The sequence below is a fragment of the Salvelinus namaycush genome, chromosome 14, assembly GCF_016432855.1.
Source record: "Salvelinus namaycush isolate Seneca chromosome 14, SaNama_1.0, whole genome shotgun sequence".
In the NCBI taxonomy this organism is placed as follows: Eukaryota; Metazoa; Chordata; class Actinopteri; order Salmoniformes; family Salmonidae; genus Salvelinus; species Salvelinus namaycush.
This window is the reverse complement of record NC_052320.1, coordinates 28681553-28741803: the sequence shown is the minus strand read 5'-3', so window position 1 is coordinate 28741803 and position 60251 is coordinate 28681553. Positions and strand designations below refer to the sequence as shown.

The 60251-nt window shown below is 42.2% G+C and overlaps 1 protein-coding gene across 1 annotated transcript; it reads right to left on the bottom strand.

Annotated features, from left to right (window-relative positions):
- Positions 1–924: 924 nt before the first annotated feature.
- LOC120058931 (tyrosine-protein kinase HCK-like) lies at positions 925–22003 on the bottom strand. Its single transcript, XM_039007678.1, has 13 exons — positions 21777–22003; positions 13345–13478; positions 10843–10882; positions 10392–10488; positions 9967–10062; positions 9773–9876; positions 9531–9680; positions 8238–8390; positions 7905–8087; positions 7713–7789; positions 2570–2723; positions 2114–2245; positions 925–1991 (listed from the first exon to the last, which is right to left on the bottom strand). The coding sequence occupies exons 2-13, from the start codon at positions 13465–13467 to the stop codon at positions 1789–1791; spliced, it is 1512 nt and encodes a 503-aa protein (XP_038863606.1). The 5' UTR covers positions 13468–13478; positions 21777–22003; the 3' UTR covers positions 925–1788.
- Between the last annotated feature and the right edge of the window lie 38248 nt (positions 22004–60251).

Below are 60251 nucleotides of genomic sequence, written 5' to 3'. Positions count from 1 at the left end.
CCCTGTGCTGCTATAACAGCCTCCACTCTTCTGGGAAGGCTTTCCACTAGATGTTAGAACATAGCTGAGGGGACTTGCTTCCATTCAGCCACAAGAGCATTAGTGAGGTTGGGCACTGATTCATCCCAAAGGTGTTCGATGGGGTTGAGGTCAGGGCTCTGTGCAGGCCAGTCAAGTTCTTCCACACCGATCTCAACACACCGTTTCTGTATGGACCTCGCTTTGTGCACGGGGGGTATTGTCATGCTGAAACAGGAAAGGGCCTTCCCCAAACTGTTGCCACAAAGTTGGAAGCACAGAATCATCCAGAATGTTATTCTATGCTGTAGCATTATGATTTCCCTTCACTGGAACTAAGGGGCCTAGCCCAAACCATGAAAAATAGCCCCAGACCATTATACCTCCTCCACCAAACGTTACAGTTGGCACTATGCTCAGCCATGGAAACCCATTTCATGAAGCTCCCGACGAACAGTTACTGTGCTGACATTGCTTCCAGAGGCAGTTTGGAACTCGGTAGTGAGTATTTGGTATTTTATTAAGATCCTTATTAGCTGTTGTGAAAGCTGCAGCTACTCTTTCTGGGGTCCACACAGAACATGAAACATGACGTAATACAGAAGATTAATAGACAAAAACAGCTCAATTACAGAACTACATTTTGCAATAGAGAACAGAAGATTTTTTACAGGCTACGTGCTTCAGCACTCACCGGTCCTGTTCTGTGAGCTTGTGTGGCCTACCACTTTGAGGCTGAGCCGTTGTTGCTCCTAGACGTTTCCACTTCACAATAACAGCACTTACAGTTGACTGGGGCAGATCTAGCAGGGCAGAAATTTGACCAACTGACTATGACGGTGCCAAGTTGAAATTCACTGAGCACTTCAGTAAGGCCATTTGGGGAGGCAGGGTAGCCTAGTGGTTAGAGCATTGGACTAGTAACCGAAAGGTTGCAAGTTCAAATCCCCGAGCTGACAAGATACGAATCTGTCGTTCTGCCCCTGAACAGGCCACTGTTCCTATGCCATCATTGAAATTAAGAATTTGTTCTTAACTGACTTGCCTAGTTAAATAAAGGTAAAATGTTTACTGCCAATGTCTGTCTATGGAGATTGCATGAATGTGTGCTCGATTTATACACCTGTAAGCAACGGGTGTGGCTGAAATAGCCAAATCCACTAATTTGAAGGGTTGTCCACATTTGTGTATGAAGAATAGACAGGTACTCTTGGCTAGAATAAATTAATCAAATAGACAAAATGTGTTTTGTAAATTAAAATATTATACTCCAGTGCTTGTTCAGTGAATTATAGTGATTCAATGGTATATGCCAGAATAAAAATAACATTTTCCAATATACTGTATGCCCTGGGCATATACATAGGAAATGTACAAATCTTTTTGTATTTCTCATTTTGTGCATTTTCTGTGCGTGTATGAAAAGCAAATTCAAATACATAGTTAGAGCACAGTTAATTCATACAACAAACAAACAGGACTGGCAGAGCTAACTACAAAGGGGAAGGGAAGGTAAAGTCACCTAACAAGATATGCAAAATAAATATAAATTAAAATGTTGACAACGCCTTAGACTCAGCCATTTCATGAATCACTGTAATACATTTGTTAGGTCATACCTTATTAAGTTACAGTAAATGCCATATTTCATAAGGAACCATCTGAAACATGTTCAGATCCCCTTTTTTCTCTGTAGGTTTGTCTGTACACATGTACATTTGTATAAGAGTATGAGAGAGTAGGTTATGTATCTGCCTGAATCATTCTGGCTCATGGCTGTTGCTGGTACTGGCTCTCTGTTGCGGTGTAGAAATCCTCCAGGACACTCTGCAGATACTCAAAGGTGGGCCGGTCCTCGGGCTTGTTCTTCCAGCACTCCAACATGATGTCATAGAGCTCCTGCGGACAGCTGTCGGTGCGCTGCATGCGGTAGCCGGTCTCCAGAGAGCGAATCACTTCTGGGTTTGTCATACCTAGATGATAGAGCCAGCACAGAAACAAATCATTACAGGGGGAAAAGGATTAATTGAATTCATCATTCAATGAATATACAGTACAAGTACAGTAGAGTACATGTTATCATTCAGGTCCTGACCTGGATATGGTGTGCGTCCATAGCTGATGATCTCGGTCAGTAGGATGCCAAAGGACCAGACGTCTGATTTGATGGTGAAGGAGCCAAAGTTGATTGCCTCTGGGGCCGTCCATTTGATGGGGAACTTTGCTCCTTTTAGGGAACAAGAGTAGGCTTTCTTACTCTACCTTCTGCTGCACCCTGCTGTCACTGATACATAACACAGCTTGTCTTTTTCTATTCAAACCCTGTTATTTATTCAGTCCCACAGAACTCACTCTGACACAATGATATATATCTCTCTTCATTGTTCCCTGACTTCCCTCTCTCAAATTCGAATTCCAAACCACACCCACATCTAAATGCTCCCTTTCTCTACTACGACTGTCCTAATATTTGCTAAATCAGCTGTTATGTTACAGTTATTAATTAACCATTATATGGCACAGACATGTTCCCCAAGGGGATAATGCTTACCTTCCCTGGCTGTGTACTCATTGTCCTCGATGATTCGGGCGAGGCCAAAGTCAGCAATCTTGCACACCAGAGCCTTCGAGACCAGGATGTTGGCGGCTCGCAGGTCTCGGTGAATATAGTTCCTCTGCTCGATATAGGCCATTCCTTCTGCAATCTACGGACAAAGACATGGTTAGATGTCGGAAGACAATAGAAAAGGGGGCACTCCAAACATATTTCTGTGTTTGTTCACTTGGCAAAGGATCATAATGAAAGTATTCAGACCCCTTCCCCTTTTCCACATTTTGTTACGTTACAGGCTTATTCTAAAATTTATGAAATAAAAAATGTTCCTCATCAATCTACACACAATACCACATAATGCTAAAGCGAGAAAACTTTTTTTTCTAAATTTCGGCAATTTTTTAAACAAATAAAAAACAGAAATACCTTATTTACATAAGTATTCAGACCCTTTGCTATGAGTCTCAAAACTGAGCTCAGGTGCATCCTGTTTCCATTGGTCATCCATGAGATGTTTCTACAACTTGGAGTCCACCTGTGGTAAATTCAATTGATTGGACATGATTTGGAAAGGCACACACCTGTCTATATAAGGTCCCACAGTTGACAGTGCATGTCAAATCAAGTCTGAGCAAAAACTAAGCCATGAGGTCGAAGAAATTGTCCATAGAGCTCCCAGACAGAATTGTGTCGAGGCACAGATCTGGATAAGGGTACCCAAACATTTCTGCAGGATCGTCATTCTTAAATGGAAGAAGTTTGGAACCACCAAGACTCTTCCTAGAGTTGGCCGCCCGGCCAAACTGAGCAATCGGGGGAGAAGAGCCTTGGTCAGGGAGGTGACCAAGAAGCCAATGGTCACTCTGACAGAGCAGTTCCTCTGTGGAGATGGGAGAACTTTACAGAAGGACAACCATGTCTGCAGCACTCCACCAATTAGGCTTTTATGGTAGAGTGGCCAAACGGAAGACACTCCTCAGTAAAATGCACATGACAGCCTGATTGGAGTTTGCCAAAAGGCATCTAAAGGACTCTCAGACCTTGAGAAACAAGCTTCTCTGGTCTGATGAAATCAAGATTGAACTCTTTGGCCTGAATGCCAAGCGTCACGTCTGGAGGAAACCTGGCACCATCCCTACGGTGATGCATGGTGGTGGCAGCATCATGCTGTGGGGATGTTTTCAGCGGCAGGGACTGGGAGACTAGTCAGGATCGAGGGAAAGATGAATGGAGCAAAGTACAGAGATATCCTTGATGAAAACCTGCTCCGGTGCGCTCAGGACCTCAGACTGGAGCGAAGGTTCACCTTCCCACAGGACAACGGCCCTAAGCAGACAGCCAAGACAATGCAGGAGTGGATTCGGGACAAGTCTCTGAATGTCCTTGAGTGGCCCAGCCAGAGCCCGGACTTGAACCCGATCAAACATCTCTGGAGAGACCTGAAAATAGCTGTGCAGCAACGCTCCCCATCCAACCTGACAGTGCTTGATAGGATCTGCAAGGAGAATGGGAGAAACTCCCCAAATACAGGTGTGCCAAGCTTGTAGCGTCATACCAAAGAAGACTCGATGTTGTAATCACTGCCAAAGGTGCTTCAACAAAGTACTGACTAAAGGGTCTGCATACTTATGTAAATGTATATTTTTTATAATTATTATTTTTGATTAAAAAAAAAGAAAGTTAAAACTGTTTTTGCTTTGTCATTATGGGTTATTGTGTGTAGATTGATGAAGGAAAATGTTTTTTTTAATCCATTTTAGAATAAGGCTGTAACGTAACAACATGTGGAAAAAGTCGAGGGGTCTGAATACTTTCCGAATGCACCGTATCTGCTGTTTTCACAAATTTTTTGATCTTTTGCCTACCCCTTAGGATCACCTATAGGATGATAAAATAAGCAGTCATAAAAACAATGATATCAATAAAGATAATTGACTTTCAAATAGCAACTTATGTTATTTACAAGCACTGATTACTCCAATACCTACTCAACTGGGACAATATTTCCTTCCCAACATACTGGAACCATCTGGGATCCCTTTAAAATTACAACTACCAGCAGGCTTTATTTTTCACCACTCACACACACGCACGTACAGTGGGGCAAAAAAGTATTTAGTCAGCCACCAATTGTGCAAGTTCTCCCACTTAAAAAGATGAGAGAGGCTTGTAATTTTCATCATAGGTACACATTGTAGGATTTTTAATGAATTTATTTGCAAATTATGGTGGAAAATAAGTATTTGGTCAATAACAAAAGTTTATCTCAATACTTTGTTATATACCCTTTGTTGGCAATGACAGAGGACAAACGTTTTCTGTAAGTTTTCACAAGGTTTTCACACACTGTTGCTGGTATTTTGGCCCATTCCTCCATCTAGAGCAATGATGTTTTGGGGCTGTTGATGGGCAACACGGACTTTCAACTCCCTCCAAAGATTTTCTATGGGGTTGAGATCTGGAGACTGGCTAGGCCACTCCTTCGTTGCCCGGGCGGTGTGTTTGGGATCATTGTCATGCTGAAAGACCCAGCCACGTTTCATCTTCAATGCCCTTGCTGATGGTAGGCTTTGTTACTTTGGTCCCAGCTCTCTGCAGGTCATTCACTAGGTCCCCCCGTGTGGTTCTGGGATTTTTGCTCACCGTTCTTGTGATCATTTTGACCCCACGGGGTGAGATCTTGCGTGGAGCCCCAGATCGAGGGAGATTATCAGTGGTCTTGTATGTCTTCCATTTCCTAATAATTGCTCCCACAGTTGATTTCTTCAAACCAAGCTGCTTACCTATTGCAGATTCAGTCTTCCCAGCCTGGTGCAGGTCTACAATTTTGTTTCTGGTGTCCTTTGACAGCTCTTTGGTCTTGGCCATAGTGGAGTTTGGAGTGTGACTGTTTGAGGTTGTGGACAGGTGTCTTTTATACTGATAACAAGTTCAAACAGGTGCCATTAATACAGGTAACGAGTGGAGGACAGAGGAGCCTCTTAAAGAAGAAGTTACAGGTCTGTGAGAGCCAGAAATCTTGCTTGTTTGTAGGTGACCAAATACTTATTTTCCACCATAATTTGCAAATAAATTCATAAAAAATCCTACAATGTGATTTTCTGGATTTCTTTTTCTCATTTTGTCTGTCATAGTTGAAGTGTACCTATGATGAAAATTACAGGCCTCTCTCATCTTTTTAAGTGGGAGAGCTTGCACAATTGGTGGCTGACTAAATACTTTTTTGCCCCACTGTATATAGACACACATTTGACTGACATATGCTGTTATAGAACTTGATTAACCTAATCTGTGTACCAATCTCAGTTTAATAATATAACAAACATAACCAAATCTGTCATGGTAGATTTAAATCTGAACGGACTGATCCAACAATGTCTTCCTGTTCCCCTTCTCTTTCAGTCATTCTCTCTTTCTCTCTCTCCATTCCATTTTGATATCTTCCTAATTTTTCAAACCTCTCACCTACAATCTACATACAACAGATGGCATAAACATACCTAATCACAGATAAGCATACGTTTATACGTTTGACTTTTCTCTAAGGTCCTCTTTTTATTTGATTAAAAAAATAATACTTATGCCCCCTATATTGCCTCTGTAAATCTGCAGCAACAGTTGTAAAAATGCAAATACTGTATGATCAGGTTCAAACTGATTTTGAGCTGTGTCCATCTATTCCTTGTAATACAATGTGTCAATAATCATAGTAAAACATATTCTTAAAATATTCAAAACAAACAATTGTTCAACAGCAAACATTGGCATAAAGAATTAGATTTACAAACATGTGCTGCCACACACCTTCTTCTGCCAAGCTAAAGACAGATTTGAATATTGAAAGGCTACCCACAATAGCAGAAACATCAGCCACAGAACAAAAGCAGGATCGTCACGAGACCACAAATGAGTGGCTTGATGATGTAGGTAAATGGACATAATGAGACCAAAGCATTCTCCCTTTGTTTTGTTATGGCATTAGTCCCACTGTTTTTGTGTCTCATTTTCCCTTCTGCAAAAGAACCGCTGTAGAAGACTTGAAGAATATAAAACCATACAATTCAACAAAACCCGAACTGACAGTTTACAGGTTTTTTTTCAATCGATTTGGTGCATTTTTCAGATGTAAGTGGTGTATTTTCAAAACTCTTAAGTGCAAAACTCTAAACTGATAACACTTATAATGCTGTCTTATGTTCAGAACCTTTGATTGTGCATCCATTTGTGTTGAACACATTTTTGTTTTACGTGAAATACCATGATAACATTTTGTTTAGTCACCAATACACTCACCATTTAGCCATTTTAACTAACATTTCATCCAATAGCAAAAAATGCAAGACACATTTTTCAAACGGTTGTTTTTGAAGTGTTGAATAGAAGGAATAGTGGATGGTAAATATACTTTCCCATACAGTATTCAGCTAGTACTTTAACTATTTGTTTTTTCAACCATATTGTTGTATCTAATGGTAGGATGTGAGAAATATGTCAATCTTACAGTTTCATTATCCTTATACAGTACATAAGTAGAACAAATGAGCAGAAATAGGGGAATTCTGGGGGTATTGTAAAGCAGTAGGCTACCGTAAAAACGTATTTGTGTAGCACGGTGTGTGTAGGCCATTTCTACCCCATGCAGCATTGTTGTTCAAGATCACCTTTTCTATGTGACTTGGCAACTGATACAGTATAACCTTTCTCTCTCAGCTTGACAAAATTCATCAACTTTCACTATATCAATGAAATTCAGATAACGAGTAGAATATATTGTTATAGTTTTTATCAATCACTATGGCGCTTTTTACAGATGTGGTATATTTTCTAAACTCTTAAGTACACTGATAAGCCCCCTGTATTATGTTCAAAACCTTGATTATGCATTCTTTGGGGTTTCACACATTTTTCCCCCCTGAGTCATTCATTCATATAGTTAATTGAATATTGCATTTTGAAAAGCAGATACTTACAGTAGATTGAATATCTATCCAAATTGAAAGAGTGATTTAGTGCAGTGACCAAGTGACTTTGTGAATTTGTTTTTTGTGTTTAGAGTTGTGAAAATGTACCACATACTTGTGAAAATTGCACCAGTGATTGAAAAAAAAACTACCTGTGAGATACGGTAGCTGAATCTCACCTGTGCACAGAAGTCAATGAGTTTGGGGAGCTGCACACGGTTGCCCTCATCAGTCTTCAAGAAGTCCAGCAAACTGCCTAAACACGCACACACATACACACAAACAGAATTCAATGACAGAAATAGACTGACAGGAAATGTACTGTACGGTAATGTAAATGTGTACAAAATGTCAAACTGTAGTGTACATACCCTTTTCCATGAACTCTGTGATGATGTAGATGGGTTCCTCTTTAGTTACCACGGCGTTCAGACGGACCAGCTTGTCGTGCTGCAGGGCCTTCATCAGGTTGGCCTCGTCCAGGAAGGCCTCCACCGACATGGTGCCAGGCTTCATGGTCTTCACTGCCACCTTGGTGTGCTTGTTGTATGTAGCTACAGCACAAGACACAAAGACAAACCACATTAGCCATGCTCAGTTCACAGCTCGCAAAAAGCAAGATGTTTTCAGAATACATATAAACTTATTCTGATCTCCCAGTATTGGTCCAAGTATAACCTTCTCAGAATGTTTGAGTAACTCACCCATCCAGACCTCTCCGAACTGGCCAGCCCCGAGCTTCCTATCAAGTTTGAGGGACTCCCGAGGGATCTCCCAGGCATCCTTCTCCCAGGGCTTCTGGGGCTTGGGACTGAGGCAGGGGCTGGTCAAGGCCTGGCACAGACCATCTCCCTGCTCTATTGGAAGCAAACACATCCAATGAGAGTAAGACATCCACACACAAAGCTCTGAATCATACAGGACATTAACTGAATATATTTTTAACTGTACATAACACACATTAATAAACACATAGAAAGTAAACACTGCTGGAGGCCATATAGACTGTGTGCCCATATTCAGAACAGGCAGCCAGCAGAGGGGGCTGTTTACCTCTAACTGTCACCATCCCCTTTAGTAACAGTGACTGCTAGGTTGTATCCATAGAGATAGATAGAGAACTCTAGTTGGATATAACCCACTTTTGCATGGACATTGCCATAGAGTACCACAGTATGAGTCATAATACCCATAAAACCTGGCGGTCAAAAAAGGAAATGGTTCAAATCGTTTTTCTACCATAAATTTTTCCCATTGTGGATTTTAGAAACACTTAAAATAAGGGCTGTGTTTCGTGTAGGCTTACCCTGGCGTGTAGTTTTGATAACCGTCTAAATCTTCCTAGGTCAAGGTGATTTTTACCAATATATTCGCCTGTATTTACCCCCCCCCAAATGAAATGCTGATTAGCTGCTAATGTGGCTATCATAAAGGACTACAAATGCCATGATAATCTGGACGAGACTGCCGAATCGAGGCAAAGGTAAGAATCTCTGGATTAACTATCTAATGTTAGCTAAATTTAGAAATGAATAAATTGTCAAAATGTATTTAAATTGACAATTCTGTGAACTGTCTTGTGCAAGTTTTTTACACAATACATTTAATCAAAGGTGGCAACTAGAGATGACGTTTAGGAGCTTGCAGGGATTTGTAGTCTTACATGACGCTAATTAGCAATTTTGAATCTGAGAGAAAATAGAGCCGAATACATTGATAAAAGTCACATTGTCTGAGAGAGATTTACATGGTTATCAAAACGTCACGCCAGGGTAAGCCTACACAAACAGCCCTTATTTTTAAGTGTTTGTAAAATTCCCGTTGGGAAACATTTATGGTGGAAAAAGGATTGGAACCATTTCCCTGTTTGACCTCAAGGTTTTATGGGTATTATGAGCCTTATGACACCTCCACTGTTGGGCTCGATAGAGGGCTATCTATCTCTATGGGTGTATCCCTGTGTATTATGGTGGTCTGGCCATGCTGTTGGCACTCACTTTTATAGTGGCTGACCAGTTCCTGCAGAGTGGTGAAGGTGATGCGTGGAGAGATGTAGAAGCCACCGTTATCCAGTGTACGAATCTTGTAATGCTTGACTGTGTCTCCTGATTGGGAATCACTGTCCCTTACGGATAAGGAGTAGCTGCCTGTAGTAGGAAGGAGAGATGGCGTTAGCTTGCTAAATATGTACAAGTTTGTTTGTATGTGTGTATGTATAAGAGCTTTTTAACTTGCTCACCCTTGGTTGTCTCACTGTCACGGATCATGAACGATCCCGTTTTGTTTGCTGATGCTAGCAGCTGCCTCTCTGCATCTTTCCTGCTCACTCCTTTATAGAACCACCTGGATGATGGTACATTTATATCACACACTGATTCATTTGAGCAGCTCTACTCATAAACTATTCACACAGTGCACTGATAAAAAACTTACTCTTCCGTTTCAAGTCTGTCTATGGCTACATAGTTATTGGGGATGTAGCCTTCCTTGCCTGTGCTAATTAACTGTGCTCTCCACCATTCTCCAGATCTAGAGAGAGAGAGAGAGAGAGAGAGAGAGAGAGAGAGAGAGAGAGAGAGAGAGAGAGAGAGAGAGAGAGAGAGAGAGAGAGAGAGAGAGAGAGAGAGAGAGAGAGAGAGAGAGAGAGAGAGAGAGAGAGAGAGAGAGAGAGAGAGAGAGAGAGAGAGAGAGAGAGAGAGAGAGAGAGAGAGAGAGAGAGAGAGAGAGAGAGAGAGAGAGAGAGAGAGAGAGAGAGAGAGAGAGAGAGAGGTGGATATAGGTGGATATAGGTAAGCTATACACTGCTTTGTATGGGTAATGATGCATCTTGTTTGTATGTAAATGTCAGATACACTCACTCCTGTAATATTTTAAGCTTGTCTCCCTTCTTGAAGTCCAGGTCTCCATCATTTACAGCCTCATAATCATACAGTGCAATGGCAATGCTCTCAGTACCTGAGGGGGCAGAGAACATAAGTGAGTGTGTGTGTGTGTGTGTGTGTGTGTGTGTGTGTGTGTGTGTGTGTGTGTGTGTGTGTGTGTGTGTGTGTGTGTGTGTGTGTGTGTACAGGTGTGCGTGTGTGTGTGTGTGCATGCACAAATATGACAAAGAAAGACTTGTGGGTGACATCGTGTGCAACTTTACATTCTTAATACAACAACAGTGCCTTGCCTGGGTCACTTCATGTCTGACTTTTAGACACACCGTATGTAGTGTGCTGCTCAAAACAGAGTGTGATACAGTAATAGTTCCTACATCAGACTCAAGTAAGCAATGTGAGTACTGTAACTTTTCTGTGTTATACTCACCATTGGAGGGGACTGGAGGGGCAACGGAGATGGTTCTGTTCTGTAGACAATAGACAATATGTAGACAATATGAGATTAGAGTTTTGAGGAGAACCATGAGAAATGTAGTATGGAACATAGTATATTATTGTTATAGTATAGTATAGTTGGGAGAAAGTGACAGACAGAGAAGGGGATGTGTGGTCAATGACAGACTAAGCAAGAGTGCGATAGACTGACAGAAAATAGGAATGTAAGTAAAACAGAAATAGAGGAGAGACTTTTCAATTCAATCACTAAATGTCTGTTCCATGATCACAAACAAATGTCTGTGCTTGTTTGTTGTGCTACTTCCTCTTCCTCATTCTAAATAACAGCCCTGAGTCACATCCCTGCTACTTCCTCTTCCTCATTCTAAATAATAGCCCTGAGTCACATCCCTGCTACTTCCTCTTCCTCATTCTAAATAACAGCCCTGAGTCACATCCCTGCTACTTCCTCTTCCTCATTCTAAATAACAGCCCTGAGTCACATCCCTGCTACTTCCTCTTCCTCATTCTAAATAACAGCCCTGAGTCACATCCCTGCTACTTCCTCTTCCTCATTCTAAATAACAGCCCTGAGTCACATCCCTGCTACTTCCTCTTCCTCATTCTAAATAACAGCCCTGAGTCACATCCCTGCTACTTCCTCTTCCTCATTCTAAATAACAGCCCTGAGTCACATCCCTGCTACTTCCTCTCCCTCATTCTAAATAACAGCCCTGAGTCACATCCCTGCTACTTCCTCTTCCTCATTCTAAATAACAGCCCGGAGTCACATCCCTGCTACTTCCTCTTCCTCATTCTAAATAACAGCCCTGAGTCACATCCCTGCTACTTCCTCTTCCTCATTCTAAATAACAGCCCTGAGTCACATCCCTGCTACTTCCTCTTCCTCATTCTAAATAACAGCCCTGAGTCACATCCCTGCTACTGTAGCACATAACGTTTTGAGAACAAGATGTTTCTTAGAGCTTAGCGAGAGCCTGGTTGTCCTATGGTTATTTTGCATACAACCTTCCCACAAATGTCTGGGATTGGTGCAGGATAGTTGCTTGGCTTTGGAACATTTTCACCACATTTAAGGAAATTGACAGAAAAACGCTATTTTCTTGGTATTTCATTACTTTAACAGAACATTTCCTAAATGTTCAAACATGGTTACATTTCATTTCAATTTTGGTAATATTCTAGGAACATTATCTAATCGGTTTGACATTGGGAATGTTCTCAAATAGTTCAGAGAATGTTACAAAAAATACTATTCTTCTGTGGAAATTTCAGTACTTCAGCATAACGGTTCTATTTAAAGTCATGTTATCAAATTGTTCTGAGAACGTTAAGAAAACTTTCCATAAAAAACATAAGAAATATACATTCCATTCTCAGCATCAACAAAACTCTCTGTATCCTCTATTTTGTTAAGTGTGTTCAGGTATGTTGGCCGCGCCCACTAATTGGCCAAACCTGATCTTATTGAGTGCTTTTTCCTTTGAAACAGGGTCTGTTTGAATCGACTAAAATGAACAGCTTTGTATGCTTAAAAAAACATGGCATGCTAGCTAAACGCTGGTGGATTAATCCCATGGATAGAGAACAGAAGATTATAGGTTTGAATCTCACTGATGCCATGTCACAATAAAAATAAATGTGTTTGCATGATTAATGCCCAAGTCATTTCCATGCGTCTTATCTGCGCTTGGAGTTCAAAAAAGTTTACCCCAAATAAGCTACCAGAGTTATTAAAATAAGTTTTAAGGAAGTCATTCAAAAACCTCCAAATAACCCACACTTTTCATTCTCAGAGCGTTAATAAAGCCTCCCAGGAAGACTTTCAAGGAACCAGACTAAAACGTTCTCAGAACCCCCATGCGATCTAAATATAAACGTTCCCGGAACAGGCAAAATGTTTACTTCTGTTCTCAGAACATTTAAAAAACGTTTAGTTTTCTTGGTATTTCATTACTTTAACAGAACATTTCCTAAAAGTTTAAACATGGTTACATTTGGCTTTTATGGCTTGGGTTTTTATTTTTTTATTTAAAAAAACAACAACCTTTATTTAACTAAGCAAGTCAGTTAAGAACAAATTCTTATTTACAATGACGGCCTACCAAAAGACAAAAGGCCTCCCGCGGGGACGGGGGCTGGAATTAAAAATAAATAAAATATATACATAGGACAAAACACACATCACAACAGGAGAGACAACAAAAACATATGTTCCCACAACTTCCAAGGAACCAGATGTGATATCTGGGTTTACAATTAACACACAGGAAGTAATGACCAGCCCAGACACCAAAGGAAACCGACATACAGATCAGTATCTTGTACTTGGCAACAGAGGAGAGTCGAGCAGTAATGCAAATAAAAACAACTGGCTAGAAAAGCACTTATTTCTTTAACGCACCTCACAAATTAACTTTCTCTTCCTGTCCTCCAACATAATAATACCCCCCCTCCCCAGGTGTTCACTCACAGCCTTGGTCCATGTGGTGGGGTCTTTGACGTAGTGGGCTGTCTGAGTCTGGTTCGGAGAGTCATCATTGACCACACCTTTGCTGCTGGGATCCTGCTGCTCATTGGACCCCACACAGCCCATAGTGGAAGAACCTAAAAATGTGTTATTTCAAAAAATATCAGTCAGAATACAATGTCTGTTCACTACATTTGGACTGGCAACGCAAGGTGGAGAGAGTGTAAAAATGGCGCCATAGCAGTGCTAAGTCAATGTATTATGAAGAGTTTACTACAAGATACTGTATGGATATACTTGCCTTATGCTCTGAGGGTGACCGTTTACTGTAATATTTCCCATACAAGCCTACAGTGCTGTTACACAGCTGTTTAAAAGCTACAAAATGCTCAAAGTCATAATCACCAGAGTGACACCCAACTAGCAACACGCAGCCCTGCCCTTGGGACAGCAGGTTAAAACATTTGCTAATGGTGATTGGTGGCATGAAGAGCTCTTTCTTTTCAACTTAAACCATAACATAGTAGGGCTATGTTCAGAGTCATAAGGTCTGTGTAAAATATTTACAAGAGGGAAATTAGACAGGGGTAATTCTTATGATTGAATAGAGCCTATGTCTGTATGAGAGAGATAGGACCTGTCATTTTATTGTTCATCTGTGTTGAAATTAACAGATGAGCTGCAGTATTGAAATGAAAGGGAAAGGAAAGGGAAAGGGGCATACCTAGGCAGTTGTACAACTGAATGCCTATAACTGAAACGTGTCAGCGTGAAAGAGCGAGAAAGAGAGATGAAGGGAAGAAGTGGTGTTTATCAGTCTGAGTAATACCCTTACTCCAACGTAACAGAATAAAATGTGTAAATATTCACTTCCCTTTCCATTTAAACTGTATTCCTCTTGTCACAGCAGGGTCAGTTTCTTTTTAACAGTTAAAGTTTAACTTGCAGCAAAACCATTTAAGGCAAAATGGTTATTGTGATTGAACCTTTTCCAATCTATCATATTATGCTTCTCCATGCCAGTAAGCCAGGCTACAGGTATAGGACCCCCCCCCCCCCCCTCTCCGGTTCTCAGGAGAAGATGCTTCTTCCAAACCATCAAGTGTTGTATCATGAAAAATTGTCTCTGGTGGTTGGCCAAACCTTTCTCATCCATTTACAAACCTCCTCAGCCTCTTATCAACCACTCACATCGTCCATTTATCTCATCAAACCATGACACACATGGCATGTACTTCCTGTACAGAGGAAGTTAATTGGAGGTGATGATCAGACCATAGGCGCAGAGAACTACCCTGCTCTTAAGAAAGTGCCCCCTCATCCTTATCGTCTCCATCCATCTTTCTATCCACGTCACTTGATCCAATCAGCCCCTAATAACACCCCAACCATCCTCCTCCATCTGTCTCTGGACTCTGGCAATGTCTGTCTGTCTCTAACCCATCATATTACCCACAGATGCAAATCTAGTTAGCTGTGAGAGCCTTGCGCCATGTGTGCCTCTGGCACTAACCGCTATCATTGCATCTGCTGCAGGGCAGGCGGCGGGCGGCTGGGACTGGGAGTGTACACCATGTGAAAAACATCACTGCTAAACCTCCTCTGCTAGTACTCTCACAAACTGCCATGCCATGGAACCAGGAACCATACACACACATAACATATTAAACTTATGGAAGCAAGTTTCGGGTGTGATGTGACCACTTACTGTTATTTTTAGATTTTTTACAAAATCCACAATTACTACTTTCCAATCAGGGGTTAGAACCTAAATTATTTTCTGAACAGAATCCATATTTATTTTGTTCCGTTGCAGGGTTCTGAACCATTAAAAGAAAAAAGCTTACAGTTCATATAGTTCCTTTTCCTTATTTTTTTAAAGCCTGTGAAATCGACAGTTTTGACAAAATAGCTCATTAATTTACTCTACCAATTAGCACGGATAGAGAAGCTTGTTATGGAATGAGAAATAATTGTTTAGTTTCAAGTTATGTATGTACAGGATACAGATGTACACCGTCCAAATAAATTCTCACTTGCAGGTTCCTTCTTGATTATGCAACAACAATAAGAAATAATAAAATATTAGAATACGAACCTAAAGTAAATGGTTCAATAGAATAGAATAAACATTGTAGCATAAGTATAATACGGGAAGGCACAATTTATTGTACAATATTTACACGTGTTTTGGGGAAGAGGGATTGGGGGTCAAGTGTTTAAGCTGTGCAGTATTTAGCAATAATAAATAAGAATCTAGTGGCAGCAGTTGGGATGTGTGTGTGTGTGTGTGTGTGTGTGTGTGTGTGTGTGTGTGTGTGTGTGTGTGTGTGTGTGTGTGTGTGTGTGTGTGTGTGTGTGTGTGTGTGTGTGTGTGTGTGTGTGTGTGTGTGTGTGTGTGTAGCATGAATGTATATGTGTGTGTGTGTGTGCGTGAGTGAGTGTATGTGTGCTAAGGTGCAGAGAGTCAGTGCAGGTGGTAAGTCCATGTTTTTGGTCAGAGTGCTATTGCAGACTCAAGATACTACTGAAATTTCACCATTGGGGAGAGAGTGAGAGAGAGGGGTGGACATGGAAGGGGCTTGGCTTGAACCGGTTCAAACCCCTGGTTTCCATCAAAATATAGATTACAAGCCATGAAGAGGCATTGCATCTACAGTGCATTCGAAAAGTATTCAGACCCATTGACTTTTTCCACATTTTGTTACGTTACAGCCTTATTCTAAAATGTATTAAATAGTTTTCCCCCCCTCATCATTCTACACACACTACCCAATAATGACAAAGCAAAAACAGGTTTTTAGAAATGTTAGCAACTGTATTAAAAATTTAAAACTGAAATATCACATTTACATACTGTAAGTATTCAGACCCTTTACTCAGTACTTTGTTGACGCACCTTTGGCAGCGATAACAGCCTCAAGTCTTCTTGGGTATGACGCTACAAGCTTGGCACACCTGTATTTTGGGAGTTTCTCCTATTCTTCTCTGCAGATCCTCTCAAGCTCTGTCAGGTTGGATGGCGAGCATTGCTGCACAGCTATTTTCAGGTCTCTCCAGAGATGTTTGTTTGGGTTCAAGTCCGGGCTCTGGCTGGGCCACTCAAGGACATTCAGAGACTTTTTCCGAAGCCACTCATGCGTTGTCTTGGCTGTGTGCTTAGGGTCGTTGTCCTGTGGGAAGGTGAACCTTCGCCCAAGTCTGAGAACCTGAGTGCTCTGGAGCAGATTTTCATCAAGGATCTCTCTGTACTTTGCCCCATTCATCTTTGTCTCGATTCTGACTAGTCTCCCAGTCCCTGCTGCTGAAAAACATCCTCACAGCATGATGCTGCCACCACCATGCATCACCGTAGGGATGGTGCCAGGTTTCCTCCAGACGTGACACTTGTCATTCAGGCCAAAGAGTTATATCTTGGTTTCATCAGACCAGAAAATCTTGTTTCTCATTGTCTGAGAGTCCTTTAGGTGCCTTTTGGCAAACTCCAAACAGGCTGTCATGTGCCTTTTATTGAGGAGTGGCTTCTGTCTGGCCACTCTACCATAAAGGCCTGACTGGTGGAGTGCTGCAAATATGGTTGTCCTTCTGAAAGGTTCTCCAATCTCCACAGAGGAACTCTAGAGATCGGTCAGAGTGATCATCAGGTTCTTGGTCACCTCCCTGACCAAGGCCCTTCTCCCCCAATTGCTCAGTTTGGCCAGGAGGTCAGCTCTATTAAGAGTCTTGGTGGTTTCAAACTTCTTCCAGAATGATGGAGGCCACTCTGTTTTTGGGGACCTTCAATGCTATAGACTGGCTATTCCCAAACTGGCTATTGCCAAACTGGCTATTCCTAAACATTGCGTGTGATTCACATTTTCAAACAGTCCATTTAGATTTTCCAATGGGGCTTTGCAGCCAAAGAGCTACTGCCTCCTTACCTGGGAAAGCACCGAACAACAGACAGAGACGTTGGGGAGCTACTGCCTCCTTACCTGGGAAAGCACCGAACAACAGACAGAGACGTTGGGGAGCTACTGCCTCCTTACCTGGGAAAGCACCGAACAACAGACAGAGACGTTGGGGAGCTACTGCCTCCTTACCTGGGAAAGCACCGAACAACAGACAGAGACGTTGGGGAGCTACTGCCTCTTACCCGGGAAAGCACCGAACAACAGACAGGGACGTTGGGGAGCTACTGCCTCTTACCTGGGAAAGCACCGAACAACAGACAGGGATGTTGGGGAGCTACTGCCTCCTTACCTGGGAAAGCACCGAACAACAGACAGGGACGTTGGGGAGCTACTGCCTCTTACCTGGGAAAGCACCGAACAACAGACAGGGATGTTGGGGAGCTACTGCCTCCTTACCTGGGACAGCACCGAACAACAGACAGGGACGTTGGGGAGCTACTGCCTCCTTACCTGGGAAAGCACCGAACAACAGACAGGGACGTTGGGGAGCTACTGCCTCTTACCTGGAAAAGCACCGAACAACAGACAGGGATGTTGGGGAGCTACTGCCTCCTTACCTGGGAAAGCACCGAACAACAGACAGGGACGTTGGGGAGCTACTGCCTCCTTACCTGGGAAAGCACCGAACAACAGACAGAGACGTTGGGGAGCTACTGCCTCTTACCTGGGAAAGCACCGAACAACAGACAGAGACGTTGGGGAGCTACTGCCTCTTACCTGGGAAAGCACCGAACAACAGACAGAGACGTTGGGGAGCTACTGCCTCTTACCCGGGAAAGCACCGAACAACAGACAGAGACGTTGGGGAGCTACTGCCTCTTACCCGGGAAAGCACCGAACAACAGACAGGGACGTTGGACCGAACAACAGACAGGAACGTTGGGGAGCTACTGCCCTCTTACCTGGGAAAGCACCGAACAACAGACAGGAACGTTGGACCATCGAAGAGGGGCAAATATGATGAGCTACATTGATTTGGGGTTAACTTATATTGGGAGTAGTGCCTTTCCTCAGCCACAGTGTGTTATATGTGCAAAAGTACTATCTCACAACTCGATGAAACCTTCACTCTTGCGCAGACATTTAGAAACGAAACATGCCGATTTGAAAAATAAGCCACAGGAGTTTTTTGAGCGAGAATTAAGACGACTTTCGAGTAGTAAGACATGTATCAAACCAATAGGTTCCTTTAAAATAAGAAGGGTCTAGAAGCGTCTTGTATGGTGAGCTACCGAGTGGCTAGGACAGGCAAGCCCCACACTATTGTGGAGGACTTAATACTTCCTGCTGCCATGGCTGGGACAATGCTGGGGGAACATGCAAAAAAAAATATACAGACAATTAAGGAAGACATCCTCTTCTGCAAACCACTGGAAACCAGGACAACAGGAGAGGATATTTTTTAAGTGCTGGACACCTTTGTGACGTCAAATGGACTTTGGTGGTCAAGATGTGTTGGTATCTGTACTGATGGCGCAAAAGCCATGGCAGGGAGACATAGTGGAGTGGTAACGCGAGTGCAAGCTGTTGCTCCCGACGCCACTTGGGTACACTGCAGCCTCCACCGAATGCCTGACAGCTTGAAAGACGTTTTGGACAATGGTTAACTTTGTTAAAGCAAGGCCCCTGAACTCTTGTGTATTTTCTGCATTATGCAATGATATGGGCAGCGACCATGTAACGCTTTTACAACATACAGAAGTGCACTGGTTATCAAGGGGGAAAGTATTGACACCTTTTTTTAAATTGAGAGGCGAGATTAAAGTTTTCTTTATTGACCATCATTTTCACTTGTCTGACCGCTTGCATGATGACGAGTTTCTCACACGACTGGCCTATCTGGGTGATGTTTTTTCTTGCCTGAATGATCTGAATCTAGGATTACAGGGACTCTCCGCAACTATATTCAATGTGCAGGACAAAATTGAGGCTATGATTAAGAAGTTGGAGCTCTTCTCTGTCTGCATTAACAAGGACAACACACAGGTCTTTCCATCATTGTATGATTTCTTGTGTGCAAATTAACTCAAGTTTACGGACAATGTCAATTGTGACATAGCGAAGCACCAGAGTGAGCTGGGTGCGCAATTACGCAGGTACTTTCACAAAACGGATAACACAAACAACTGGATTCGTTATCCCTTTCATGCCCTGTCTCCAGTCCACTTACCGATATCTGAACAAGAGAGCCTCATTGAAATTGCAACAAGCGGTTCTGTGAAAATTGAATTTAATCAGAAGCTACTGTCAGATTTCTGGATGGGGCTGCACTCAGAGTATCCTGCCTTGGCAAATGGCGCTATTAAGACACTGACGCCCTTTGCAACCACGTACCTATGTGGATTCTCGGCCCTCACTAGCATGAAAACTAAATACAGGCACAGACTGTGTGAGGAAAATTATTTAAGACTGAAACTCTCTCCAATATAACCCAGCATTGCAGAGTTATGTGCATCCTTTCAAGCACACACTTCTCATTAACCTGTGGTGAGTTATTCACCATTTTTGATGAACAAATAAGATGTTATATGTAAGATGGCTAAATAAAGAGCAAAATTATTTATTATTATAATATTATTATTTGTGCCCTGGTCCTATAAGAGCTCTTTGTCACTTCCCACGAGCCGGGTTGTGACAAAAACCCGCACTCATTCTTATGTTTAATAAATGTATCTTATAGTGTGTGTGTGGTAGGCTTACAATGATGGCAGAAAACAACATTTGAGAGTGTGCTGACCCTGGTGCTAGAGGGGGTACGCAGCGGGAGGTTGAATGTTTGGAGGGGTACGGGACTATAGAAAGTTTGGGAACCACTGCTGTAGGCATTTTTTGGTACCCTTCCCCAGATCTGTGCCTCAACACAAACCTTTGTCGGCGCTCTAAGGACAATTCCTTGGACCTCATAGCTTGGTTTTTGCTCTGACATGCACTGTGAACTGTGGGACTTTATGTAGACAGGTGTGTGCCTTTCCAAATCATGTCCAATCAATTGAATTTACCACAGGTGGACTTCAATCAACTTGTGGAAACATCTCAAGGATGATCAATGGAAACAGGATACACCTGAGCTCAATTTCACTTCTCATCGCAAAGGGTCTGAATACTTATGTAAGTAAGGTATTTCTGTTTTAAATGTTTAATACATTTGCAAAAATTTCTTAAAAACTGTTTTCGCTTTGTTATTAGGGGGCATTGTGTGTAGATTGCTGAGGATTCTTTATTTATTCAGTAGATTTTAGAATAAGGCTGTAACGTAACAAAATTTGAAAAAAGTGAAGGGATCTCAATACTTTCCTAACGACTCCTGTATAGCTTGTGAGCGACGTAGAGCAAAACAGGTTACATGTGCGTGTTCGTGAGTCTCAGCTTTTCATAGATAGCTGTAGCTTAAACCATTCAGACTCTACAGACATTTCGATATAAAAGACCATGTCCGGGTGGATTCGGGATCCGCCCTTGTCTCACAAACCAATAGTATAATCTAGAAGTCTGTAGCTCAAACACATGGTTTTTAAATGGAGTTAGAAGTCCCAAACACTCGGGCGTTATGGTAGGACTCATTGGGTTAAGGGTTACGGTTTTGTATAGGGTTAAAACATTACGTTTAGGCTTTCATTCCGAATGGAAAGAGAAGGTACGGGGTTATTCTACATAGAAGTTCATAGGAAATCCCAGGACATAGTGTCTATAATACTGTAATAAACTCACATAGTTGCTGTCGCAAACTCCAAACACCACACAGTTGCTTACTAGTTGTATATTCATTTCCCAACGAGCAAACAATTTCTGTACTTACAGCATTCATATACTTTCATTTTATCCGCTTTTTGCTTTGGCAGACCTTATTTTTGAATTTACATTTGTCAATAAAACTCATGAATGCAACTGCAAATTGTTTTGTGTTCTCCTTGTAGCCCAATGTTGTGTTGAAAATAAAATGGTAAAACACTTCATTGTGAGGCTAAATATAAGGGCTGGACATGCAGGTAAATGAAAGTTAGATAAATGAAAAAACGATTTCTGATGGAATCTCGTGACTGATACGGTTAACTTCGAAATGTGAAGCTTAGAGAAATGGAATGATGCTGAGCAGGAGGCAACCCGGGTGCTAAAAACACTTTGAAATGTAACATTTGGAGCAACTTCGAAATTTGACGTTTGGAGAAACATGGATAAATGTCAGAATTTGAAGTCAAATTGGTAAAACCGTGAGATGTTGTTGAGTTTACATATATATGTAAAGCATTAGCATACACTTCTGCAATACCTAGGCCTACATTAGCCTATAACACAGTAATAACCCTTTAATGAATGACCCAGATGGGAAATGCTTTAATAAGACAACATCCATCTGTTCGTCATCTGCTTTTATTCTTTAAGAAATGCTTATTGCCTATGGTATGAATATCAGTGAGTATACATGTTCCCCTTGTAGTATAGGTATAGGTTAGCCGTCTAGAATAACAAATTAGAGGGAGTTACCTCGTTCCAACCAGCTGTATATTCCACGTATGTTCTGCTATTTGGTCCTCAACGCTGAATTATTTGTATTCTTTAGAAAGCGCTCCTTTTTCTTTTATGTCGGCTCTTCCATCCCGGGATTATAGTTCAGATAGATAGAGCTGAAGGGTGCGTTCTAGTTGTATACGAGGAAGTTAGTACCTCACATCTAACTGCGCACAACGAACTTTCTCTCTGTCTCTGTCACATCTATCATAATCTCGCCCACCAGCCGGGTCTCTCTCTGTCTATGTGTTGGTCTATGGGTCATTAATTCGAGCCTGGGGACGAGGTTACATCAATCATGACACTGCTATCTTTGGGGGCTGGATGTGTTTTTACACTCTTCCGGAAAGTAGCCTACTAAACCTAGACATGGTCTGAGTATGAACACTTAAAAATGCACATAAAATACAAATAAGAAAAATAAGAAAAAACACATTATATTTCTTGAAAACAAATTCAAATTCAAATATACTATAGTTAGCCTAACTCTTTTGTGGTTTGAATTGAAAAAGTTGTCTTAAAAATATTATTAAAGTGCCTCTAAACTTCTACAGTTTGTTTTGCCACCTGCTGGAAGAGATTATCTTTGTTGAATATCTAAATTGCACATAACTGCTGTATCAATTTTCAACAGCCCTCCTCTTTGAAATCATACCACATCTAACAAAAACGTACAAATGCAATATGTTGTAATGGGATCACGAATGGCATGGGGACAAATTAGCCCGAGCAGCATACTCCGCTGGAGTCACAGACAACATCCCACAGTCACTGAGGGCATGGAGCATGGAGGCATGGAGCATGGAGGCATGGGCGGATCGGGCCATGCAAGGACATCAAACAAATAATCTGGCTCTTTAACTAATCCTTAATCAAATGTCAGGATTAAACACAAATTTCTTCTGAGCCACGGCTTGAAAGAGAGACTCAGAAGTAGGGTCTTAGATTAAATGCGGAAGACACATTTCAGTTAAAGGCATTCAGTTGTACAACTGACTAGGTATCCCCCTTTCCCTTTCTCTTTTAGATGGGGCCAGTGGTGTAGTGGAGGGTATACGCAGGTACACACTTTATACCCACTTATTTTTCAGTGGGCATTGAATATACTCACGTCTTAATCCCCACCATGCGCATCAAAGTCGTGTAGTGGAGGTATACAGCATATACACCATTATTAATAAGGCATTTGGAACAGATAAGAATGTATAACTTAACATTTTGATAAACAATTATTTATTCAAGTTTTAGGGCAGCAATGTGCTCATGGTGGTACGTGCGAATGTTCCAAAATACAATTTGCAGGAATACACCGTTCTAAAATGCGCACCTCACACGCGAGCGGTTTCGTAGACAAAGATGGAAATATCCAGGGTTGGACCGGACATCAGGCAGGATTAGGCAAATTGACTAGGGCCGCATTTCCAAGCGTAACTGACCAAGACGCACCTCCAACAACACATAAAACCTCACATAATTCTGCCTGAAACAATGACAATATCTCTCAACCAGTGGCATATGGGCTTTTTAGGTGAGCGCTCAAAGGCAGGGGTGCAAAATATTTTGCTTGTCCATTCCCAGCACAGTTCTCCAGAGAACTGGAGAGACTCATCACTGCGGCGCTCCACCAATATTCCATCAAAAAATATTATAACATAAATCATGTAGCAGATATACCCTATGCTAGAAGTATATGGTATTTTCTGTAGCCTACAGGCTGGAGATAAAATGAATGACAATGTAATCAGGACACTTTTTATATCATGCACGTTTCTCCAATCAAATAGCCTAAACTCAATGGCGCCCAATCAAATATAAAATGCTCTGACATCTTAATTAACATAATGTCCTAAAAACAGCACAGGTCAAAGTAACTATGGACTATATCGAATGGAGGCTTCTCACAACTGCTGTCCATGAGTTTTACCCCTTGTGCTAAACTGTCAAGATCAGTGGTTTCAAGAGTGTATCAGTCTATTTTTTGACGAGCTGGTCATAACGAAATAAAAAATACTTCTGCATTTCCCACTGTGTTAACACATTGATTCCCATTGCAAATAGGCTCAGGATAACTCCTCATAACGTTGGGTAGCTGATCTTCAGAGCTTAAATAGACAAATTGATTAGTCACAGCAATCAGGACTAATAAAGCCAATGCAACGGCTTGTTTTACACAACTAGCTCTCAGTCTCAGGTCCGAATTAAACATTAAACCATGTATCTCAAACGTCACATTGTGATGTGTTTAAGGTTACATTTAGGCATTAACTCAGAATTCTTAAGGTTCGGGATAAGTTTAGTCGTTAACTCTGAAATGTTAAGGTTAAGTATTAACTCCGAATGGTATAGGTAAGGGTTAAGGTTTGGCATAGGTTTAAAACAAAAATCTAAAAACAACTTTCAATGGTTGGATTAGAATTTGCAACCTTTGGAATCCGAGGCAGATGTTTAGGCATAGACGTCTTTGTTTGGTTCAGATTTGGTTCAGTCTGGACTGGCCTTGATTTGGTCCAAAAACAGACATCTATAAAAAACGTATTTTCAACTTTTATTCAGAGCCCGAAAATTAACCTGATTTCAACATCTGGAAAAAAAGGTATTTTAGATCATTTTCAACGTTTTTTTGCCTACTTGGATTTTTCTAGATTTACTGGCAGAATTATGTTATGATTATTTGCATCAATCCAGTGGCCATTTGTTTTGCAAACTACATATCATGTGCTACACAAACACTGCTAACCAAACAGTGCCTGTGCACTTAAATTAAATGGTAACTAAACTCAAAAATCGACATTTCTTAGATTACTTACAAACATCAAAGTGGTCTCCTTATGTGGTTAATGCATACTTCTAAATTAAATGATGTGAGTTAATATATACACAATAAAACATTTAAATATCACATTTGCATAAGTATTCAGACATTTTACTCAGTACTTTGTTGAAACACCTTTGGCAGTGGTTAGAGCTTCGAGTCTTCTTGGGTATGACGCAACACATTTGGCACCCCTGTATTTGGGGAGTTTCTCCCATTTTTCTCTGCAAATCCTCTCAAGCACTGTCAGGTTGGATGGGGAGCGTCGCTGCACAGCTATTTTCAGGTCTCTCTCTCTCTCTCTCTCTCTCTCTCTCTCTCTCTCTCTCTCTCTCTCTCTCTCTCTCTCTCTCTCTCATGTTCGACCGGGTTCAAGTCTGGGCTCTGGCTGGGACACTCAAGGACATTCAGAGACTTGTCCCGAAGTCACTCCTGTTTTGTCTTGGCTGTGTGCTTAGGGTCATTGTCCTGTTGGAAGGTGAACATTCGCCCCAGTCTGAGGTCCTGAGTGCTCTGGAGCAGGATGTCATCAAGGATCTCTCTGTACTTTGCTCCATTAATCTTTCTCTCGATCCTGACTAGTCTCAAAGTCCCTGCCACTGAAAACATCCCCACAGCATGATGCTGTCACCACCACGCTTCACTGTAGGGATGTTGCCAGGTTTCCTCAAGACATGACGCTTGGCATTCAGGCCAAAGAGTTCAATCTTGGTTTCATCAGACCAGAGAATCTTGTTTCTCATGGTCTGAGAGTCCTTTATTTGCTATTTGGCAAACTCCAAGTGGAGTGTCACTTTTACTAAGGAGCGGCTTCCGTCTGGCCACTCTACCATAAAGGCCTGATTGGTGGAGGTTATTATTTATTTTATTTCACCTTTATTTAACCAGGTAGGCCAGTTAAGAACAAGTTCTCATTTACATCTGCAACCTGGCCAAGATAAAGCAAAGCAGTGCGACAAAAACAATAACACAGAGTTACACATAAACAATCGTACAGTCACTAACACAATAGAAAAATCTATGTACAGTGTGTGAAAATGTAGAAGAGTAGGGGCGTAAGGCAATAAATAGGCCATAGAGGTGAAATAATTACAATTTAGCATTAACACTGGAGTGATAGATGTGCAGATGATGATTGGGTGTGCTATTTACAGATTGGCTGTGTACAGGTGCAGTGATTGGTAAGCTGCTCTGACAGCTGATGCTTAAAGTTAGATAGGGAGATATAAGACTCCAGCTTCAGTGATTTTTGCAATTCGTTCCAGTCATTGGCAGCAGGAAGGAAAGGTGGCAAAAGGAAGTGTTGGCTTTGGGGATGACCAGTGAAATATACCTGCTGGAGCCCGTGCTATGGGTGGGTGTTGCTTTGGTGACCAGTGAGCTAAGGTGGGGCTTTACCTAGCAAAGACTTATAGATGACCTGAAGCCAGTGGGTTTGCCGACGAATATGTAGCGAGGGCCAGCCAACAAGAGCATACTGGTCGCAGTGGTGGGTAGTATGTGGGGCTTTGGTGACAAAACGGATGGCACTGTGATAGACTACATCCAGTTTGTTGAGTAGAGTGTTGGAGGCTATTTTGTAAATGACATCGCCGAAGTCAAGGATCGGTTGGATAGTCAGTTTTACGAGGGTATGTTTGGCAGCATGAGTGAAGGAGGCTTTGTTGCGAAATAGGAAGACGATTCTAGATTTCATTTTGGATTGGAGATGCTTAGTGTGAGTCTGGAAGGAGAGTTTACAGTCTAACCAGACACCTAGGTATTTGTATTTGTTCACATATTCTAAGTCAGAACCGTCCAGAGTAGTGATGCTAGTTGGGCGGGCGGGTGCGGGCAACAATCAGTTGAAGAGCATGCATTTAGTTTTACGAGCATTTAAAAGCCGTTGGAGGCCACAGAAGGAGTGTTGTATGGCATTGAAGCTCATCTGGAGGTTAGTTAACACAGTGTCCAAAGAAGGGCCAGATGTATACAGAATGGTGTCGTCTGCGTAGAGGTGGATCAGAGAATCACTAGCAGCAAGAGCGACATCATTGAAGAAAAGAGTTGGCACGAGAATTGAACCCTATGGCACCCCCATAGAGACTGCCAGAGGTGCGGACAACAGGCCCTCCGATTTGACACACTGAACTCTATCTGAGAAGTAGTTGGTGAACCAGGCAAGGCAGTCATTTGAGAAACCAATGCTATTGAGTCTGCTGATAAGAATGCGGTGATTGACAGAGTCGAAAGCCTTGGCCAGGTCGATGAAGATGGCTGCACAGTACTGTCTTTTATCGATGGTGGTTATGATATCATTTTGGACCTTGAGCGTGGCTGAGGTGCATACATGACCAGCTCTGAAACCAGATTGCATAGTGGAGAAGTTACGGTGGGATTCGAAATGGTCGGTGATGTGTTTGTTAACTTGGCTTTCAAAGATTAGAGAAAGGCAGGGCAGGATGGATATAGGTCTATAACAGTTTGGGTCTAGAGTGTCTCCCCCTTTGAAGAGGGGGATGATCGCGGCAGCTTTCCAATCTTTGGGGATCTCAGACGATACAACAGAGAGGTTGAACAGGCTAGTAATTGGGGTTGCAAAAATTTTGGTGGATAATTTTAGAAAGAGAGGGTCCAGATTGTCTAGCCCAGCTGATTTGTAGGGATCCAGATTTTGCAGCTCTTCCAGAACATCAGCTGTCTGTATTTGGGTGAAGGAGAAGCGGGGGGGGGGGGGGGGGGCTTGGGCAAGTTGCTGCAAGGGGTGCCGAGCTGTTGGCCGGGGTAGGGGTAGCCAGGTGGAAAGCATGGTCAGCCGTAAAAAATGCTTATTGAAATGATTGACTATCATAGATTTATCGATGGTGACAGTGTTTCCTTGCCTCAGTGCATTGGGCAGTGGTGGTGTTCTTTTTCTCCATGGACTTTACTGTGTCCCAAAAGTTTTGGGAATTAGTGCTACAGGATGCAAATTTCTGTTTGAAAAAGCTAGCCTTTGCTTTCCTAACTGACTGTGTATATTGGTTCCTGACGGTGTAAGGTTCCTAGGCACCTGCCCAGAGGTAAGCTACACCTCTTACCCGTTCCACAGCGTCCTTGGACGCACCTGTTGATGGATTTTCTGACTGATCTTCCACTCTTACAGGGTAACACCGCGATCCTGGTTGTTTTGTTTCTCTAAGTCCTGTCGTCTCCTCCCTCTGCCCGGTCTCCCTACGGCCCCACAGACTGCGGAGGCTTTGTTTACACATGTCTTCCGGCACTACGGGGTGCCTGAGGATATAGTGTCTGATCGGGGTCCCCAGTTCACGTCTAGGGTCTGGAAGGCGTTCATGGAACGTCTGGGGGTCTCGATCAGCCTTACTTCAGGGTTTCACCCCGAGAGTAATGGGCAGGTGGATGGAGTGAACCAGGATGTGGGCAGGTTTCTGCGGTCCTATTGCCAGGACCGGCCGGGGGAGTGGGCGGCGTTCGTGCCCTGGGCCGAGATGGCACAGAACTCGCTTCGCCACTCCTCCACTAACCTCTCTCCCTTCCAGTGCGTACTGGGGTACCAGCCGGTTCTGGCGCCTTGGCATCAGAGTCAGACCGAGGTTCCTGCGGTGGACGACTGGTTCAGGCACGCGGAGGAGACATGGGAAGCTGTCCATGTTCATCTTCAGCAGGCCGTGATGCGCCAAAAGTAGAATGCAGATCGCCACCGCAGTGAGACCCCGGTGTTCGCACCGGGGGACCGGATCTGGCTTTCGACCCGAAACCTGCCCCTCCGCCTGCCCTGCCGAAAGCTGGGTCCGCGGTTTGTGGGGCCATTTAAAGTCCTGAGGAGAGTGAACGAGGTTTGTTATAGGTTACAGCTTCTGCCCGATTACCGTATTAACCCCTCGTTCCATGTGTCTCTCCTCAGGCCGGTGGTGGCTGGCCCGCTCCAGGAGTCTGAGGTGCGGGAGGTTCCTCCGCCCCCTCTGGACATCGAGGCGGCCCTGGCGTACTCCGTTCGCTCCATACTGGATTCGAGGCGTCGGGCGAGGGGCCTTCAGTATCTCGTGGAGTGGGAGGGGTACGGTCCGGAGGAGAGGTGCTGGGTTCCGGTCGAGGATGTGTTGGAAAGTTCAATGCTGCAGGAGTTCCACCGTCTTCGTTCCGGACCGCCTCTGCGCCTTGCCCCCCGGGTCGTCCCCGAGGCCGGTGTCGACGAGCTGCTGGAGCCGCGCGTCAAGGGGGGGAGGGGGGGGGGGTACTGCCACGACTTCCGCCAGAGTTGGTCCATCTCCTTGTTTGGGCGACGTTCGGCGATCGACATCGCCGACCTTCTAGGCATCGCCGATCCCCTTTTCATTTTCCATTGGTTTTGTCTTGTCTTCATCACACCTGGTTCCAATTCCATCATGTTGTGTATTTACCCTCTGTTCCCCCACATGTCCTTGTCCGTAATTGTTTTCTTGTAGTGCTTGTGCACGGTATGCTGGTGATTACCGGGTTTTGTTTGACCCATTTCATGTATTGTTCTGTTGACGGTGGTTTATGTTTATTAAACGACAGTTGGTTTAACCACGGAAAAAGTCAGGAACCTTCCCGCTAGCCATGATTGGCTGAGATAATGGAGGGCCTGGACATGCCGAGAGATGAGTTTGGATTGGTCTGCCATGTATCCTGCTTTTGTTTATAAGTATGTGAAGGTAATCCTTTCTAACGTGTTTTTTAAAAAACATATCACGAAGAACTGCAACGGGTTAACCGAGTTTTGAAATCAGTGGAATGCCCAGTGGGAGCAGAGTATGATAGCTAAGGAGAGGCGTTTGAATTGCAAATATGCAGAGGGAGTCGAAAAGAGAATACCTTTCTCCAGATTACATCTTCAAACTAAGGGCAACCATGGCATCCGTGACAGAGGGGGAGAAGCGTTCATCCACGTATACGGGTAAGAGAGTCTAGCTAACTACATTTTCAGATATGATATGTTTCTAATTTAGTCAGAAAGTTGTTTTCATTGCATGTTAAAGTGTACTCTTAGCTACCTGTATGATCTGTGTAGTAATATTATATCTTAAAAAATTATCTGGTAGAATGCCCTGCTTTTATTTCATCACACTCACAACAGTAAACTATTTTCTGTAATTAACTAGCCATTAACTTGTAAATAATGACCTTCTGAGGTTATTTTCCTGTAATAATGAATAACAATTAGCTATGATATGGTCATTATTTGAACTGGCCTGCCAGCTAACTTAACCTTAGCTCGCTAGAAACTAACCAAAACAAGAAAGTTGCTTTTAGTTTCCTGGTTTGCGAGATTGACATATCCTAAATACATTTTTGAAATGGATAGATTTTTTGGTGTTAAAATACACCAGCTATGCTATTTTGAACTACCAGACTGTTGTCATGCAGCCTGTCATTTTTGTGTTTATACTTTTTCATTACGACAACGACAAGTTTGATGTAGGACAGAAATAGAATGTTCATGTTGTCACTGGGTCAACTGTCTACAGACATGTCAATAGACATAGTATAACCCAGCGTTTAGTATTTAAATCTTTGGTTGTTTAGCACATGGCCTCACATGTGAATCCTTAAAGACATGGGTGGAGCTAAGGTTTAAGAGGGTGTTAACGATGCTGAATGGGTGTAGACAAAGAAGAGCTCTCCAGTAGGTGTACCAAAACATTCAAGGGCCGTTTACTCAAAATAGGATATAGCATTTCTATCTCTGAGTCTCTACTTTGATCCAATGTAAAAAACACAATTGCTGCATAGGACCGAATCCAGGTGGTCGGTCACATATGGCCGATCGGTGGCTTCAAAGCTTCTCATTGCCAATATGTATCATCAGCAATCCAGGGTTTATATACATCATTGGTCTGCAGCGGTTATTCAGAAATGTACTGTAGATGTAGGACTGACTGTTGGGTTTGATATGAAAATGATATCTCTCTATATCTCTTTCACCCTCCCTCTCTCTCTCCCTCTCTACTGCACCTGCTGTCTCGACCTCTGAATGCTTGGCTATGAAAAGCCAACTGACATCTACTCCTGAAGTGCTGACCTGTTGCACCCTCTACAACCACTGTGATTATTATTTGACACTATGAACGTTTGAACATCTTGAAGAACGATCTGGCCTTAATGGCCATGTAATCTTATAATATCCATTCAGCACAGCCAGAAGAGGACTGGTCACCACTCAGAGCCTGGTTCCTCTCTAGGTTTCTTCCTAGGTTCCTGCCTTTCTAGGGAGTTTTTTCCTAACCACAGTGCTTCTACATTTGCATTGCTTGCTGTTTGGTGTTTTGAGCTGGGTTTCTGTATAAGCCCTTTCTGACATCTGCTGATGTAAAAAGGTCTTTATTAATACATTTGATTGATTGATTGATTCTGCGTGGGTGATGAATCTCATCAGTGTTTAAGGTATTCCTTACTAATCTGACAAAGACCACAAAGACCTACAGTACCATTAACGTTTCTCTCTTCTTCCCTCTCTTTCTCTCTACTGAAGTTTTCCTCTTCTTTATCTCCTTTCCCCCCCCCCCCCCCTTCTTGTACAGACACAATTTGCACCGTCAACATTCCTGCTAGGATATGAGGGTGGTAATGCAGAGATTTGCAACAGCTCGGTAATGTTTGATCGATATTAACACAATGACTCTTTTCTTCCAGGACAGAAGCTGCCAGCGTGGGCCCTCCATATGCAAACCAGACAGGAGAATGAGGAACTTCACCAATGTGATACAGAGATAGCTTTAAAATGACTCATGCAATTATGTGTGTTGTTGTCTGTATACAAATCTTACTGTGACTGTGCCAATAATACCTACACTATTTATTATATTTGACGTGATTGACGCGAGATGTCCAATTTGAACAGATATCTAAAATGTTAGAAAATTTGAAATATTTCCACCATATGAAACTATCATACATTGATTTGAAAAAGACCTAGTGATAGGTGATGGAAAAGCCAGAAAGCCCACATCTCTGTGTTCACTGTGGTGTTGACTTCCTGTGACTGGGTTGGGGTGTCTGCTTCCCGGATGATCACAGCATCATAGGAGGGATTTCCACACTGTTGGTCTGGTCATGACAACATGGTCACTTTGCATAACATCCTGGACCAAAGACATGTTTCCAGACAGTTTTATAACCAAAATAACCATGTTTTATTTTTCATCACATTGTTAAGGTATACTGCATATTCAGACTGCTTTTTTTTATTACAGATTCAATATTGATTTTATAGCTAGTACACAACAGTGTCTCTAAGAGTTTGAAGATTATTTACCTTCATTGGAAAAACAAAGGTGAACCATAGCATAAGTGTATAATATCCCAATGTCACATATTGAGAACAGATTTTTATGCGGCGTTAACATGGTAGAGCAGTGTCTCTCAGAGCTTTCTCCAACGCTGAGTGCACTAAGTTCACACAGTTGCCTACTGACAATGAACATCGTGGACACTAATGAGATTAGTGAAAAAGCAGAGATCAACGAGAGTCCATAATGGCTTCAGAACAGTCGTGTTGTCCCCCCCTCCACACTCTTACCCCCCACATCACCCCACCACATTAACACATACTTTTTTGGCAGCTGCAAGTGGAAAGTTAAGACTTGCAAGATATGTGCTTTCTGAAAAACAAAAAGAGGAAGAAGAACGTTTGGGGACGGGGTGAAGAACAATTTGTGACAAAAATAGCCAGGCGGAGTTGACAGTTCTGCCACGAAGTAGAAATGTATGAATATGTATGAGAGAACAAGATTAGTGTGAGAGAGAAGTAGAGATAGGTGTTACAGAGAGAGAGAGAGAGAGATAAAGTAGGTGCTCTAGTACAGTGTCAACTGCCCCTGTTTGGCCTTCTGAGACAACAGCAATGCTGGGAAGTCAGCGTGAAATACATTCTTTATCAGTTGGAGGATAATTGAATATTAATCACAAGGTTATTATCTAGCTTGTCATTATCAAGGTTATTCCATTGAAATGCATAACGCCCACTAGCAAGAACCCTCTACTGAAAGGACAACAGTCAGATGGAAGAAGTTCTGTTCAAGTCTTTGACACTGTCTGTCCCTCTGCTCCAGTTCCAGCGAGGCAGACATCTTCATTGCATTGAGGGCGGATGAGGAGGGTGGAATACAGCCGATAGAGGTCCTCCTGGGGACCACAATGCCTTGATCCTTTTTTACATCGAACGTCACATGACTGAGGGAAGAGGAACAACAAAAAGAGGTTGAGGTCTAAGTGTAGTTCTTCTTTTACTCTCTTAATACATGTCATTCAACCCGTGTTTCAGCAACACAGAGCTACAGGCCAAGGGGTTTATATGAAGACAATATTTTGATGCACAGTTTGTCTCACTACCCCCACCCTCTCTTTTACTCTATTCTTAGGTGAGGGACATTTCCTGTGAAAATAACACATTCTACTGACAGTTATGTGTTTGCATCTCGTTGTGACATTCTGGCAACTTCTCAGACATTCAGTAAGCACAGTATAGTGCGTGTGAGCTACAGACCTGTGTGATTTTATCCTTGACCGGTCATCTGTGTCACTTCTGTGGGCTCTTGCCCAGTTACTGTACTGAGAAGGTTGATCCTCTTTTCCTTCTGATGAGGAACTAGAGGAGAACAAGAGAAAAGAAACCCACAGCTTGATACAAGACACACATTTGACTTCATGTGTGATCTTTCTATCTATTTCTCTTTCACTTTCTCTCTCGCTCTCTCTCCCGCCTTCTCTTCCCCTTCTCCTCCCTCTCTCTATCCATCCTTACCCTCTGTGTCTGTGTCCAGCCTAGTCCACTTCCTCTTGGAACTCTGGCTGCTCTCTGACCCAGACAGACTGCTCTCCACTTCCAGGTCGTCTGAGTTGCTCCCTGCAGCAGTGCCTTGGGCTGACTGTAAATGTCAAACAATGACAAGACACTAACTGTCAATAACCTCAAATCAGTTTCAGTTTACAGACTGTGGACATATAGGGAGAGTAGACACTTGCCTTGCCGTTGGAGTAAAGATTATTCTGTAATCCATAATTCAGAGCCTCAAGGAGCACCACTGTAATTACAGAGAAACATATCAAACAAAAAAATTGTTGCTCCCAGTCTTCACCCTGGTACACACCCAAACTACGTACCACGAAGGCTGCCGGCCACCAGCTGGAATGGCTGGATAAGAAAACAGGGCTCACAGTACATGCATATAAGGAACATGTCTCAAACTACAAAGATGCTCTCCACAAGACCAAGTCTACCCACTACTCAAACATAATCAGTAAAGGTCATAATAACCTGAGAGTTTTCTTCTCCACAATCAAAAAGCTACAGTACTACAGCCACAGAATGACTCCCCCCTCAATGCTTCAGCTGACCTCTGTCATCAGTAGCTGGACATCTTCCAAAACAAAATAGACACTAAAATAGATACAGCTCAAACAAAGTCCACTGAGTGAGCTCCCTCCATAGCCTCGACTCAGCAACCATTTCCTCCCTCTCCGCCTTCTCCCCTCTTGATGTTGAGTTCATCTCTGGTCTAGTCAGCAAATCCAAAGCTTCAACCTGCTCACTTGATCCTATGCCCACTTCCCTAGTCAAGACATGTCTTCCTGCAATCTCTCCCCTCACGGTTGTTAACGTGTCCTTCTGTTTTGACACTGTTCCTCCTGATCTCAAACTGGCTGCTGTCCCACCCATTGTGAAAAAACAAGGACTTGACCCAGCTAACCTCAACAACTACAAGCTAATATCCAACATTCCCTTCATGGCCAATGTACCTTCCCAACTCCATTAGCACATGGCTTCCAATAACCTCTTTGAGCCTCTTCAATCAGGGTTTAGGGCCAATCACAGCATGGAAAAGGCTCTGGTTCAAGTGGTAAACGATCTCTACTACTAGTAGATTACTCTGGCTGACTCTAGCAATCTAAACCTCCTCATCCTACTGAACTTATCGGCTGCCTTTGACACAGTTTTCCATTCCATCCTCCTTGAAAGAATGGAGAGGCCTCGGGTAATTATCGGAACAGCTCTAGCCTAGTTCAGGTCCTACCTGTTGGACAGGCAGCAGTTAGTGACCCTGGGACACTTCAAATCCGCCCATTATGCTGTCCGCCAGGGAGTCCCCCAAGGCTCAGACCTAGGGCCTCTCCTTTTCATCATGTACATCCTACCCCTCGGCCAAATCATCCATCAATATGGTCTGCAATCCCACTGTTACGCTGATGACATGCAAATCTATGTTCACTCCAAACCCACCTCTGACCTCCCCCATCATCACTCAAGAAATAAAATCATGGATGAGTTCAAACTTCCTTAAGCTCAACAGCGATAAGACAGATGCCATGTTGGTGGACCCCAGATTTCTCCTGAAGAAGGTGGAGGAGTTCGAGCTTAACATCGACATCTGCTTTATCCGTCCTGCCTCCTAGGTGAAGAATCTGGGGGTCATTCTCGATTCTTCACCCTCCTTTGATGCCCACATTAAAAACTCACAAAATCTGCCTTCCACCATCTCAAGAACATTGCCAGACTCCTCCCCTCCCTTGGAAACTCAATTGCTGAAACCATTATACAGGTGTAGGATGTTAATTTGATCACCCTTTTGTAGGATAACTTTTAGTGTATTTGAGGTTTTAAATGCTTTTGCATTATGTAATTTCCACTCCGAAATGTCAGTGTTGATTTTCCCTTACAAAAAATGTAACAACCCCTACAGAAAGAGCCATTAATTATAATCCACATAATAATTCACACTTTCTGTTGCTGCAGGATTATTGCCCTGCCGTAGCAAACTGGCTCGAATTAAGATCCTACATCTGTACATGCCTATTTTACCTCACACCTGGACTGTTGCAATGATCTCCTGTATGGACTCCATACCAGCTCCCTCAAAAAACTTCAGTACATCCAGAACTCAGCCGAGAGATTCCTCACCTGCACCCAGGGGCAGACTGGGCAGACGTGGCAATTGCCTCAGGCCTTACATCATTAAATAATTTCTCCTTTTGAGCCCCCATCCCCCATGCGCCGCTCGAGGTCCTCATATCAATATTCATATAATCTCATAATAGTAGAAACAAGTATCATTAATCACCCACGGACTGGTTCATAATAATGGACTATTCCACCCTGACTGGTTCATAATAATGGACTATTCCACCCTGACTGGTGCATAGTAATGGACTGTTCCACCCTGACTGGTTCATAATAATGGACTATTCCACCCTGACTAGTTCATAATAATGGACTATTCCACCCACGGACTGGTTCATAATAATGGACTTTTCCAACCTGAGTTCCCACACATTGTTTCACATGATATGATTGCAAACGTGACTTTCCTTGAAATTAAGTTGCGGCAATGAGGTGGCTCCAGAATGAGGCAGAGAAAAGAAAAATAAAGTAATAAGATTTAATTTCAACAGTGTTAATAGTGTTTTTTAGAAATTCAAGGGTTTGACAATTCAAGGAGTTGATCTAATGGTGCACTCTGATGTCATCGGCCTCCCCCTTGATTGCGGCAACAATACAGAAGCAATTGAGGACAAAATAGGAACTTTTTTGGGAGCCATGCTACTTTTTGTAATAGACATGTTTATATTTAATATTTTATTATTTCCTTGTGTATCTTGAAAGGCGCAAATAAAATAGATTATTATTATTATATGTACTTGTACTTCTACACATACACATTCAGCCGTGTCGCAGTGTTCTGTACCTGGACGCATTGAGATGGTCAGAACAGGGTCTTTCCTGTCCTCAGAGTCCTTTCCTGTTCTTTTATCTGCTTTCCCGTCAGCTTCCTCCATCTCTGATTGCCCTCCCTCCTGTGGATGGGGTTAGACATATCACATTACTAAATCACACATGTGTGTGTCAGTGGGGGGTCCTCAGAGGAGGAAGGGGAGGACCATCCTCCTCAGTGAATTTCAAAAAAATGTAAATGGTAAAATATTGAAAAAGTCATCCTTTTTAGATAAAACTATACTAAATGTATTCACACATCACCAAATAATTTATTAAAACACACTGTTTTAAAATGAAGGTCGACAGTAGCATCAACAGCACTCTGTAGGGTAGCACCATGGTGTAGCCGGAGGACAGCTAGCTTCCATCCTACTTTTGGTGCATTGACTTCAATACAAAATCTAGAAGGCTCATGGTTCTCATCCCCTTCCATAGACTTACATAGTAATTATTACAACTTCTGGAAGACGTCCTCCAACCTATCAGAGCTCATGCAGCATGAACTGACATGTTGTCCACCCAATCAAAGGATCAGAGAATTAGTCTAGTACTGAAAGCATAAGCTACAGCTAGCTAGCACTGCAGTGCATAAAATGTGGTGCGTAATTGACTCAGTTTCACTTACTTAGCTAGTAAATGCAGCTGGCTAGTTTAGTTACTCAAACACCCGGCTCAAACAGAGGGATGCTATGTTAGCTAGCTGGCTATGACTTTCCAACACAACACTGGAACTCTTCCAAGTCAAGTTAAGCTTTTGGTTTAATCATTTATTTCCACCGGGGTTAGCCGGTGTAACTGCTTACTGCCTATATACACTGTAACGTTACTGCATGATTGTAGCGGGTTTACTAACGCATTAGTTCTATTTGCTATGTTGACTAGGACGTTACTTTAGCTAATATGGGGACAACGATGTAGGCTGTGTGTAGCGGTTATGACATGATTTGGCTTGGAAAGTTTTTTTTGTCTGGTGACATACATCTGATGTGTTGTTCATTGAAGTCCACAAACAAAGGGAAAAGGTGAGAGGAAGAGAGCGCATAGAGGCGAGAAGGAATACAATGTGGCTGCTATGAAAGTGAACTGTGTTTATGTGTGATCAGGGATGTATTCATTCCGCCGATTCTGTTGAAAAACGTTTCTTAAACGGAAGCAAACGAAACGGGGATAAAAATACCTGCATTTGTCCAATAAAAACTTGCGTTTGCAACTGTTGGACTAATGATTACACCCTAAATAAGCTAGATGTAGGCAAGAGTGTGCAAGGCGGTATTGAATGTGTCACTGTCTGTCCATGTGTCACTGTCTGTCATCTCAAATTTTTCTCTCGACCTGTGTGCACCTACGTTGTAAACTTTCATTCATAGGCTAGGTTGTAGAAACCTCATGATGGGTATAGGGTAAATTCAAGTATCAATGTTACATTGAAATGGGTGAATGGAGTATGAATGACAGTCATCCAACATGCTGTAATAGATAGGAATAATGCCATGGTCATGAAAAAAACCACTGGTGTGTTTTGGCTTGTCTATTTCACACGTTCATTGAGAGGAATGCTTCCGTAAAGTACCTTGAGGTTGTGATCACTGGGGCTTTGCCTCTGTTGGCTGGAGAGAGGTGTAGAAGAGGAGGATGAGGGAGGAGCAGGTGGAAAAGAAGAGGAAGAGGGAGGACTGTCCTGGATCTGTGGGGAGGAGTCTGTCCTCGTGGCCCTGTTAGATGTCTCTCCCTCTATGTACACATCCTGCAGTGTGGGGCTGGGCTTGCTGTCCTGTGGTGACTTACTGCTTTTGAACCTCCCAGGACCAGACAGGTCCAGAGGAGAGTCAGCCCCTTTCAGTCCCTCCCCAAACACCCTCTCTGGCTGCACCACCACATCCCGACATGGGTTCTGCACCCCCCGTCTGTCCTGGTCCTGGACCCGTGCGGCTGAGCTCTTCCCAGGCTTGGGCCAGGCCTGCCCAGTGCTCTGCCCCATGCTCTGGGTGTTGCTGCTGCTCTGCTGGTGGAAGGTCTGGAAGTTGGGGTTAGGGTTGGGGTGGACCACCAGGCCATCGCCAACAGAGGTGGCCAGGGTGCCCCAATCAGAGTGCTCGGGCAGGGGCCAGGGGACAGAGAGATGGGCACTCTTGATAGGAAACGGACGGTAGGGGACCGGGGCATGGACCAGGTCACATTTTTGCTTCTCATCTCCAAGTAGAGAGGAGGATAAAGAGGAGGAAGAAGGGAGAGGGTTGTTCTTCAGGACAAACAGGTGGGGGGGAATGTAGGGAGCGACAGGGTAGCGCTGCTGGCCAATTGTTTCCACACTATGGACTCTAAGAGAAGGGAAGGATGGGGAAGAGGAGAAAGAGAGGGAAGAGAGGAAAAGGTTATAAGGTAAACGTGCTTCTCTTTTCTCTATCTTTTGCTGTTATTGCCTCACTTGCTCACCTCTTCTCCCCAGTGTTGCCTCTGGCTGTACTTTGCTCTGGCCTCAATGCTTGTGGGATGGGAGTGGACATGGATAGAGGCTTATGGGATTTCTGTGTGCGTTAAGAAGGGAGATGGTGGCTGAGAGGGGACATTTTGACTTGTTCTATATTGATCCATTCAGCTAATGATTTGTTTTTAAGACAAACAAAATCACTTACATAGGATTGTTTTCCATTCCATCCCTTCACATGTCTATGTTCAAGTAGTGTCTCTATTTTGTCAAAAATCCCAAAGAAGAAAATAAATCCTGATGATTATACTGGTGATAATGATGAGTTATCATTAATTGACTCTAAATACTTTAAGTTCATGATGAGAAGTGTATTCTTTCCTCTCACCGTCAGCTCCAAAGGAACGTCTGTGGCCCATCTCAGTATTGACTATGGACAGCCCTGCAGTGGCGCCCTCTGGTGGCTGGCTGAGAGACCTGATGGCTGTGGTGTGTGGCACAGCAGAAGGTGAAATGTCAGCAGACGGCCTGACCTCCGGGGTTGCATCCTGGGAGGAGGAATGTCCACTCTGACCTCTGAAATGACAAGAATGTTATGCTCCAACTAACAAGACAAAATCACATGTATTCATACCAAGTTACACACAACAATAGGCTCAGTTGTAATAAAACATTGGCTGTGTATACAAAACGATAAGATAATCTTCCTAATATTGATTTGCACCTCCACCCCCCTTTTGCCCTAAGAACAGCCTCAATTTTTCGAGGCATGGACTCTACAAGGTGTCGAAAGCATTCCACAGAGATGCTGGCCTATGTTGACTCCAATGCTTCCCACAGTTGTGTCAAGTTGGCTGGATGTCCTTTGGGTGTTGGCCCATTCTTGATACAAACGGGAAACTGTTGAGCGTGAAAAACTCCCAAGTATTGCAGCTCTTGACACAAACCGGTGCGCCTGGCACCTACTACCATACCCCGTTCAAAGGCACTTAAATCTTTTATCTTGCCCATTCACCCTCTGAATGGCACACATACAGTGTGTTCAGAAAGTATTCACAACCCTTAAACTTTTCCACATGTTGTTGTGTTAGAGCATGATTTTAAAATAAATGGATTCAATTGAGATTTTGTGTCACTTGTCTACACACGATACTCCATAATGTCAAAGTGGAATTATGTTTTTAGAATTTTTTACAAATTAATTTAAAACGAAATGCTGAAATGTCTTGAGTTAATAAGTATTCAACCCCTTTGTTATGGCAAGCCTAAATAAGTTCAGGAGTAAACATGTGCTTAACAAGTCACATAATAAGTTGCATGGACTCACTCTGTGTGCAATAATAGTGTTTAACATGATTTTTTTGTGACTACTTTATGTATGTACCACACACATAATTATCTGTAAGGTCCCTCAGTCAAGCAGTGAAATTCAAACACAGATTTAACCACAAAGACCAGTGAGGTTTTGCAATGCCTTGCAAAGAAGGGCACCTATTGGTAGATGGGTAAAACATTTAAAAGCAGACACTGAATATCCCTTTGAGCATAGTGAAGTTATTAATTACACTTTGGATGGTGTATCAATACATCCAGTCACTACAGAGATACAGGGGTATCTCTCCTAACTCAGTTGCCGGAGAGGAAGGAAACCGCTCAGGGATTTCACCATGAGGCCAATGGTGACTTTAAAACAATTACATCGTTTAATGGCTGTGATAGGAGAAAACTGAAGATGGATCAAAAACACTGTAGTTACTCCACAATACTAATCTAAATGACAGAGTGAAAAGAAGGAAGCCTGTACAGAATACAAATATTCCAAAACATACATCCCATTTGCAATAAGGCACTAAAGAAATAATGCAAAAAAAAAATGCTAATAAATGTACTTTATGTACTCAACACAAAGCATTATGTTTGGTGCAAATCCAACAACACAAATCACTGAGTACCACTCTTCATATTTTCAAGCATGGTGGTGGCTGCATCATGTTATGCGTATGCTTGTCATCGACAAGGACTAGGCAGTGTTTTAGGACAAAAAGAACTGAAATGGAGCTAAGCACAGGCAAAATCCTAGAGGAAAACCTGTTTCAGTCTGCTTTCCAATAAACACTGGGAGAAAAATTCACATTTCAGCAGGACAATAACCTAAAACGCAAGACCAAATCTAAACTGGAATTGCTTACCAAGACAAAATGGAATGTTCCTGAGTGGCTTAGTTAAGGTTTTGACTTAAATCAGCTTGAAAATCTATGGCAAGACTTGAAAATGGCTGTCTGGCAATGATCAACCACCAAGTAGACAGAGCTTGAAGAACTTAAAAAATAATAATGCAAATATTTTACAATCCAGGTGTGCAAAACTCTTAGAGACGTACCCAGAAAGACTCACAGCTGTAATTGCTGCCAAAGGTGATTCTAACTAGTACGGGTGTGAATACTTATGTAAATGACACATTTCTGTATTTCGTTTTCAATACATTCTCCAAAATGTCTAAAAACATGTTATCACTTTGTTATTATAGGGTATTGTGTGTAGATGGATGAGACTTTTTGTTGTTGTTGTTGATTTCAGGCTGTAACACAACAAAATGTGGAACAAGTCAACGGGTATGAATACTTTCTGAAGGCACTGTACACAATCCATGTCTCAACTGTCTCAAGGCTTACAAATCCTTCTTTAACCTGTCTCCTCCCCTTCATCTACACTGATTGAAGTGGATTTATCAAGTGACATCAATAAAGGATCATAGCTTTCACCTTGATTCACCTAGTCAGTCTATGTCATGGAAAGAGAAGGTGTTCATAATATTTTGGACACTCAGTGCATATAACTCACTCTTGTGCTCCTCTCAGATGACTGATTTCTTCTTGCAGTCTCTGGTTCTCCTTTTTCATTTTGTTCATCTTTCCCACTACAAAATAACCCACAGTCCATGGCTAATGTTTAAGTACTATACTGTAGCTATAAAATAAGCATTATTGTTGGATCTTTACACAATGCTTGAGATGCATGTGAAGGAGGGGTTGATGTGTTAGCTAGCTACCCAGGATGGAAATATGATGGAGGCTCTGGATCTGGGAGGTCTCATACTCCTGCTGCCTGCGCTTGGCCACGTCCTGAGTGACAGTACACCTGTCACAGAGCCCTGCCCTCAACCTGCAGCACAGAGGTCACCAGGGGGTCAAACATTGACACACATTCAGCTACAAATTGTGTTAAGATAGCACACACACACCCTATTTTTATATTTCTTGTGGTTTCAAGTTGAGAATTTCACTGTACATGTGCATGTGAAAAATAAAACGTTAAGCTAAAAATACTAATATAGAATACCAAAACACAGAGACATACAGAGGGACCCACCTATTTTCCAGCTGTTTGATGTTTTCTGTAAGTAACCGCTGGTGCTCTTTCAGCTGTTGGTTCTTGTTAAACAGCTCTTCCATTTGCTTTGTTTCACTACTCAGAGTAACACACCAAGCACTGCCATCACTACATCTCCCATATATCAACATATCACCTTTAATAAAGTGCTTTACTCACCAGCTGTTTCTATTGTTCAGCTCCTGAAATTTCTCTAGCCATCCTAGAGCGAGAGAGAGCGAGAGAGAGAGAGCGAGAGCCAGAGAGAGCGAGAGAGAGAGAGAGAGAGAGCGAGAGCGAGAGCGAGAGCGAGAGCGAGAGCGCGAGAGAGAGAGAGAGAAATAGAGAGAGAGAGAGAGAGAGAGAGAGAGAGAGAGCGAGAGCGCGAGAGAGAGAGAAATAGAGAGAGAGAGAGAGAGAGAGAAATAGAGAGAGAGAGAGAGAGAGAGAAACATGTCAAATAGCTGTTTTCACATTTTGAGCTTCAATTTTACTTGTGAAACCACATTTTTAACATGTATTCAATTTAGTGTTCACATGTTTACACCACCTTTTCACGTGAGGAGAATTACATGTCTTTCACCTCACATGTGGAATTGCACGTTCACATGCAAAAAACAATCACATATAAAAATCTAATTTGCAGTTTCATATGTGAAAAATGTTCAAGTGAACTTGCAATTCCAGACATCAAAGTGAAAATCTAATTGAAAGTTTCACATGTAAAAAAACTCCACATATATTCCGAATTTTTGAAAATTATGTAAATGTAAACAAACACTGTATAGCCTAAAAACATTGTTAAACAATCATTTTGATATCATGGATGGTCAGTCCGTTAATTGTAGTCTATGGATTTGAGTTGTTGCGTTTGTAGAGCGATGGGTAACGATGCTTCGTGGGTGACTGTTGTTGATATGTGCAGAGGGTCCCTGGTTCGCGCCGGGGTATGGGCGAAGGGACGGACGTAAAGTTATACTGTTTTTCAGCCCCATTGCTTTTTACCGAAACTGTGGCGGGGAGGGCACTTTGTTAATGTTTCAATTAAGGATTGACACTTTAAACACCTTTAATATAGTCATAGTGTTATTATATTGTGCATTCCTCAAGTGAGTGAGTTACTTTTGTGCCATTAATATCCAGTGTTGGGGAGTCGTAGATCAACTAGTAATTTAACAAAATTCTGCAGTAGTTTGGTAGTATTTTCGGTAGTTAATTAAAAACAATTGCCATGTAGTGGTGTAGCTATCTACTGGAACTTTACACTACTTTTCTTTGCTAAAATAAACTAAAACATGGGTGAAGACGGCATCAGACCTGCCTAATTCTCACTTGAAACATAGTTGTGTTCAATAGGCTAAATAACACATCCTGTTAACATCTGACTCCAGAGTCATCTATTCTTGCAATGTGTAGTGTGTGACATTTCATATTTAGATATTATCATTTTTCACTAAGTACTTTGGATGTAGTGAACTACTTTTTCAAAGTAACTTTAGTGTAGTTTAACCTTTTCCAGTGTGAAATAATAGAATGGTAAACCATATTTTCGGAGTGGCTTCCCCAACACTGTAAATAGCAAACAAAACTTCTGATGTCGAGATCAACATTCTTAGTATTGCAAACAAAAATAATGATATTGAAAGCGAAACATAAACCCAAAAGTATAGATTTTTTTCCAGTTGTAAGTTTTGGCTCATTCATTCTAGCAACATAGAAACATACCACCACCCTTCATCCCATTGCTGATTTGCCTAAGCAGGTTCGGTCCTGGATGGGAGACCAGATATTGCTGGAAGTGGTGACAAATAAATGTGTGTTTGTTTGTTTTTCAGGTGAAAAATGTACATGTGAAACTTCACGTGTCAAAGAAACACATCTTACTTGTGAAAATTTCACAGTAAAAAATGAAAAAAATCTAATCACGGGGAAATCTTCGCGTGATTTCCCGAGAACCACATGGCTATACTTGCATAATTAAGGGCTACACATTACATACACTCAGCTTCCAGTATTACAAAGACATTATTTGCTGTTACAAAGACATAATAAAGTTGTTAGTCCATTCACTCTTTTGTTTTGACTCACGTCTCAGAGTATCAGTGACACTGATACTGCTGGAGGATAGCTCACTCACCTTTGACTTCTCTCTCATGGGCCTCCCTCAGTTTGTGGAAGAGCTTGTTGAAACCCTCCAGTGCCATGGTAACACTAGGCTGTCACAGCTGACCTGGACACAGAGCCCCTCTTTCGCTCAGCTGTCATCCACTACAGCAATGTCATCAACTGGGGAAGATATTCCAACCAAAATAGTTAACTGTACATTCAGATCTACAGAAGAGCATGCTAGGGTGCATTCTGCACAGCAACCCTTATGGCCGTGCCCTGCACAAACATGAGGGTAAACTTGTACAGAGATATGGGAAACTATAACGTTTTCCGAGAACTGCGCCCAAGGCCTCAATTTGTGTGTGTTTATGTGTGTGTGTGTGTGTGTGTGTGTGTGTGTGTGTGTGTGTGTGTGTGTGTGTGTGTGTGCGTGTGTGTGTGTGTGTGTGATAGAGAGAGAGAGAGAGAGAGAGAGAGAGAGAAGCACTTGAGAGCTGTATACTTCCCTCTCCTATGTTCTAGAATCTAGACTAGAGGTCGATATATAAATCATAGAATATGAAACATTCTTGGTGAAATCTCAATATTGCTGTAAGGTGACAATGCAATCCTGTCATGTGATATCCTCACAATTGGGCCATGAAGCATAACATGTCTGAGGGAAGCAGTATTCCAAGGACATTCATAGGGCATGTGAAGTTGTTGTTGAGATATTGAAGTGGGCACAACTCTAAAGTCACACACATTATTATAATATAAAATATTTGTAATGACTACTGCCTACTTCCCTTTTTCTTTTTCTTTGTACTTATTTCCACCCATATGACCAAGAATCTCAGTACTAAAATGAGATGTTTGAGGGTGTGTCTACACATTCGAAAACACTATTTTGAATTTCGATCAGAGCCGTTCTCTCGGCATGTTGGGATACGTTGACTAACTGTCCCAAACGTTGCAGCGAAGCAAGAGAAGACCTGCCTGTCTTCCACTGCTGGCTGGCTTTCATGGCTTCTTTACTGCACGTCACAAGCTCTCAGTTCAACGGTAACATACACACTTATACAACACTGTATCTACAAGAACATTACAAACACAGTATATTACACACAACTATATTAGGATTTTGACTAAAACCGCTTATTTGATCTAAGTAAAGGTAAATTTGCTCTTATTGATAATTCAGGAAGTTCACAGAACAACAGGCCTGATTTACCCATACATGTATCTAATGATACAAATATCTGTAAATATCTGTTTGTTTGCTGTAAATGGATACTGACTAGCTGTATTACTGTGTAACTGTGCACTGCATAATGGTGTTTACACAACAAAGTAGGAATTGCAGAGCTCTAGACACTTAGAGAAGAGAATGTTGGGGTACAGTATAAGGACACAGCGACGAGGTTCAAGAGTCTGTGACACACATAAAGAAATGCAGTCTCAAAGTGTGAATGAAGCCTGAAAAATCAAAGATTTAGCATGCATTTACTGAAATGAGACACAATGGCACTCACACATAGACACACACACATGCATGCAAACAGCAGGTGGCGGTAACAAGGCTACATTTTCTATATCAATAGAAATATAGACTCAGCTATATGGTACCTACTAGTGATGTACGGGTTGACTCATAACCCCCAGTCCCCGCAGCTATATGGTACCTACTAGTGATGTACGGGTTGACTCATAACCCCCAGTCCCCGCAGCTATATGGTACCTACTAGTGATGTACGGGTTGACTCATAACCCCCAGTCCCCGCAGCTATATGGTACCTACTAGTGATGTACGGGTTGACTCATAACCCCCAGTCCCCGCAGCTATATCCGCGTGGCGGACCGGTTTAAGGTCAGTAAATAGTGTGTGGCTGAAGGGCGGGTGGGCTGGTTGAATAAAAAGAAACAATACCTTAAAAAAAACATGAACGTATAATTCTTGTGCATTTTATATAGGCTACATTGAGGTTTTTTCTCTCATTATTTTAGGCTATCTGGTATTAGTGCATAAGCCAAAACTTTAGGGCTTAACTGTAGGCAAGCCACATAGCCCACACAGCCAATCGCCAAATAATGCTTTTGGGAAAGGGCAGAAAAAGCTAACGTCAAACCACAGAGCAAAAAGGACATTGTTGAAGTTTAATTCAATAAGAGAAAAGCTGCGAAAGGAGAGTTGAAAATAAAGAGAAGGGAGGGCCAGAAAAGTATTGTTAGGAAAATATCTGTTGAAGTGGTAAAAGAGGATGATCGTTGTGCCAGCTATGTTATGTAAGATGATTGTGATGATTATGTGACGATTACGTGATGATTGTGAAGCGCTATACAAGACGGGACTTCAAATAGGCCTATGGCATATCAAGGGAACTGTAGCCAACTGTTTTGATGGGTAGTCGTGGCCAAAGGTTTTGAGAATGACACAAATATACATTTTCACAAAGTCTGCTGCCTCAGTTTGTATTATGGCAATTTGCATATACTCCAGAATGTTATGAAGAGTGATCAGATGAATTGCAATTAATTGCAAAGTCCCTCTTTGCCATGCAAATGAACTGAACCCCAAAAAAACATTTCCACTGCATTTCAGCCCTACCACAAAAGGACCAGCTGACATCATGTCAGTGACTCTCTTGTTAACACAGGTGTGAGTGTTGACGAGGACAGGGCTGGAGATCATTCTGTCATGCTGATTAAGATCGAATAACAGACTGGAAGCTTCAAAAGGAGGGTGGTGCTTGGAATCATTGTTCTTCCTCTGTCAACCATGGTTACCTGCAAGGAAACACGTGCCATCATCATTGTTTTGCACAAAAAGGGCTTCACAGGCAAGGATATTGCTGCCAGTAAGATTGCACCTAAATCAACCATTTATCAGATCATCAAGAACTTCAAGGAGAGCGGTTCAATTGTTGTGAAGAAGGCTTCAGGGCGTCCAAGAAAGTCCAGCAAGCGCCAGGACCGTCTCCTAAAGTTGATTCAGCTGCGGAATCGGGGCACCACCAGTATAGAGCTTGCTCAGTAATGGCAGCAGGCAGGTGTGAGTGCATCTGCACGCACAGTGAGGCGAAGACTTTTGGAGGATGGCCTGGTGTCAAGAAGGGCAGCAAAGAAGCCACTTCTCTCCAGGAAAAACATCAGGGACAGACTGATATTCTGCAAAAGGTACAGGGGTTGGACTGCTGAGGACTGGGGTAAAGTCATTTTCTCTGATGAATCCCCTTTATGATTGTTTGGGGCATCCGGAAAAAAGCTTGTCCGGAGAAGACAAGGTGAGCGCTACCATCAGTCCTGTGTCATGCCAACAGTAAAGCATCCTGAGACCATTCATGTGTGGGGTTGCTTCTCAGCCAAGGGAGTGGGCTCACTCACAATTTTGCCTAAGAACACAGCCATGAATAAAGAATGGTACCAACACATCCTCCGAGAGCAACTTCTCCCAACCATCCAGGAACAGCTTGGTGATGAACAATGCCTTTTCCAGCATGATGGAGCACCTTGCCATAAGGCAAAAGTGATAACTAAGTGCCCCGGGGAACAAAACATTGATATTTTGGGTCCATGGCCAGGAAACTCCCCAGACCTTAATCCCATTGAGAACTTGTGATCAATCCTCAAGAGGCGGGTGGACAAACAAAATCCCACAAATTCTGACAAACTCCAAGCGTTGATTGTGCAAGAATGGGCTGCCATCAGTCAGGATGTGGCCCAGAAGTTAATTGACAGCATGCCAGTGCGGATTGCAGAGGTCTTGAAAAAGAAGGGTCAACACTGCAAATATTGACTCTTTGCATCAACTTCATGTAATTGTCAATAAAAGCCTTTGACTCTTATGAAATGCTTGTAATTATACTTCAGTATTCCATAGTAACATCTGACAAAAATATCTAAAGACACTGAGGCAGCAGACTTTGTGAAAATTAATATTTGTGTCATTCTCAAAACTTTTGGCCATGACTGTAGGTCTATAATAAAAGTATTTCAACCACATAGGCTTAAAATATGCATCCAAGCTGAACTGAAATCTTCTGAAAATTTTCACAGGTTTATTTTCCCTTACAACCGGTCAAACTGGTGTCATTTGTCATTTTGACAGAAAATCTTTCCAGTTTTTTTGTTGCACTATTCTATTTTCTCCCCAGCCCCTAAACGTCAGAGAAACCTTACAGATGCATTCATTCTGTTGATCTATTACATTATTCTGTTAACCAGGGCGATCTATTACATTATTCTGTTGACCAGGGCGATCTATTACATTATTCTGTTGACCAGGGCGATCTATTACATTATTCTGTTAACCAGGGCGATCTATTACATTATTCTGTTAACCAGGGCGATCTATTACATTATTCTGTTAACCAGGGCGATCTATTACATTATTCTGTTAACCAGGGCGATCTATTACCATTATTCTGTTGACCAGGGCGATCTATTACATTATTCTGTTAACCAGGGCGATCTATTACATTATTCTGTTGACCAGGGCGATCTATTACATTATTCTGTTGACCAGGGCGATCTATTACATTATTCTGTTGACCAGGGCGATCTATTACATTATTCTGTTGACCAGGGCGATCTATTACATTATTCTGTTGACCAGGGCGATCTATTACATTATTCTGTTGACCAGGGCGATCTATTACATTATTCTGTTAACCAGGGCGATCTATTACATTATTCTGTTAACCAGGGCGATCTATTACATTATTCTGTTGACCAGGGCGATCTATTACATTATTCTGTTGACCAGGGCGATCTATTACATTATTCTGTTGACCAGGGCGATCTATTACATTATTCTGTTGACCAGGGCGATCTATTACATTATTCTGTTGACCAGGGCGATCTATTACATTATTCTGTTGACCAGGGCGATCTATTACATTATTCTGTTGACCAGGGCGATCTATTACATTATTCTGTTGACCAGGGCGATCTATTACATTATTCTGTTAACCAGGGCGATCTATTACATTATTCTGTTAACCAGGGCGATCTATTACATTATTCTGTTGACCAGGGCGATCTATTACATTATTCTGTTGACCAGGGCGATCTATTACATTATTCTGTTGACCAGGGCGATCTATTACATTATTCTGTTGACCAGGGCGATCTATTACATTATTCTGTTGACCAGGGCGATCTATTACATTATTCTGTTGACCAGGGCGATCTATTACATTATTCTGTTGACCAGGGCGATCTATTACATTATTCTGTTGACCAGGGGATTGTTTAGTCTTCTAGGGCATCATATAATGACAGACCAGAAGCTGCATGTATCTAATTATAGACAAGTTGACTAACAAATAGCCTACCAAAATGTCGGGAATTATAAGCAGAAACATATCTAAATCAGGCAACAAAAAAGATCCTGCAACCCCTGTCAAACAGCGCATTTTCTATTTTTGAGGGTTAGTGGTCGGGCGTGGGCCTCAGATTTTCACTTTATCACAAATAGTCGGGCGGTTGCCAATGGGTTATTAGCAATTGTGGGTAGGTGAACAAACAGCTGACCCGCGCACCTGTAGTACCTACCACTAAAGGCGCATTTCAGGAATTTAAAAACAAGAAAACGGTAACCCCCCCATTTGTATTGGTAACAGCTGGGGATGGGGACAGAGAAATGTAATCACTCTTATATTGATCAACAGACTATGGATGCAAGGACTGATCATCCATAACATAAAAATTATAGTTAACCAAGTTTTAACCAGTCCAAAAATGTATGAACCGATCCCGGATTGCCCCTTTAATCGTGCAATCCTGTACAACACAGTGTTGGGAAACAGACATAGTCACAACAATAGGTTATGTTCACAAAATGTTATTATTTGTGCTCTGAGAAAGTGCACAGGCTACTGTGAGGTGGCAGGTAGCCTAGCAGTTCCGTTGGGCCAGTAAGTGAAAGGTCGATGTGCCCTTGAGCAAGGCAATTAACCCTAATTTGCTCCAGGGGCGCCATTCTACTATGGCTGACCCTGTAAAACAACACCTTTCACTGCACACATCCAGTGTATGTTGCCTTCATGCTCTGCCTTCATGCTCTGCCTACTCTGTCCCAATCAACACATGGATCACTAGCTCACTGTCAATCCACAAACCATTATTCCATCATCTGACAAATTCAATGTGAACCCGGCCCACTTCCCTACACTGTGTTTTGTTCATTTAAAAACATATTATGTGGCCTCCCGAGTGGCGCAGCGGTCTAAGGCTCCGCATCACAGTATTGCGGTGTCACCACAGTCTGGGGTTTGATCCCAGGCTGTATCATTACCGGCCGTGACCGGGAGTCCCATAGAGCGCTGCACAATTGGCCCAGCGTCGGGAGGGTTTGGCCTGGGGGGCTTTACTTGGCTCACTGCGCTCTAGCGACTCCTTGTGGCGAGCCGGGTGCCTGCAGGCTGCCTTCGGTCGTCAGTTGAACAGTGTTTCCTCCGACACATTGGTGCAGCTGGCTTCTGGGTTAAGTGAGCGGGTGTTAAGATACGAAGTTTGGTGGGTCATGTTTCGGAGGACGCATGACTCGATCTTCGCCTCTCCCGAGCTCGTTGGGGAGTTGCATCGTTGAGACAAGATCGTAATACCAAAAAAGGTGTAAAAATTGAACACAAAAAAACCTTGTGTTTTCATACAAGATGCAATTAGAGATAAGTGTATTTTCACCATGAATAAACACTACTAGCCATTTGTCCTGTAAATAATGCAATTTAATATGGAGAACATCTTCCTCTCCATCATCTTATAGATAATTCCTCATTCACCCATCCTTTCTCTAAATATTATATTTTTCTATTTCTAATGAGAATTCAATGAGGGTACATAAGGAAACAGTTCTTTCCTGCACAGTAAAATCGCAAGAGTTAATTTAACTCCTATGGAGTTCATTGTAACACTATTTTGGGGTTTATATGGTCCCACTCTTTTGTGTTAAAACTACTCTGGTCAGTCTGTTCATATTTTTGGAGTACAAAATTACACTAAAAGGAGTAAGTATCCACCTATCAGAGAGTTGATTAAATGTAACTCTAAATGCCATTTACTCTTTTCAGTATAGTTTTTAATGAACTCCCTTGCCAATTATACTTGTATGTGTTTTTTAAAATTAACAATCAACTATAGCAGAGTACACTTCACTTTCAGTTTACTTCCTTTGAGTTATAAGGGTGTAAAGCCTTATTTGAATATTTCTTAATGTGTCACATTATGGTGGTTTGCAATGTGATATCCAATCTCTGTTGGAAGTCAACTTCCAAGAAGATAGCCAGCACTTCTACATCACTCACAACTTGCATTTAGAATACCTGTCAGTGTAGGGAAGAACTTACAATACATGAAAACTACCTACATCATGTAAACTGGAACAACTATCGCACTTGCTAACGGTTGCTATGAATCCACCTACTTCTAGATTGGATTAGTTTAGAAAAATTTCAGTAGCATAAAATGAGTGTACTGTACATGCGAAAACACAGATATTGAAACAAAACATTTTAAACTCAACCTGCAAAAGAGAATGATGGGAAATATGACAATGATGCCCCTCCCACATCTGTGGATAACCCCGTAGATTTAACTCCCTGTCTCTGGTTACTCTTAATGTAATTAAAAGTACTCCGTCCCAATGAACTACAGTCATCAACACTAACTTCAGGGAGCGTATCATTCTCTTGAGGGTTCAGATAACTCCCAGTAGAGTCAATTTAACCCTCATTTATTTAACACTGGTATTTCAACCATTCTTGATCTACTGTTTGTATGCTAATGAATGGACTCTCCTGCTCAGCCTTACTTCTGCCACCTGCCACCTGCCCACCTGCCAACCCGCCAAAACCTTACATGCCCCTGCTCCCCACATACACTTAAAGCAGGCTCACTCACCTCTTCCCAGTACCATCAACAACCCGATTGTCGCTTCTGCTCCAATCAGAATCAGAATCCCTCTCGTCCTTAGCCCTGGAGAGTTGGCTGATCAGTGCCAGAGAAGGATAGAGCAACAGAGAGAGAAAGCAAGAGAGGAAAAGGAGGCATGGAGAGCGCTCCCCCCTCCCCCCAATCTCCACCCTGGGAACAGGTTGGAGCGGTCCTCCTCCAGAGTACACAAACACAGACGCTCGGGCCAGTTCTTCCTGGATATTCCGGTTTTGCAGAAATCCCAAGAAACTGGCCCAACCGGATTTATGAACCCTAGAAAAAATAAGTAGAGAAACTCAAACACACAACAGAGAAACTCATTGCCATGCATTAAATGTTTCACTCCTACTATTCTGAATTAAGAGAGGAGATCTTTTTAAAAAATACATAAATCATGCTCTATAAATATTGAGTTATGATTGAGTGAATAGAGAATAGTGAATACATAATACTACTGAATAAACAACGATTTTGATGACTTTTTTCTACTTGAGCGGAGTACCCGTATTAAGTAATCTAAAAATGTAAGAGTAACTTTAAGAGACACTTGGTCAAATTGTGCAAAATATTTTTGAGGTTTTTGGATAGGAACATGCAATTCTCTGATTGTGCGTTTCTCCAAATGCTAGTGAATTAAAACAGGTACTACTTATATATTTACAAATGGGGTGGACACAATTATCATGTTGCCCTCCTACCTCTATATCCAGCCTGGTCTCATAGACTAGACGTAACATAGTAAAAGTAAATCCGGGATACACAAATTATTATGATACACTATGTTATGCTAGGTATGTTTACATAAGACAGAAGGTCATTTAAGGCAAAAACAAAAAGAAGGTGGTTGGTCAGGGTGGATGGGTAGGTGTATAACGCAAATGTCTAGCAACCCAAAGGTTGCGTGTTTGAATCTCATCACGGACAATTTTAGCTAATTAGTAACTTTTCAACTGCTTACTACTTTTAGCTACTTTGGAACTACTTAGCATGTTAGCTAACCCTTCCCCAACCCGAACCTTAACCCTTTAACCTGGCTCCTAACCTTAACCCTAACCTTAACCCTAACGCTAAACCCTAACCCCTAGCCTAGTTAACATTAGCCAGCTAATTAATGTTAGTGTTAACCCACTAGCCACCTAGCTAATGTCTCATTCCAAAATCATGGGCATTAATATGAAGTTGGTCCCTCCTTTGCTGCTGTAACAGCCTCCACTCTTCTGGGAAGGCTTTCCACTAGATGTTGGAACATTACTGAGGGGACTCGCTTCCATTCAGCCACAAGAGCCTTGGTGAGGTTGGGCAATGATGTTAGGCGATTAGACCTAGCTCGCAGTCACCGTTCCAATTCATCCTCAAAAGTGTTCGATGGGGTTGAGGTCAGGGCTCAGTGCAGGCCAGTCAAGTTCTTCCACACCGATCTCGACAAAACATTTCTGTATAGACCTAGCTTTGTGCATGGGTGCATTGTCATGCTGAAACAGAAAATGTCCTTCTCCAAACTGTATCCACAAAGTTGGGAAGCACAGAATCGTCTAGAGAATGTCATTGTATGCTGTAGCATTAAGATTTCCCTTCACTATAACTAAGGGGCCTAGCCCAAACCATGAAAAACAGCCCCAGACCATTATTCCTCCTCCACCAAACTTTAAAGTTGGCACTATGCATTGGGGCAGCTAGCGTTCTCCTGTCATCCGCCAAACCCAGATTTGTCTGTCGGACTGCCAGAGTGTGAAGCGTGATTCATCACTCCAGAGAACACATTTCCACTGCTCCAGAGTCCAAAGGAGGCGAGCTTTACACCACTCCAGCTGACGCTTGGCATTGTCCATGGTGATCTTAGACTTGTGTGCAGCTGGAAATGGAAAACAATGTCATGAAGCTCCCCGATGAACAGTTCTTGTGCTGACATGCTTCCAGAGTTTGGAACTCAGTAGTGAGTGTTGCAACCGAGGACAGATGATTTTTACACGCTACGTGCTTCAGCACTCGGCGGTCCCATTCCGTGAGCTTGTGTGGCCTACCACTTTCCGGTTGAACCGTTGTTGCTCCTAGATGTTTCCACTTCACAATAACAGCACTTACAGTTGACCGGGGGCGCTCTAGCAGGGCAGAAATTTGACAAATTGACTTGTTGGAAAGGTGGCATCCTATGACGGTGCCACGTTGAAAGTCACTGAGCTCTTCAGTAAGACCATTCTAATGCCAATGTTTGTCTATGGACATTTTATAACTGTCTGCTCAATTTTATACACCTGTCAGCAACGGGCACAAACTACTAAATGGAGTGTCTCGGATTTACGTAAAGAACAATATGAAATGCTTTGACACCAGGTTGCTACAGTTGAAGTCGGAAGTTTACATACACTTAGGTTGGAGTCAGTAAAACTCGTTTTTCAACCACTCCACAAATATCTTGGTAACAAACTATAATTTTGGCAAGTCAGTTAGGACATCAACTTTGTTCATGACACAAGTAATTCTTTCCAACAATTGTTTACAAACATATTATTTCACTTATAATTCACTGTATCACAATTCCAGTGGGTCAGAAGTTTACATACACTAAGTTGACTGTGCATTTAAACAGCTTGGAAAATACCAGAAAATGATGTCATGGCTTTAGAAGCTTCTGATAGGCTAATTGACATAATTTGAGTCAATTGGAGGTGTACCTGTGGATGTATTTCAAGGCCTACCTTCAAACTCGGTGCTTGACATCATGGGAAAATCAAAAGAAATCAGCCAAGACCTCAGAAAAAAAAATTGTAGACCTTCACAAGTCTGGTTCATCCTTGGGAGCAATTTCCAAACGCCTGTAGGTACCTCGTTCATCTGTACAAACAATAGTACGCAAGTATAAACACCATGGGACCACGCAGCCGTCATACCGCTCAGGAAGGAGACACGTTCTGTCTCCCAGAGATGAACGTACTTTGGTGGTCGAAAATTGCAAATCAGTCCCAGAACAACAGCAAAGGACCTTGTGAAGATGCTGGAGGAAACAGGTACAAAGGTATCTATATCCACAGTAAAACGAGTCCTATATGGACATAACCTGAAAGGCTGCTCAGCAAGGAAGAAGCCACTGCTCCAAAACCGCCATAAAAATGCCAGACTACGGTTTGCGACTGCACATGGGGACAAAGAACGTACTTTTCGGAGAAATGTCCTCTGGTCTGATGAAACAAAAATAGAACTGTTTGGCCATAATGACCATCGTTATGTTTGGAGGAAAAAGTGGGATTCTTGGAAGCCGAAGAACACCATCCCAACCGTGATGCACGGGGATGGCAGCATCATGTTGTGGGGGTGCTTTACTGCAGGAGGGACTGGTGCACTTCACAAAATAGATGGAATCATGAGGCAGGAAAATTATGTGGATATATTGAAGCAACATCTCAAGACATCAGTCAGGAAGTTAAAGCTTGGTCGCAAATGGGTCTTCCAAATGGACAATGACCCCAAGCATACTTCCAAAGTTATGGCAAAATGGCTTAAGGACAACAAAGTCAAGGTATTGGAGTGGCCATCACGAAGCCCTGACCTCAATCCTATAGAACATTTGTGGGCATAACTGAAAAAGCGTGTGCGAGCAAGGAGGCCTACAAACCTGACTCAGTTACACCAGCTCTGTCAGGAGGAATGGGCCAAAAGTCACCCAACTTATTGTGAGAAGCTTGTGGAAGGCTACCCAAAACGTTTGACCCAAGTTAAACAATTTAAAGGCAATCCTAACAAACACTAATTGAGTGTATGTAAACTTCTACCCCACTGGGAATGTGATGAAAGAAATACAAGCTGAAATAAATCCTTCTCTCTACTATTATTCTGACATTTCACATTCTTAAAATATATTTTTTTTAAAGAAAAAAAGTGGTGACCATAATAACTGACCTAAGACAGGGAATTTTTACTATGATTAAATGTCAGGAATTGTGAAAAATGTAGTTTAAATATATTTGGCTAAGGTGTATGTAAACTCCAGACCTCAACTGTATATCAGCTGTGCTGTGAATCACAATTGTGTGATTAACTAATTACAGAGATTGCTATAGCAAAAACATTTTCATCAAAATCTGTCTGTTTAAGCTAAAAATATCTAGTTTGTGATTAAGTGACCAAACAATTTGAGCTCCGCCCTAATTTGACCTACGGAAAGATGAGACTCTCACAAACACACAAACAGTACCACAACCAGTTTAAAAATGAATGGACCAAGTGCCAACTTCCCTTTGAATTATGTGTTGTTTTTCCATATACAGTATGAATGTGTTATTCAATACATTTCTATGGGCTAATAGCAGTAAGGCCAAATTCAATGTTTCATCAAACAATATCCTAAAATTCAAATTCAAATAGCTAAATGATCCTTGTTATGACCATCTTAAAACAATTCCATATGCTTAGTAGAAGTTAACATAGATATCTCTTGCTTAAATAGACAGATTTTGTGCTGCACACTAATATGACCACTCTATAGAAAGATGAGACTCTCACAAACACATACATGTTTTGCTCTAGGACACCCACACGCCTCACAAGACTTGTCTGAATGTAGCGTGGGACCAGTAAAAAAAATGTATGGACGTACAGTACCAGTCAAAAGTTTGGACACACCTACTCATTCCAGGGTTTTTCTTAATTTTTACAATTTTTTTACATTGTAGATATGGAATCATGTAGCAACCAAAAAAGTGTTAAACAAATCAAAATATATTTTAAATTTGAGTTTCTTCAAAGTAGCCACCTTTTGCCTTGATGACAGCTTTGCACACTCTTGGCATTCTCTCAACCAGCTTCATGATGTAATCACATGGAATGCATTTCAATTAACAGGTGTGCCTTGTTCAAAGTTAATTTGTGGAATGTCTTCCCTTCTTAATGCATTTGAGCCAATCAGTTGTGTTGTGACAAGGTAGATGTGGTATACAGAAGATAGCCCTATTTGGTAAAAGACCAAGTCCATATTATGGCAAGAACAGCTCAAATAAGCAAAACGACAACGACAGTAACCCATCATTACTTTAAGGCATGAAGGTCAGTCAATCCAGAAAATGTCAAGAATTTTGAAAGTTTCTTAAAGTGCAGTCACAAAAACCATCAAGCACTATGATGAAACTGGCTCTCATGAGGACCACCACAGGAAAGGAAGACCCAGAGTTACCTCTGCTGCAGAGGATAAGTTAATTAGAGTTACAAGCCTCAGAAACTGCAGCCCAAATAAATGCTTCACAGAGTTCAACATCAACTGTTCAGAGGAGACTACGTGAATCAGGCCTTCATGGTGAAATTGGTGCAAATAAACAACTACTAAAGAACACCAATAATAAGAAGAGACTTGCTTGGGCCAAGGAACATGAGCAATGGACATTAGACTGCTGGAAATCTCTCCTTTGGTCTGATGAGTCCAAATCTGAGATTTTTGGTTCCAACCGCAGTCTCTTTGTGAGATGCAGAGTAGGTGATCGGAGGATCTTTGCATGTGTAGTTCCCACTGTGACGCATGGAGGAGGAGATGTGATGGTGTGGGGGTGCTTTGCTGGTGACACTGTCTGTGATTTATTTAGAATTCAAGGCACTCTTAACCAGCATGGCTACCACATTCTGCAGCAAAACGCCATCCCATCTGGTCTGGACTTAGTGGGACTATCATTTTTTTATTATTTTTTTCAACAGGACAATGACACAACACACCTCCAGGATGTGTAAGGGCTATTTGACCAAGAAGGAGAGTAATGGAGTGCTGCATCAGATGACCTGGCTTCCACAATCAACCGGCCTCAAGCCAAATGAGATGTTTGGGGTTTTAGGCTGGGTTTCTGTACAGCACTTTGTAACATCAACTGATGTAAGAAGGGCTTTATAAATACATTTGATTGATTGATTTGGGATGATTTGGACCACAGAGTGAAGAAAAAGCAGCCAACAAGTGCTCAGCATCTGTGGGAACTCCTTCAAGACTGTTGGAAAAGCATTCCAGGTGAAGCTGGTTGAGAGAATGCAATGAATGTGCAAACTATCATCAAGGCAAATGGTGACTATTTGAAGAATCTCAAATATAAAATATATTTAGATTTGTTTAACACTTTTTCTTTGGTTACTACATGATTCCATATGTGTTATTTCATAGTTTTGATGTCTTCACTATTATTCTACAATGTAGAAAATAGTAAAAATAAAGAAAAACCCTTGAATGAGTAAGTGTGTTCAATCTTTTAAATGGTACTGTATATATGGAAGTAGTTTAGTGCCCAGAAAAATTTGTTAAATATGGGGGACCCCCCCCCCCCAAAATAAAAAAATCCTGATCTTTCTTATATTTCCCAGATATAGGACAGACACAATAAAACAAACTTCCTTTTAGATTTATTTTTTGACTGTTTTTCCATACATGAATCTGCTATTCAATGCATTTCTACGGGTTGATAGCAGTAAGGCCAAATTCAATGTTTCATCAAATACACAAAATACCAAAACAAATAGCTAAATTATCCTTGGTATGACCATCTTAAATGAATTACATATGTTAGCTTAGTAGTACCCCCCCAAGGTTGGGATTTAGGGTGTACTGTAGGACAGCAGCAGCAGCTATGGTTATGACGTTAACATGATAGCTAACACAATGACATGACAGTCACCTAGCCCAATAATGCTGGTGGGCCATAAAACCTAGAGTTTCCTGATTCCTGAACACTGGACAGACCGGGTTGAACAACAACAAAAAACTTCCGTCGGTATGTCTCCACCCTGATGGATGCTGCAGACGTACAGGAACGCAATGAGAGCGTGATAGGAATGTTCAAAATGCTGAATGTTGTCAGTGCATAATTTACTCCTCCTCTTACAAAAGAGAAAAATAAGCCTTAAGGCTTTATTGTGCTTGTATCCTCAATAATTGTTTATGTATGTATTGTTGCCTCCGGCTGGCGCAGCCTAGTTACTACTTTTAACTATCCAATAAATTCGATCAATCACCCGAGAGTATGTAGGTCCTCATATACACTTGAATGTGCCCTGTGAAGGACCCTAATTAGTTATTGATAATTATTCTGTTAATTGGTTAATGATGCCTTGATCATAAAGAAAATGAACCTGATCTCAGATTTGCGGCTAATCTCTGATAAGGGGCACAATGCCGTCAGAGTCCATTCTAGGAACAATTTGTGCAAAATAAGTGAGGCACTTAAGCTCTTCACTAGAGGTCCCTGTCTGACCTCTTCACACAGAAGAGAGAGAGAGAGAGAGAGAGAGAGAGAGAGAGAGAGAGAGAGAGAGAGAGAGAGAGAGAGAGAGAGAGAGAGAGAGAGAGAGAGAGAGAGAGAGAGAGAGAGAGAGAGAGAGAGAGAGAGAGAGAGAGAGAGAGAGAGAGAGAGAGAGAGAGAGAGAGAGAGAGAGAGAGAGAGAGAGAGAGAGAGAGAGAGAGAGAGAGAAACATGTCAAATAGCTGTTTTCACATGTTGAGCTTCAATTTTACTTGTGAAACCACATTTTTAACATGTATTCAATTTAGTGTTCACATGTTTACACCACCTTTTCACGTGAGGAGAATTACATGTTTTACAGGTGTTTGAGGGAGAATGGGCCTACTCTTTTTGACCAGGACTGGAATAACAACCCAGTTTCCTCTTGTCCTGCTCAGGCTAATCCAAATGTCATAGGAAAAGCATGCAATCTACTGCTGCCTCTCTCTCTCTTTCTGGGCTCGCTTGAGCGGTAAGGCGAAAGCAACTGACTAGATGAAAGTCAAGGAGTGAAGTCGGGGGAGGTGCATCTGCGAGTCGGGGTTTTCCAACAGCAAGGCTTAGATCAACATGGCAGTGTTGCCATTGTTTCTAAAAGTTGTTCTTTATAATGTGGAAATAAACATGTCTCCAACCCCATATCATACACTCACAAACAGAAAATATATCTGTGTACATTGTACAATCAATTAGTCAGAGAGAGCCTCAAATATCACATTCATTTGTACATATCTAGTATATACATGAATTTCGACAAAGTTGGTTCCTGTTTCAGGTCTTTGGTCAAGTTTGCGTGGGTCAAACAAAACCACCCTAATGATTGGTTGACAATAGAGCCTCCCACAACGCAGGCGATGGCTGCAGGAGGAAG

Bases quoted from the DNA above. Each gene is read 5' to 3' on its own strand.
- LOC120058931 (XM_039007678.1), bottom strand. From the start codon at position 13,467: ATGGGCTGTGTGGGGTCCAATGAGCAGCAGGATCCCAGCAGCAAAGGT. The intron at 10,063-10,391 runs GTGAGTGTATCT...CTCTCTCTCTAG, and splicing joins AAGCTTAAAATATTACAGGA to ATCTGGAGAATGGTGGAGAG. The intron at 8,088-8,237 runs GTGAGTTACTCA...CTTGTGCTGTAG, and splicing joins GTTCGGAGAGGTCTGGATGG to CTACATACAACAAGCACACC.